The following is a 71,160-nucleotide window of genomic DNA, read 5'->3' as shown; positions in this document are numbered from 1 at the left end:
CTGCATTTACTTATGCCTCCATCTGGATTGGAAACTGAGGAACAGTTTTTAAGGTTAAAAAGTCAGGGAAATTTTTTCTTATGCCAGAGATTTGATCATTGTAACAAACTTCATGTATTAGTGTTCTTTGCAGAGTAATGGGGTATGTCAAAACAGGGACTTAGCAGAAGCCTGGATGAGGAGTGTCTTCCAAGCCCTCTGTTACTTAGGCTTCTATTTTCTGTATTTCTTTCTGTTCTTCGTGGCTTCATCTGTAAAGTGTGTATTAACTCTTTTAAATTATGGTGCCAAGTAACAAATGCAAATGACTTTAAAGTACCTGAGGTAATTGATTAAAAGGTTATGCATCTATGGGAGAATATAAGAGGGTAAGAGGCGTCTAGAACTCTGGAGTCACCCAGCTTCAAAGTTAGCCTAGTTGTATAGTCTCTTTAAGTCTCACTTCTCTTATTGGTAAAGATGAAGGATTGACCATTGTTCCTTGTACATGGAAAACAGTTCATACACAATAATTATTATTACTGCTGACTCTTATTTATGTAGCTTTGCAGCTAAGTGCACACATTTTAAAAAATCCTTACAACATTGTGAAGTAGGCACATGGTCTACATTTACCTGCAATGGAGACTGAGCAAGCCAGAGCCATCGAAGTGGGAGCCTGACCGATCCAGACCCAACTCTGTACTCAGGGCTCTTTCCATCATTATTCTGCTTTCTACAAACAAAACCAACTGCAAATGAGGAGCCCTGGGATCTTTTAGGAATGTAGGCAAATCTATCCCTAGCAGGTTTAGCTCAGTGAATAGAGTGTTAGCCTGTGGTCCAAAGGGTCCCGGGTTCAATTATGGTCAAGGGCACATACCTTGGTTGCAGGCTCCTCTCTGGCCCAAACCATGGTTGGGGCTCGTGCAGGAGGAAACCAAACAATGTGTTTCTCTCACATCGATGTTTCTCTCTGTCTTTCTCTCTTCTACTCTCTCTGAAAATCAGTGGGAAAATATCCTCAGGTGAGGATTAACCAACCAACCAAACAAACAAAGAAATGTAGGCAAATGTTTACTGGTAGCTTAAACAACAGAAATTTATATTTTCACAGTTCTGGAGGGTGGAATTCCCAGGTCAAGTTGCCAGCAGGGTTGGTTTCTGGTAAGGCCTCTCTCTCTCTGGCTCGAAAACAGCTGTCTTCTCACATGGCCTTGTCTTTGTGCACATGTACTCCTGGTGTCTCTTCCTCTTTTTATGAGGACCCAGTCATTTGGATTATTGGAGTGCCACCCTTATAACCTAATTTAACCTTAATTACCTCCTTAAGGGCTCTATCTCCTTACCTTGGGGGTTAGGGCTTTAACATATAATTTTTGGGGACACACACACACACACACACACACACAATTCAGTCCATAACAACCCTTTTTCATACTAATGGAGGAATGTAGAGGAGATCTCTTCAAAATAATTTCTACTATTAAATGATGTACTTTTTTGAATATGGTACAGTTCCAGGACCAGCCCATATGGGTCCACAACTTTATTAGTGTCACAAAGTCTCCCAACTAGCAGAGCTGCCTGCAAATATACTGACATAGCTGGAGGAAGCTACCCTGGAACACAAATTCTCTTGCTTTGTTTGAACTTCAAAGTTAGTTGACTCACTTCTGGGGTCTCATCCCTCACTGGTCATTTTGTTTAGTCACCATATGGAATGGCAGCCATATTTAAAGCCTCAATCTCTAATTACAGAAGAAAAGACTTCAGGAATCAGCAAACTAGTGGGGAGAGATTTCTTTGGGTAGGATCCTTGAAATCACTCTAGGCCTCCTTTAATATTGGCTTTGAGAATATCCCATATTTAGTCTCTTTGCACAGCACCAGAAAGGGAGGTAAAGGATGTATCTCCCCTCTAGAGGGCACTCCCAGTTTGTGGGGGCTGGTGGAAATCCCTTCCTGGATCTTGGGGAGCCCTGCCCTGGCATAGATTATGTGGTGGGGCCTCTCTTCTGACTGCCCCTCCTTGCTATCTACAGCCAGCCCTCTTTTTCAACGTTACCCCAACCTTTCTCTGCTTTTAAAGATCAAGACTCCCAGGTGTACATTTTGCTATTTCCAGCCAGTTGACCTTACCTTAATTAGAATCTATGACTTTAACTTTCAGTCTAGAATCATCTCACTGCTCTTCTAGAAAACAAGTCTGTCTCTTATGTTATTTCCATTTCTGACCATTTTACTTATAAAGCTGTGTAGGAACTGTACCTCTTTATTAATAGGAGTATCTCTGGAAAGTTCAAAGGGAGTTAGCAGAAAGAAAAACCAGGCTCACTGTTGGACCCTAAAAGTGGCCAACATTTCTCTTTTCTGTGTTATTCATTTGTATCTACTTACCTTGTTTTAAAATTCAGTATCCGTATTACTGGGCCTGAATATTGGTCTATTTGTTAAAATACTTATAACAAATCACAATGTCAGCAAATAACGGCTAAATGACACCACACACAGAGATAATGAACAGCACAAGAAAGAATAAGAACTTCTCAGCGAGTGATAGAGACAAGGGCTGTGAGAACTAATGGGGAAGACCACATTGCAGGCTAGTGTAGCAAGAACAGCTTTGTAGAGGTGATGGGCCCTGCTGGCACCTATGGGCATCTGCAGGAAGGAAGGGAAGGAGGATGAGGAGAGGAAGAGGATGTGGGGTAGGGAGCCAGGATAGCTTGAGAGAGGAATTGAAACCTCGTGAAAAGAAATGCTAGTTCACTAGTTTTTTTTTGTTTTTTTTATTGATTTCAGAGAGGAAGGAAGAGGGAGAGAGAGATAGAAACATCAATGATGAGAGAGAATCACTGATTGGCTGCCTCCTGCACCCCCCGCACTGGGGATTGAGCCGGCAACCCAGGCATGTGCCCTTGACCGAAATCGAACCTGGTACCCGTCAGTCCGCAGGCTGATGCTCTATCCACCGAGCCAACCCGGCTAGGGCTAGTTCACTAGTTTTTATTTGTGGAGCCCTTCTCTGTGGCTGGCACATGTTAAAGCACTCTATATACATTGTCTTATTTTATGCCGTGACCTTGGGCGGGGGGGGGCGGGGGGGGCAGTTAACATTATCCTCATGAGAAGTGAAGCAAGAGAGGTTAGGTCACTTGCTCAGGTGATTCAACTAGCTCTGAAGCCCCTGTTCTGAACGACCAACGATTTCCCTGTGGAAAAGGGGTGTAGGCCAGGCTGGCAGGAGACAGCCATCCTAGAATTTAGAACACTGGGGACTTCCTTGCCTTAGGAAAATGAGAAGGTGATCAGAATTTAAGCATCCTTTGTCCACAGGTAGGCCTGGACTGCACTGGTCAGGTCATTCAGGACCGACAGTTAGGGAGAATGAGCCCTCACTCGGCAGGCAGCTCTTCCATGGAAAATGAGAACAGAATGACACCACTGTGGTTTCCTCAAGGACAAGGCTGAAGCATTTACTGGAGAGAAATACCTCCCAGGTAAAGGGAGGTAAGAGGCAGCCAAAGGAAACGGAGGGCAGCCTCAGAGAAAGCAGAAATAATAATGTGAACCACAGTCAAGGCAGAGTTGGGCCTGCTCATTGGCAGCACGGGATGTTGTCATTGTTATAATCAGAGAGAATGGATATTGGTGAGAAGCGTTCCCCACTAATACAAGGCCTGAAATGACTGAGGAGATAGCAATAGCTGAGAGTCCATCTTCTTTGAAAAGCACAGCTGCTAAAGGCATCCCTTGCTTCTATCTGCGCAACACTTTACATTTTGCCAAATGCCTTTTTATCTGTAATCTACTTTGACATCAGCGCTGTGAAGTTTGGTGTTATCAACACCATGTGACAAATAAGGAAGTGAGTTTCAAAGGGAAGAAAGGTCTCAGTTGAGGCCCTCTGACTCATTAGAGCTGAGCCCTGCTAACCTTTGGCCTCATCTTACTGCCAGGAGGACAAGCAGGGTCGGCACAAAGTATGAAAACTTTGGAAAGAAGAGCTGCCTCAGAAAATTTGAACTCTGTGGAAAATTTCTGGGCACTCAATTCATGTATAATGAGTTTGGAAAGTTTCTTGAAAGTCTCCCAGTGAATTCACAGGTACATCTTATTAACTGAAATGCAGGAGACCAGAAAAAGCAACTATGAATACAAAGAGCTTGAACTATCTGATAGCCCTTGTTCTAGCAACAAAAGAGGAAAGCATTCATTCTTGATTTTTAAAAAAGCCTGCCCTCTTCCCAAGGAAAAGACTCTGTTTTCACTCTCTCCTTCATAATAGCACTTTGCATTTGTTGAAAGTGACTGAGCTTCTAAGGTAGTGCTCCCTGCAGTAACAGCGTCACCTCAGTGAACTTAGGGATTCATTTCACCAGTTTGTGATATTCATTTCTGCCTTTTCCACAGTGGCATGCTGACACTTGTGTTCTCCAGTTTGCTTCTCCCGATGCCCTTCACACATACAGGTAACTAACTCCATTGCCAGTGCATTCCTTCTCATTTAGTCTTGGTGTTTCTCCCTTGTTCTTCAATCAAACCATTGATGTTGGAAATTTTATTGTCTTTCCACATTGTTAGTTATCTATTGCTGTGTAACAAATCACCCTATATTTGGCAATTTAAAACAACAAACATTTATTATCTCAGTTTCTGTGGGTCAGGAATCTAGACCCTGTGGCTCAGGGTCTCCCATCAGTTTGCTTTTAAGTGGTTGGCCGGGACTGCAGCCCTCGGAAGGGCTGGAAGGTCCATTTCTGAGACCTCTCATGGGGCTGTTGGCAGGAGGCTTCAGTTTTTGTCATATAAACCCTTCATAGGGCTTCCCCCACAAGGAATGATCCAGGAGGAAGAGGGTGGGAGTGAGAATACCTTAGATGGAAGCTCTAATCTTTAAAAAAAAAAAAAAAAAAAAACACCATGTTTTTATTGATTTTAGAGAGACAGGAAGGGAGAGGGATAGATAGAAACATCGATTGAGAGAGAAACATTGATCGGCTGCCTCCTGCACACCTCCCGCTTGCCTCCCACTGGGGATTGAGCCCAAAACCTGGGCATGTGCCCTGCCCAGGAATTGAACCAAGGAACTCTTGGTTCATGCATTGACGCTCAACTACTGAACCACACCAGCTGGGCAAACTCTAGTCTTTTTATAACTTATTCTTGGAAGTGACATCCTATCACTTCTGCCTTATTCTAATTCAATTGATTCAGTAAGTCCTCACTCAATCAGAGGAAAATTAAACTCTACCTCTTAAGGAAGGTAGAATCAAAGAATTTATGGACATAGCTTTAAAACCATCACATGAAATAATTATTGACGGTATTATAACTGTGCTAGACAGTGTGCTTGGCTTTAGGGCTCTAACAGGGTCCCTGAGCTCATGACAATTTTAGTCTAGAGTCCAAGCTATGTTCTTCTTTCTATGTCCTTTCTACTCTCTTTTGTCTTAAGAATACACCAGCAGGACCCATTCTCAGAAACTCACCTCTTCTCTAATTCTCTAATAATGGCCATTGGCAGCTTGACATAGTAGCTGAAAAATTTCATTCAATCTTTAGCACAGGGGCTGCCAGTTTTGGCCCAATCCCCACAGGCCACAAGGAGGAGCCCCACCCATGCATGAATTTGTGCACCGGGCCTCTAGTTTTCTAATAACTATGCATGGTGTCAGATGGATATTAGAGTTATTGGGATGATCACTTAGTTACACAGTGTCTAACCACTGGGTTGTACACCTGAAACTAATATAAATTGTATGTCAACTGTAATAAAAAATACTTAAAGTCCCAAAAATTAAAAATTGTTCCTGTTATTTGCAGATTCTTAATGTTTCCTACAACTTTTGTGATATTATACTATGTTACTACAGTTTTGGTAATATTATTATATTTAAAATCTTTTTCTTCAAATCTTTTTTTCTTCAAATATTAATGTTTATTGCATGTAAATGGCTAATTATTTTGTATCTACTATCTGGTAATAGATTTATTTTGTATATTGTAAAAAAATTAATGTAAAAAACATAAATTTAAAAAAATTTGTCCCTCTTAGAAACAGAGTAGAGTGGTGGTTACCAGGGAGTAAAAGTAGGGGAAAATGGCGAGATATCAGTCAAAGGGTATAAACTCTCAGTTATAAAATTAACAAGTGCTAGGGAACAAATGTACAGCATGGTGATTAGAGCTAATAATACTGTAACGTGTACTTAAATGTTGCTAAAATAGTAGACCTTAAATTTTCTCACCACAAAAAATAAATGGTAACTGGTGACGGGCTGGAGGTGGTAGCTAACACTATAGTGGTCATTCTTTTCAATATGTAAATATATAAAATCAACACATTTCAAACCTTAAACATACACAATGTTGCACGTCAATTATATATCAAATTAAATGGAAAAATTTGTTCCTCTTAAATCATCACATTAAATTATCTCTTTTCTACCCTTCAGATAGCTAAGAACCAATTTCATTTTTAAAATTGAAAACCGGGCTTAGCTTCTCTCTACAACGCCATATAAAATAAAGCCTTTTAACTGTGTGATCACTCTGCCATCTAGCTTCCTAAGTCTATATAGCTCTTCATGAGACTCCTGGGTATATTAGGGCTGAACACTGCTTTGGTTTAAATGAATTGTTTTAGATGACTTAATAAATGTTCAGTGATCTCTCTCACACACACACACACACACACACACACACTTAAACATATTTCTTCCTTTTGAGACATCTAGTTCCAAAATGTTTTCCATTTAGAATGGGGGAGGAGGGAGACGGGGGTACACATCTCATTCCATAATCAACTTTCAATGATCAATTGTAATGGAAGAGATAAATATAAAATAATCAGATACGCAATGTGGCCTGTCAGGAAAAAATCAGGGAAGACTGAAATGAATCAAAAAATTGCTGGGTAGAAAAAAAAACACATAGCTGGTGTTTTCAATGGGACATCTATGTTGTTTACAGCACTCCTTTCTGGGTTATCTGATATGGGGTTAGCTATGGGGTTTTGTTACCTTTGCTCTATTCATAAATCTGTAAATAATTGATAGCAGTACAAAGAATTCTTGTCTACAGATATGCAAATCAATTCTGCCTACTGGAGGCACAAAAGATTTCCTTCCACCCATAGAAAAAGCCACTTAGTTTGCATCCATTTGTAAACTTATTGCATGGCCTATTTGTGCCTCTGCACTTTGAACTGATTATAATATCTTACTTGTTCTCTCAATTAATTAGTTATACCTGTAAGAGTCATGAATTACCGTGGTTTTTTTTTTAATTATCCTATAAGAGAACTTAATTTCTTTCCAGGAAGTTTGGGAGAAGACTGGAAAAACCAGTTAGCAGGAGGAAAAGGGCCATATGTCCCTTTGGATTTCTCCAAACTCTGAGACTCAGTCTAAAAGAGAGGCAGCACAACTTTCTAGCCAGGTTTTTAGACTCAGGTCTGAGCCACATACTAGTAAGCCTGAGTGTCATTGAAGGGAGACATGCAGGCCCAAGGATCCCTTTGATCTCCTAGTTCCCTGATTAAACCAGCGGGGAAGAATCATGCCTTTTTCCAGCACTATCAGCAACCTCAGATACTACATTATAGACAAACTAGTGGCCTGATGCACAAATTCGTGCACATTGAAAGGAAGTTAATTAGAAGAAATATTTTAATATTGCTATTTGCCCTTTCTCTATAATAGAGGTGTCAACCAAATTCATGATCAACAATGACAGATTGGAACACACACATGTAATTGGTGCCAGTGAGAGCTTTAAAAAACCTATAATGAAGGACCCAAGTAAGAAGCAATCATTGTCATAATATGCTCCCTTGGTAACAAAGAAGCTAGGAAACTCAGGAATCAGGTAATGAAGACTCCCAGCCATGTAGAAAACTTTAAAAGAAACTGTGTTTACAGCTCCTAGGGCACTTGAAACTAAAGAGAAAATAAACAAATGGGACTTCATCAAAATAAAAAGCTTCTGCACAGCAAAAGAAACCATCAACAAAACAACAAGAAAACCCACTGTGTGGGAAAACATATTTGCCAATGTCATATCTGATAAGGGCCTAATCTCCAAAATTTATAGGGAACTCATACAACTCAACAAAAGGAAGATAAACAATCCAATCAAAAAGTGGGCAAAGGACCTAAATAGACACCTTTCAAAAGAGGACATTCAGAAAGCCAAGAGACGTATGAAAACATGCTCAAAGTCACTAATCATCCGAGAGATGCAAATCAAAACAACAATGAGGTATCATCTCACACCTGTCAGACTGGCTATCATCAACAAATCAACAAACGACAAGTGCTGGAGAGGATGTGGAGAAAAAGGATCACTTGTGCACTGCTGGTGGGAATGCAGACTGGTGCAGCCACTATGGAAGACAGTATGGAGTTTCCTTAAAAAACTGAAAATGGAACTCCCATTTGACCCTGTGATCCCACTTCTAGGAATATATCCCAAGAAACCAGAAACACCAATCAGAAAGGATATATGCACCCCTATGTTCATAGCAGCACAATTCACCATAGCTAAGATCTGGAAACAGCCTAAGTGCCCATCAGTAGATGAATGGATTAGAAAACTGTGGTACATCTACACGATGGAATACTATGCTGCTGTAAAAAGGAAGGAACTCTTACCATTTGCAACGTCATGGATGGAACTGGAGAGCATTATGCTAAGTGAAATAAGCCAGTCAATGAAGGAAAAATACCACATGATCTCACTCATTCATGGATAATAGAGACCATTATAAACTTTTGAACAATAATAGATACAGAGGCAGAGCTGCCTCAAACAGATTGTCAAACTGCAGCAGGAAGGCAGGGGAGGGTTGGGGGGCAGGAGGTAGGGGGGTAAGAGATCAACTAAAGGACTTGTATGCATGCATATAAGCATAACCAATGGACATAAGACACTGGGGGATAGGGGAGGCTGGGGACTGTCTAGGGCGGGGTGATAAAATGGACACATATGTAATACCCTTTGTAATACTTTAAGCAATAAAAAAAAAAAAAAAGAAAGAAACTGTGTTTAAGGTGATTACCTACCAAAAAATCTCCCCCAAAAAGTTCCAAATATGAATTTATTTTCACAAACCCTTTTCTGTTCTGATGACTGACTACTGTGCTAGATGTGTCCACACTTAATCTTCATGAATGGTAACAGGAGTTAATTAGCACAGAAGGACGAACAGATGCATGTGTCATCATAAAATGGGATTTGTGGATATGTGAAGAGAAAACAAGGTAAACCAGACTAAGTCTATGAACTTAAACTATCTAGATTGCCAAAAAACAGGTTCTATTCCTTATTTTTGAGCTTTTATTGATTTGTCTGTGCTGCCATGAATGCTTACTACTCTGTCAACTAGTCCTTTAATATACTCTTTTTTTAAATATGTTATTTAAAGTATTGCATGTCTCCTTTTTCCCCCGATTAATGCACACACACACACACCCCCCAGCCACTCCCACTGAGGGCAAGCTACTATGTTCTTTTTATTATTTAGGAAATAAAACTTCCTTTAGCATTAACATATTATTTTTCATGGGCAACTGTTAGTTTTAGTAACCTACATATCCGGTTCCCTGGAAAATCTTATTGATTTTTCTAGCCCCTACAGTTAATGCTTGATGTTTGGCAATAGAGGCTCAGCAAGTCTATACAGGGGAGCTGTTTACACATTCAGCATAATTATCATTGGGTTTATAATGTGCATAAGGCTACTAGTACTTACACTCTTACAGCTTTATTAAACAAAACTACAACATCTAGAACCATAAACACACCTACAGTGGTCCTATTCTGAAACCTGGATTACGCGCAGTAGGAAGTTACGAAGGCAGCCTCTGGAATCCATATGGACCTGCCCTAGAATGTATTCAGAAAGATCAGTGGGATCCTGCTTTATGAGGCTGAGAATCCAAGCAGAAAGGCCGCATTTTTCTCATAACACTGGCCTCTCTCTCCTCCCTTCCTCCCAGACCTCAGCAACTCTAGTCTCTGTCAGTGAAATTCACTCCTCCCCTTCTTTTGTGTTAACGCTATTGTGTTACTATGTTAAGGCTAGTGAATTACTAAAGGTTTTACAATAAAACAGCTTAGTGGCAGCCTGCTGGGCTGACCAAGTGAGCTAAGGATCTCAAAAACAGTCAGGAGTCACCCGTGGAAAAACGTAAAGGTCTGAGAAAGGACTCTGGAAAAGTGACCAGATGGTATATGTCCAGAGGTGAAGGGGATTTTGATCATTGTGACCCAGAGCACAGCTTCCTGAAATGTGTCCTTTGGACTTGGGATGAGATTCCACTTCAGGTCCATACATGCCAGTGACATTCAGAGCCAGAGACGTTTCAGTCCTTGCCCGAAGTCCAGTGGTTCTCAGACTATACAGGCAAGCAGAGATCTGTTTGTAAGCAGATAGGTGTCCAGGAGATAAGGAGGCTGATAGAACAACTGGGTGGGGGCAGGGGGCGGTGATGAAGTGGGAAAGGCATTGTGGTTCTACAGGTCTTCAATTCAAGCCAGAAAATCCAGCATTTGCTTGCAAATCAAATCAGCTCAAGGGAGTGTCACCACTGACCAAAGGATTTTTAATTTTAAAAAAGTCAGTCCTAACTTGTATTACCAATATACTGAACCTTTAATTTTCTAGATCAGCGGTTCTCAACCTGTGGGTCGCGACCTCTTTGGCGATCAAATGACCCTTTCACAGGGGTCGCCTAAGACGATCCTGCATATCAGATATTTACATTACGATTCATAACAGTAGCAACATTACAGTTATGAAGTAGCAAAGAAAATAATTTTATGGTTGGGTCACAACATGAGGAACTGTATTTAAAGGGCCAGAAGGTTGAGAACCACTGTTCTAGATTAACCCTTGAGAAACATCTAGTAGCGCAGCCTTCTCTTTCTTTTTTCAACTCTTGTGGATATTGAGGAAATACACATTGTTGCACCCTTCATCATAACCCTAGAAGGGCTCTGCTCTACTTACCCAAAAGCCTAGATCTCTAAGGCACCAATTATTAAAGACAGTTTTCTACAAGAACTATTTTCTAAGCAGAGGTTGTGCAAAGCAGACAGCTTTAAAACTGTCAAGGGCATTAGCCATGGAGGTAGCTGTCAAAGGCCAGGGTCTCTGAACTTTCTGTAATGGTGAAAGAGGGCCCATAAAAAAATGAAGTACTGATGCCCAACTAAATTCAATTCATTACCAAATCTGCTCATTTATTCATTCAGCAAGTTTTACTGCATGCCTGCCCTGTGAAACGCTGTCAGGCACTCTCAGGATTCAAACAGTGGAATTAATTCAGAGACCACCAAAGATGGCTCTAAATCAAGCATGTCAAACTCAAAGGCTAGCATGGGCCAAATAAACAAGGTTTAAGTTTATGTGGGCCGAAAAAAACAAAAGCTTCAATTTTCATACAAATGTAGGTTTATTTCAATAGAGACATGATGAATACAAAGGGCTGAAATAAATGAGTAATCATTAACATAAATAGAACATTTTAATGAAAATTAATATTTTTTCTTGAACATTAACTTACCAGACACTGAATAACTGCATAAATTAATAAGTGTAACGCAAATAAACCTATTTTTCTTGTTCCCCAAAAGCGAAATATTTCCTGTTGCACACACCAAACAAGTCAGTCCAAGACTAATGATGTGACAATCGGCTGCTAAAATATCCGTTGCTAGTATTAGTGGAAAGAAATGGTGCGCCTGCGTGTAAGTCATGTAAGGGAAATGAATGCAACACGATTATAGTAATCAGTCAGCAAATGTTGTAGTTCATTATTAATAATTATGTATAACAGGATATTGCAAAAATTAAGTTACGAAATTTTTATTAAAACATTTCTTACATACCGTTATATTGGCTAGAATATTCGTTGTGGGCCACACGCAGCCTGCGATCTGCGAGTTTGACATGCTTGCTCTAAATCATGTCTTATGAGGAACAGCTGAAATAATCAGGAAGTTAGCCTGAAATAAGATTATGGGAGAACATGAGAGCCGTCGTGCCTAAATACCTAAACTTTATTCTTATGGAAAATACATTAGACTTGTTTTGTACAGGACCACTTAAAATATCAATGGGTGAAAACCAGTGGAAGGAAATCATAGCAATGCTAAGAACACACTTGCGAATAGAGCAATCTAAGAACTGTTGGCAGAGGAGCAGAAGCCTAATTAGCAATACTGGTACCTGGGACACGCTATTTTATAGTCACTGCATACCGTACCCCTAAATAAATCTCAGCTGACTACTGCAAATCAAATCACCAGTAATTGTATCACTTCAAGGGAATCACTGATAACACACCAGCAGGGTGTTTTTCTGTGCATTCTTTTAACAGTGAAATTGTACTACATACACAATTTTCCATTTTTTTAAAATTATTTCTCTAAGCTATTTTGTAGACTACCAGTATTTACTAAAGCTTTCCCTAGTTGTTGGACATTTACAATTTAATGGCAATAACAGTTCTCAAAGCACACTACCTTGGTTCAATCTCAGACTATGCTATCCTGGGAGAGTTATTCTTTGTGCCCCATTTGTAAAATGGGGTTATAGCTGAGTTGCATTAAAGCTATTCAAGTAAAGCAGTTAACAGTGCCTAGCACAGAGCATGCACTCAAAAAACTTAACCAATATAGGTAAAAGCCTAAAAATCTGTGGAGAAAAATTTTGACTTAGAAACAAATCAGGATTACTGGGTGTCTTTCATGGAAAATAAAGCTTTGTCTAGCACAATCCTGGGGTGGGTGGGGACTCTGACCTTAGTGTTTGAGCTGTTTTACAACTTCGAAAGTTGTACATAAATGATTTTCTTTTTTTTCTTTGGTAGAAAAATAAACAATAATTTATAGACTGCAGCAAAAACACAGAACAGTGAAACAAGAAAGGCTTAGAAGCAACAGGAGAGTCAAACCTAGGCTGGCCGCTTTGGCTCACTGGAAAGTCCGAGAAAAAGGCCCTTGGAGATAGGTTCAGGGGGGTTAGCATGAGATGAGCCGCTGCCCACCGCTCCCCTGGTGAGGGGTCCCTTGGAGTTTAGAAAATATATGCCAGTGAGGGAGGGGGAGAGGGAAAAGAATGGCAAGTGTATGCTCCCTGGAGGGTGAGCCCATAAATGATTCTTGTCCAGACACCCAAATTCTGTCTGGTAGATAGTAACTTAATTATCTCCCCTGCCGAAAAAGCCAATTTTAAATGTACAGTGGGGCCTTGACTTACGAGTTTAATTCGTTCCGTGACGGAGCTCGTAACTCAAATTACTCCTATGTCAAATCATAAAGTGAACGAGTGAGACACGTGATGCTGGGCTGATGTGGCGTTCACTGTGATGCTCGCTGCGCCAACTAGCAGTGGGGTATCTAAAGCTGGCTCGTAACCCGAATTTTAGCTCGCAACTCAAAGCAAAAAATCGGCCGAGAGACAGCTCTTATCTCGAAAAACTCATTAGTCGGGATACTCGTAAGTCAAGGCCCCACTGTACTTGTAAATTCATTTCCACATCCCTGATTCACATATTGTGGTGCTTTGAACTCGCCTTTAAACGAATTGAAACATCTTACTGGTTAATCAATGAGCTAAATAAAATCTTTGACAGGGCAAGTCCTTTAGGGTCCCATTCAGCCCTAATTTATTAATTCAAGGGACCCAAGAATAAGACTCTATGTTCCAATGGTTGCTATAATATTTTGCCATCAACACTCAACATTTACTAGGTAATTTAATTCAACTCAACAAATGAGGACCTACTATTAATATACAAGGCATCATGCTCTATGTTGTGAATATGGAAACCAGTTCCTGCCTTCCCACTACCACCATATACACAAAGCCAGGGCATGCTGTTTTCCCTTCCACATATTCCCTCAGGTAACACACAATTCTTACAGCATTTACAGAGCCATTCTAGATCAGTGAGTTCATCCAAAGCTCTCATACCCAAATCAAACACAACTGGGAACATTTACCTAAATCACTGGATATGTAAACCTCTGAATTTCTCAATTTTGTTTTGCCTAGCTGACCAGCTTCTCACCCGCCCTACCAGCAAGATCAGCTCCATTCCAATACCAGAAGCCTTACTCCATCTTCAGCCTCTTCTGCGAATATTCTTCCCACCCCCTTACCCACTGAGCCCTCGATCTTCCATTCCTGGGACTCAGTATAAGGCACGGAGGTGGCTTTCCTTTGAAGCTCCAGTGTTCCTAACTTCCATACGCTCCTTCAAAGGCCCTAGAAGGTACACAGTAATGTGTTGCCAGGCTCTCAATTTTGCAGATTTAACTGCAACTGGTTAAGATGTTTATTCCCCACTCCAGCTTCCTCACTTTCAAATGACATTATAGCAATTGTATCAGAGGCACTCACACTTGATCACTTCCTGCTTGGCTTCTAGTATGCCACTTCTTTTGGTCTATGTTGCTGAATCCCACCTATTCTCGGAGTAACTCAGGAACAATCCTCTTTTCCATGTATTTACTCCCTCGACTTTAGGGCTTAGATCTCACCTAGTCACAGGATGAGATCCCAGAATACCAGATACTAACTCATTTTGAGGACAACCACAAGTTGCAGCTCCAATCCCAAGCTCCCATGGATTCAAGAATTTATATCAAAGCATACCTGAGAACTCTACATAGATATCTAGTTCAAGCTTTAAACTTATTTTGCCCCAAACTGAACTATTAACCCTCCTTCCCTTCCCTCAAACCCAATTTTCAGTCCCAACTCAATCGCAATTCTTGCCTTCCAGGTGCTCTGGCACCAAAACCCTTGGAGGCATTTTTCGTTTCACCCACATCCATCTTCTCAAGTCACTGTTCTTGACTACCTTAATCACTCCCTTTTATCCAAGACAAGATCACTTGCCTAAACTATTCCAATAGCCTTGTTTCCGTTTCCACTTGTATCCCACTAAAATCTATTTCGCCCACAAAATTTAATGAACCTTAAAAAAAAGTTCATAGCACTCTAATCTGTTCACCAAATGCAACTTTATCTCCAATTACCCAACCATGCCCTACAAACTCAACAATTCCGAATTTCCAGCTTCTCACTCTGTTCCAGCCACAGCTTTGCTGTTCCCAGAGCTCCAAAATTCTCCCCCCTCCCCATAGGACCTATACTTATTTCTGCCTAAAAGTTCCTAGCCTACCAGGCATGGCTTCTCAGTAAATGACTGTAATTCAATTTTATACAACCTCCACCCTCACCCCTCCCACATGCTCAGAAATTACTGTTTTTCTCAGCAATTACACATTTGGCATCTGTAACCATTGCCCCCTTTTGCATACAATTGTTTTGGGAAATTTACAAGCTATCCTGTATTATCCCAAAAACTAGGACTACCACCTCTGGGCAAATGCCGGAGCAGATTTTAGTGATAGATTTTTGCAATCACGTGACTGCTCCATTCACACAAAAACACTCATATTTGAAGGTTTTTATTTTATTTTATGTACAAAGAGATAGCATTCTGTCATAAGGTAGATGTCTTGAACGACCCATTCATGGAAGTTCTTAGTCCAACTGAAAAAAAAAAAAGCAGACAGAAAATGAATTAATTCAAACGCTTTAAGTATCCACTTTACTCACAAAAACTGGCTCATTATATTAGAACTAGAGGCGTGATGCATGAAATATGTGCAAGAGTAGGCCTTCCCCTGGCTGCTGGCACCAGCTACCCTCTGGCACCCAAGACCCAGGACCCGGTCTTCCCTCGCAGGCCCAGCTTCATCCAGAAGGTCGTCCCATATTACGCTTTTATTATTATTACAGATGATGCCTACTACAAGCTGTTCGTTCCACAAACCTCAACAAGTACACTTCGACTGTGAATTTCATAATTGGTATTCTCACTTCTTCCCTAAAAGATAACTTACCACTAGAGAAACACTACTATAAGCTAGGGAACAGGCCTGAGTTCATTATCTCATTCGAGTTATTTGAAATTCCACATTAACACCAAGCACATAGTGGTCAAGGGTAAAAGTCTAAGCTAAGACACTGTGTCTCTGCCACAAAGACCTCACATTAACAATTTATACTTACCATACTACTTACTATGTGACTAGTTTTCATCTAAAAAAAAAAACCCAACTCCCAGTAACTGATTGGCAGGAGTTAAGCTTCACATATACATGAACTAATATTGGTAGCGCCCAGTTTATTCTTCACAGGCAGAAACTGAGCTGTAAGATGTCATCTGGCTCCAAATCTCAAGCTCACTGCAGAACAGAATCCTATGCAACATTCCAGGGCAGCAGTCAGCACACACATACACGTGTGTAGGCACAATTAAAGACAGCTGCCACCCAAATGCAGTGGTTCTGAAAAGTGCATGTGATCCAGCATGATACACGGCACTAGACCTGGCAGAGCTGGGCCTCAGCCTCCCGATGCTGTGAACCTGGCCGCCGAACTCCCAGGTGTCACCGCCGCCCTCTCACTAAAGCCGAGCGCGCCGGCGGCCGGCTGCTCACGGCGGCGACCCGGTCGCACACTCGCCGCGCAGACACAGGACGGCGCCGGCGGACGCGTACCTTAATGAAGCCGATGTCCTTCGCGTACTGACGGAAACACTGGCGGCACATGTTGAGGCCGTACTTCCGGATCAGACCGTGGCGGTTTGAGCAGACGCGGCTGTAGGAAGAGAGATGGCATTACGGCAGGCCGCAGAAGAGAAAGGGGCCCGCGCTCGGGAGGCCCCCATCCGGCCCGCCGCCCTCCCCGAGGCCTGAAATGGCGGCAGCCCGGCTCCGATCGGTCTCCCCGCAACGCGCCGCCTGCGAGTTCTACACTCGGCTTCAAGCAACGCCCCAGAACAAACCTTCTCTAAAACCACATTCTCTTTCTTACCAAGAGCGAGAGCCTTGGCCGAATTTCCTCGGATGGCTCCAGTACAGTTGCTGGTGACCCATCTTGCTCACTCTGTAGCAACGAGGCAAAAGGAAAGAGCCAGCCGACGCATGCGTTCTTGATATTTTGGGGACTGTCTCCCAGAATGCAGTGCTGACAAACCACGCATGCGCGATGTCTACGCCCTCACAGCGGTGACGTCACCCGCGCTCAGCCTCTAAGGCCGTTTCGCGCCGCCAGCCAGCGCCGGGCGCGGTGGCGCGCGCCTGTAGTCCCAGCTACTCGGGAGGCTGAGGCTGGAGGATCGCTTGAGCCCAGGAGTTCTGGGCTGTAGTGCGCTATGCCGATCGGGTGTCCGCACTAAGTTCGGCATCAATATGGTGACCTCCCGGGAGCGGGGGGCCACCAGGTTGCCTAAGGAGGGGTGAACCGGCCCAGGTCGGAGACGGAGCAGGTCAAAGCTCCCGTGCTGATCAGTAGTGGGATCGCGCCTGTGAATAGCCACTGCACTCCAGCCTGGGCAACATAGCGAGACCCCGTCTCTTTTGAGCCCCTTAAGAAATGTAATAGTGATAACCATTGCCTTTTCATTGCCTGAACTCTTAATAACTTTTTAATTTTTTTCTTTTAATTAAAATTTTACACTTGGTTGCCTCAACTCAGCACTGACTCCTACTGGGATAAATTATAAAATAACTTCAAGTCAGCTGTAATGATTAGAAGTCAACACTAGGAGTATCTATTTTGTTAAACAGAGTATGTCTTCAGCTGTTTTTGTAATTGGCATACTCCTCCTAGAAATACCCCTACACCATTAAAGAAAAATGATGTCAGACTTACTGTTTGATATCTACATGGAGTTGATTGAGTTTAAACCGAGAAATAAGTAAACGTGAAATGTACATGGCTTTGGCCAGATGATTTAGTAACAAAAAAACTAGTGAAAAACAAATGCCACCTGATAATCTGCTGAAAACTGTCTATAGCCACACGATCATTTATAATGTCTCCAGATAAACTTAAAACTGTATATACAGGCTCTGGAGTCATAAAGCATTAACATTAGCCTATAAACTGTACCACAGGGTATAATAATCCAGGAAACTTTCACACATAAACTCATATTAGAACTGAAATACAACACTTAAAGGTTGTATTTCTTCAGGATTCTGGTGGGATGCCCCTCCCAATCATCAAATTCGGCACTCATTACATAATGAAGGAAGGGAGCAAATCAGAGATTTAAAAGCCAGATATGAATTGATTCCTGCCCTTAAAGCTTGCAGGTGTGATAGAAACAAGATTGTCTGAAAGCCCTTTCTTCCATTTTCAACTTTTGTGAGTCAATGACTTGTATACAGCTAAGTAAGTAGAACATTCTTTATTCAACAGTCGACGTGCTAATGGAGTACAAGAGGAGCCAAGAAGAGAGAAATTAATTCTAGCTTGATGCATTTAAGGGTCCTCTGACAAAAACCTTGAAGAGTGGGGTCTCTACAGACAGCATTTGATGAAGGGAATGCCTGGTGAAAGGAAGTTGAGCCAAAGAATGCAGTTGAAAAAGACTTGGAGAAAGTGAACAGCTTTTGTGTAACTAACTAGAGTGGATGATAAACAAAAAAAAAGCCTAGTGGTAGATAAGACTGAAAAGGTATTTTATTTTAAAGTCTGATGGTGGAGGGTCAAGTGTCAAGCTTCTATAGTTTTCCTGGAATTTCTATCAGTCATTGATGTTTAGTTAACAGAATCAATGTGCCTCTCAAAAGCTAATCTATCATTTGCCCACCTATTCTGTATACTCCTCTCAGGCTTTACCTCGTTGGCTTCAGTAAAAGATAACAATGGTTCTGAGATCAATTCCATAAATATTTTCAACACTCATATATAATCATTTGGGCTCAGAGATGTGAACTCATTTAAAAGAAAAAAAGGAGGAATAAGAACCAATTAATTACACTTGAATAATCTGTTAAACTATCTTAATATTCAAGTAGTTTTTAATGTTTTCTCTGGTCTTGAAAGTTGTTCTTAATGGAGATATTACTAAACTGCAGTTGAGAAGTTGTACTTCCTCTCATTTTTAAGATAATATAGCACATCACAACCAATGGAATTATAAATTTATTTTTTCAATAAGGAAGCTGAGAGTACAGTTTTAAAAGTCCATTTCAACCAAGTGCCTATAACGAGTTTATAGCTCCTAATACTCTTGAATTTGGCTTTTAAACACTTTTTTATAAGCATTTTTTTCCTAATACAATACTTTATGGGTTTGGTTCTATTTTTTTTAATACAATGAAATGCAAAATAAAAGAAAAAGATGTGCCATAATCTTCTTGCCCAGATAATCCCTATTAATATTTTTTTTAAAAAAAACTCATAAGATTAAAATAACAGTACAGAGTATAGACATTATTTTTTAATGTAAGCAAATTGGACTGATCTGCATGTTAAGACACTATTATGCAAGATAACTCCTGTTTCCACCCTCAAATTACTTTCACAATCATTTGGTATTATATAAGCAAAATTTCATAGTTTAAAGGTCTGCATCTTTCTTGAATTATCTTCAATTTCACAAGTTTTAGGAATAGAATCGTACCTTTTCTCTAAACATGTAAAATCAATTTTATTATGAACAAGGTCTAAGATATATTTTTTGCATGTTTGACTATTACAATAATATGATACTTCAGCTTCATCAGCCAGCTCTTTCCAGCTGGTGAGAATGAATGAAAGTCCAACGTTTAATAGTCTGTATAGCCATACATTTCACCAGATATTGATATTTTAATGAACTATATGCTCTAAACTAAAATATGCATACATACATACAAAAATATATTTTTAAAGGTAAATCTCACCTGGCCAGCATGGCTCAGTGGTTGAGTGATGATCTATGAACCAAGAGGTCATGGTTCAATTCCCAGTCCGGGCACAAGCCCAGGTTGTGGTCTTGATCCCTGGTGTGGGGCATGCAGGTGGCAGCCAATCAACAATTCTCTCTTATTGACTAGAGGCCCGTGCACAAAAATTTGTGCACTCGGGGAGCATCCCCCAGCCCAGCCTGCCCCCTCTAACAGTCTGGGAGCCCTCACAGGATGTCCTACTGATGTCCCTGTGGGGAGCGGGCCTAAGCCACAGTCTTGCCTCCCTCTATGGAAGGCAACTGGCCCATCAGGTATATAGATACTTTCTGAAGGCAGCACAGACTCCTTCCTTATTTCTTTCCTCTGCGGTTGGAGAATAGGGGACTAAAAGGTGGACACAGAACTGTGGCCAGGCTTGGGGCTCTTGTAGGCACCAGAAAGAAGGAGCGGGCTGGGGAAAGTCTAGACACGGATTTCTTCAATTGTCCTCCCTTCCTCTGGGCCCCTCGCTCTGTTCTCCCCTTGTCGTGGTGGACGCTTGGGCCTTGGACTGACAGGAGCCCAGCAACGGTGGAGTTCAGCCCCCTCACTTCTCATCTGAACATACAACCGCCTCACACTCCAAGTGGAACTGTTTCCAAGTGGCTAAAGTGCTGGCAATTCATGTCTCCCGGCCCTTCCCCTCTCAGGTTTCCAGTTGCAAACTTCACCAAGACACCGAAGCAACTCTGCCCTGGTAGTTCTGCACCAGCCCCTGCCCCAGCCTGGCCGGGCACTCTTCCTTGAGGTCTCTGGGTCCACAGTCTGAGCTCAGGGAGGTCACCCAGAGCCCTTTCTCCCCCGGATAGGTGGGGCGGGGGGCTAGCTTGAAGAGCTGGAGGAAGATAGCAGAGTAAGAGTTGGTATGAACCAGTGCCGGCTTAGCCAGACTCCTTAAGCTCCCCACCGGGCCCAGGCTGGACCCCTTCCCCACACCAGGAGGATCCCAGCTGAGGGCCCTTCCCTGCACCCAGCGCTCTCCTCCCTGTTCTACCACTGGGGGAAGGGAACAGCTCACCTGCTCTGGACCTTGCCAACCGGGCAGGCTGAGGCACAGGCGGTGCAGCCTAGGGTGCTGGTGGCTATGAGCCTTCTCCCCTCCCTGAAGCGTGGGGTGGGGTTGCAGCAGCTCACAGCCGCCCCTGGGCACCATGCATGGAGACACCACTCTCCACTGAGCCACCGTCTGCCCAGGACCTGTGGGGGTTGGGGTGGCCTCGGGCTCCCACTGGCCCCACTGAAGACAGACTCGGCTTGGCCGGCCACCCCTGCCGCCAAAGGGCTGCGCATGCCCCACGGGCCTCATTGCCCTCATGAATCGCCGTGGTCCAGCTGTCCCATCCCAGGAAGTGGCCATCCCGATCACCATGGCTCACTCCCCGGTGCAGGTGGGCCTACCCAGCAAGCATGTAGGCAGGAGCTGGGCCCCTGAGGAGAAGGAGGAGGGATGCACGGACCAGGGCAGAAGTGGGAAACTTGGCAGTGTAAACACAGCCTCCCCCCATGTCGTGCCGGCCCCTCGCGCTGCACTCCCGAACCCCTGGGTGCCCCTGCCCAGCACTGTGCTCTTGGGCCTGGGGTGGGGGTGAGGGACCTGGAGCTGCGGCCTGAAGGTAGCCCTCCCTGGCTTGGAATCACAGTAGTCGATCAGGGAGGGATGTGGGGTGCCAAATTCCGCCTCTCTCTCTCAGAGAGGGCCCCGTGTCTCCACCAGGCGGGTGGGCGGGGGCTCAGGTGAGACGATCGGCATCGCTTGCCTTCGCCTGAGCCCCCGCCCACCCCTGGGTCACACACGGGGGCCTAGATGGCGGCTCGCGCTGTCCCACCCTGCCTGCAGTATGCAAATTAGCCACCATCTTTGTTGGCGGTTAATTTGCATTCGCTCTGCTCAGCCAATGGCGGGCATAGCGAAGGTACGGTCAATTACCATGTTTGTCTATTATTAGTGTAGATGTTTCTATCTTGCTTCTCCCGTCCTCTCTGGAATAAATAAAAATATTTTTTAATTAAAAATAAATATATAAATAAAAGTACGTCTCTAACACAGACCTCTATTTTCTTCAGTTTTCCTGTCTAGAACAACATGTTATCAGTTTTGAGAGGGAATCCCTAAAAAAAAATTGATCTTTCTATGTACATTTGCACACAAATATGTACATATAAGGACATATCTATAATAATAAAAGGGTACTACGCTAATTAGACTGGATGTTATTCCAGACGTCTTTCCTGATGAAGCTGGGGCCAGAGGGAAGCCAGCCTGGATCCCAGGTGCCTGCCAGCTGCCGGAGGAGGGAAGCCTGGGTCCTGGATGCCAGAGGGAAGCTGGTGGCGGCTGCCAGGGGAAGGAAGGCCTACTCCTGCATGAATTTTTGTGCATCGGGCCTCTAGTATATTCATAAATGTGTCCACATACATATGCTTGTAATTTAACTATATACATTTTTACATCTCTTTTTATTTACATACCCTATCCAATGTTTTCACAAATAAATAGATAATAAAGCATCTTAGAAGAGTACAAAAGCTATAGAGAAATATATGGCAAAAAAGGAATAAAGATGAATTAAAACATCCTTGGGTAAACATTTTTTGCATACTTACATTGTATCTATATTTATATAGTATATCAATATAATAATGTATACTTATAAAATGAAATTCTGGAAATGGGACTGCTAGGCTTAAGGATAGTTTTTACATTTTTTAGATGTTACCAATTTGCCCTCTACAGAAATTGTAACAACTCAAATTCATACCATAGAAATGTCTATTTTCCCATTATCACCAAACAGCATTTTTTAAAATTCTTTATTGTTGAAAGTATTACATATGTCTCCTTTTACCCCCATTGACCTCTCCCTGACCACTCTCACCCCACAGCACATGCCCTCACCCCCCTACTGTCTGTGTCCATTGGTTATGCTTATATGCATGCATACAAGTCCTTTGGATAATCTCTTACCCCCATCCCCCACTCTCCCCTGCCTTCCTTCTGAGGTTGGACAGTCTGATCAATGCTTCTCTGTCTCTGAATCTGTTTTTGTTCATCAGTTTATGTTGTTCATTATATTCCACACATGAGTGAGATCATATGATATTTATCTTTCTCTGACTGACTTATTTTGCTTAACATAATGTTCTCCAGGTTCATCCATGCTGTTGCGAATGGTAAGAGTTTCTTCTTTTTTACTGCAACGTAATATTCCATTGTGTAGATGTACTACAGTTTTCTAATCCACTCATCTGCTGATAGGCACTTAGGCTGTTTCCAAATCTTAGCTATTGTAAATTGTGCTGCTATGAACATAGGGGTGCATATATCCTTTCTGATTAGTGTTTCTGATTTCTTGGGATATATTCCTAGAAGTGGAATTACTGGGTCAAATGGGAGTTCCATTTTTAATTTTTTGAAGAAACTACATACTGTTTTCTACAGTGGTGGCACCAGTCTGCATTCCCACCAGCAGTGCACGAGGGTTCCTTTTTCTCCACATCCTCACCAGCACTTGTCGTTTGTTGATTTGTTGATGATAGCCAATCTGACAGGTGTGAGATAATACCTCATTGTCATTTTGATTTGCATCTCTTGGATGATTAGTGACCTTGAGCATGTTTTCATGTCTCTTGGCCTTCTGTATGTCCACTTTCGAAAAGTGTCTATTTAGGTCTTTTGCCCATTTTTGCTTGGACTGTTTATCTTCCTTTTGTTAAGTTGTATGAGTCCCCTGTACATTTTGGAAGTTAAACCCTTATTGGATGTAACTTTGGTAAATATGTTCTTCCTTGCAGTGGGCTCTCTTGTTGTTAAGAGCAAGCTTTTTTACATTTGTCCTTCTGAATTTTGAATTCTGATGAAATAGATCATGTTTTCCTGTTGTCAATGTAAGAAACATCCAAACCTATAGAGCAGTGGTTCTCAACTTTCTGGCCCTTTAAATACAGTTCCTCATGCTGTGACCCAACCATAAAATTATCATTGCTACTTCATAACTGTAATGTTGCTACTGTTATGAACCATAATGTAAATATCTGATATGCAGGATCGTCTTAGGTGACCCCTGTGAAAGGGTCGTTTGACTGCCAAAGGGGTCGCGACCCACAGGTTGAGAACCGCTGCTATAGAGAATTTATATGAGTTTATTTGAGCCAAAATGACAATTGTAGGGAAGCAAACTCTTAATTCGTTGAGAAAATGCGGGAGAAACCAAGATGGCGGCATAGGTAAACACCGGAGTTTGCGGCCTTGAACAACCACTTCAAAAATACAACTAAAAGATGGAACGGACATCATCCAGAACCACAGGAAGGTTGGCTGAGTGGAAGTTCTACAACTAGGAGGAAAGAGAAAAATATACCGACACTCAGAGGAGGCGCGGTGCTGAAGTAAAATACTAAGGTGCAGAGTGCATGCGGAGCAGGCTGGCGGCTGAGGGTGCGGTTGTCGTTTTCAATCAGGAGGGAGTCTCAGGCTCTGAGCTCCAGTTCCAGGCGAGTCTCTAGGGACCCAGACTCATACAGGAGAAGCGGACCGTCTGGCATCGCTCAGAACCCTAGGGCAGCTTTCTCTCCTTGGGGCTTGCAGCAATTACTGGGACACTGAGAAGCAGAGCCTCTGAGGGCAAGACTGAGAGCAGCCATAATTGCTAACCCGCCCTGTTGATCCCATGGGACCCGCCCCACCCAAGCCCTGCAGGGAGACTTTTGCTGGATAGCCTCAGGCAAAGGCTAGATTAGCACCTCCCTAGAGATCTAGGAGTCAGGAAGCCCAGAGGTCAGAGTGGGACCATCCAGTTTGCAGCTCCGTGGAACCATAAAAGACACACTCAGGGAGCAGACTCAGTGAGCACCAAAGCCCCATTGAAGCAAGTCTAGCCCCAGAGGGGTTTCTCCAGCACAGTTCTCCCACTGCAAACACAGCTGATTCTCACAGCCAATTGGCCTGGAGGTCAATTCCTCACAGTGATAACTACAACAATCAAGGCTTAATTACAACAAGACTGTGCACAAAGCCCACAAGGGGGTGCACCAAGAGTGTCTACCTTAGGTAATTGGGACACTTAGCACAGAAAGGCACTCTATCGACACAGCGAAGCATAAAAAATGCCGAGACAAAGAAACAGGACACAAACAACAGAATTGGAGGAAAGCAAACTGTTGGATATAGAGTTCAAAACCACACTTTTAAGGTCTTTAAAGAACTGTCTAGAAGCCGCCAATAAATTTAATAAGGCCCTTGAAAAGACTGGTGAGACAGCCGATAAATGTAGTGAGATCCTCAAGAAATCTAATGAGACCCTCGATGTTGTGATAAAGAACCAACTAGAAATTAAGCATACACTGACTGAAATAAAGAATATTATACAGACTCCCAACAGCAGACCAGAGGGTCACAAGAATCAAGTCAAAGATTTGAAATATGAAGAAGCAAAAAACACCCAACCAGAAAAGCAAAATGAAAAAAGAATTGCCGAAACCGGTTTGGCTCAGTGGATAGAGCGTCGGCCTGCAGACTGAAGGGTCCCGGATTTGATTCTGGTCAGGGGCATGTACCTGGGTTGCGGGCATATCCCCAGTAGGAGATGTGCAGGAGGCAGCTGATCGATGTTTCTCTCTCATCGATGTTTCTAACTCTCTATCTCTCTCCCTTCCTCTCTGTAAAAAATCAATAAAATATATTTAAAAAAAGAAAAAAGAATCCAAAAATACGAAGATAGTGTAAGGAGCCTCTGGGACAGCTTCAAGCGTACCAACATCCAGATTATAGGGGTGGAAATAATGACAGAAAACTTCCCCCACCTGGTGAAAGAAATAGACTTATAAGTCCAGGAAGCACAGAGAACCCCAAACAAAAGGAATCCAAAGAGGACCACACCAAGACACATCATAATTAAAATGCCAGGAGCAAAAGACAAAGAGAGAATCCTAAAAGCAGCAAGGGAAAAAAATCAGTTACCTACAAGGGAGTACCCATACGACTGTCAGCTGATTTCTCAACAGAAACTTTGCAGGCCAGAAGGGAGTGGCAAGAAATTTTCAAAGTGATGAATACCAAGAACCTACAACCAAGATTACTTTACCCAGCAAAGCTATCATTCAGAAGTGAAGGCCAGATAAAGAGCTTCACAGATAAGAAAAAGCTAAAGGAGTTCATCACCACCAAACCAGTATTATATGAAATGCTGAATGGTATCCTTTAAGAAGAGGAAGAAGAAGAAAAAGGTAAAGATACAAATTATGAACAATAAATACACATCTATCAACAAGTGAATCTAAAAATCAAGTGAATAAATAATCTGATGAACAGTATGAACTGGTGATTGTAATAGAATCAGGGACATAGAAAGGGAATGGACTGACTATTCTTGGGGGGGGGGGGTGAGGGTGAAGGAAGAGATTGGACAATAATCGTGCACCTATGGATGAGGACAGTGGGTGGGGAGTGAGGGAGGAGGGTGGGGTGGGAACTGGGAGGAGGGGAGTTATGGTGGGAAAAAAGAGGAACAAATGTAGTAATCTGAGCAATAAAGATTTAACTGAAAAAAGAAAAAAAAGAAAATGCTTTGGAGAATGGCAGTTTTGCAGCTTATTTTATACAATTAGAATCAAATGGGGAGACATAAGGAGGGTTACATGAAATCCACTTGTGGGAGCAGGAGAAAGCAAAATGGGGAAATCTCTGGAATTGGAGAAAAACTAAAAAGACACATACTTCTTTTACGTTGGTGGGCACAGGATGGTTAACATTAGCACTTACAGCACATGGAGATGGTATTCAGGCAACAAGATAACGATGAAGGGTTCTGTGGACTCCTTAAGATAAAGATAGACCTTTGTCAAGGAAGCTACAGGCTAGGTGACCTGACTACCAGCCATGACTCACTTTTAGTTAGGAATGTTTATGTTCAGACCATCCTATGTGGTTACTTCCTGTGTGTGTATGTGAGTGTGTATGTGAGTGTGTGTGTGTGTGTGTGTTTTCTTTTTCTTCTTTTTTTTTCAAATCCTTGTGTCAAGGGCTGACTTTCAATAGATCGCAGTGAGGGAGCTTCTCTGCTACCTACGAAACCCCAACCTAGAAGCAGGTTGTCTACAAATAATTTAGCACCAGGTTCCCCACAAACATGCACTGCGTGAAGGGCGAAGGGCGAGGGGGCGGCCCCATTTCCGGCCGCACTCCGTTTCCCAGGTCTATGTGGTTACTTTCAGTCACTAAGTTGTAGCATCCACCATGCTGGCCGCTGCTGAGCTTGTCAGGTTTACTAGTCCTATGTGGACCCTTTTTTGTTGTTGTTTGTTGTTGTTGTTGTTGTGTTTATTTCAGAGAGGAAGAGAGAGAGAGAGAGAGAGAGAGAGAGAGAGAAACATCAATGATGAGAGAGAATCATTGATCAGCTGCCTTCTGCAGGCCTCACATTGGGGATTGAGCCCATAACCGGGGCATGTGCCCTGACCGGGAATTGAACCATGACCTCCTGGTTCATAGGTCGACACTCAACCACTGAACCACACCAGCTGGGCTGTGGACCCTTTTTGGTCTACATTGAATTTATAATCCAGCCATATATCCTTATCTGGGAATTTCTCCTTAAGTCTACAGCCCACTTTGTTAATGTATTGCTGACTTTAGTTTATATACCTTTAATTTACAAGCAAGAAAATGAGCCCTTTGACCTTCATATTGGCTACACTTGCCGGGAGCCGGTCCATGCTTGCTGTTTCAAGGGACCTGGCATATATGGCATACTGTTCTTAATATGTTTGCTCACCTTCTAAGCACTATGTGTTTTAACCAAGGTCTCTGAGAAAGGTTGTTTCCCCAGGTAGGGATTTTCCCCTGAAGTTAGGGAGGGAATAAAACCTCTTAACTAAGTGCCAGGTGGGTAATTAATCACTTTAACTACGAACAATCATGCTTAAGCTACATAATCTTTACTCCCTGGAATGGAGATAAGAAACGCCCTAACCTTTGAAATAGAGATTGATAGGATTGGAATCAACTGGTATAAATACAGATGTAAGAAGACAGAATGGAGAGAGACAGAAATTGGCACAGAACCTACACAGAACGTTCTCTAGAGACAGAAGAACTTCGCTGGAGAGAACATGGCAAAAGATCCTGGACAGAAACTGGCCTCAGAACCTAGAGACAGAACCTAGTGAGAGAACATGGCAAAAGATCCTGGACTGAACCTGACTACAGAAATTGGCAAGAGAACCTGACTAGAACCTGGTGACTGAACCTGGCTGGAGAACCTGGACAGAACCTGGCTGGAGAAACTAGCGAGGGAACATGGCTACAGAACCTGGCTGGAGAACCTGGAGAACCTGGCTGGAGAACCTAGCAAGAGACCATGGACACAGAACCTGGCTGGAGATCCTAAACAGAACTTCGCTGGAGATCCAGAGCAGAACCTCGCTGGAGATCCTGGCTAGGCTGCTGATCAACTGAACGCTGTCTCCGTGTCATTCCTTCTTCGCCGACTCCGTCCACACCTTTGGGGACCCCTGGACCCGCTGGGGTTGGACCCCAGCATACACTCTTATTTTATTCATCATGTTAGATAGGACAAGGGTCTCAAGGTCTGGGCTGTTTTTACTAAATGCTTTTCCTGCTACATGTTAAAATGTAGCACAGTGTTTTGCAGATAAAGCTGTAAAAAGAATGAGCTTGATAGGAACTCAATGTGACAAGTGGGGCCAACATCCAAGAAGTCAATGTCTGAGCCTCCCTTCCAGGAGACAGAGCTTTGATGTGAATCCCTTGTCTCCTGTACTTGCTACAAGTAAATGAAACTACCCAAGAACAACCACATCTAGCTCCTCAACAGAACACCCCCAGGGGGAACCCCTTCTTTTGGTAACAAAGGCAATCCCAGATTCTTATTTCTTTGTTTCTGGTATATTCTTCCATGTAAAACATTTACAGTTTATATATTAAAAACTATCAACTTATTATATCTTTTAGATTTTGTGTCAAAGTTCTTTAACATTTCTGTATCTTATAGCACTTTTACATTTTTTAAATTTTAAACTAGAGGCTCGATGCACTAAATTTGAGGCCCCACAGCCCCCACCTCCCGCACCCACCTTGGCCTGGTGCTGCCCACGTCCTCTGCCACACACCCCGGTTCCGTGGAGTCCCCCGATCCATTGCCCCACATAGTGTGGCCTGGGCCTCCCTCTTTGGGGCGATCGGAGCCCCCCCTTCAATTGGCCCCTGGCTGGTGGCCTGGGCCTCCTTCTGTGGGGCAATCATGGGGCGATGGTGGCCGTCCCCCTCCCTCCCCCACCAATCGCATAGCACCTGCCTTGGCTGGCCTGGCGCCAGTGCATGTGTCATAGTGTGGTCATTCAGAATGTTGTCCAGACAGTCATTCTGCTGTTCGGTCGTTCAATCAATTTGCATATTATGTTTTTATTATGATAGATTTTCTTTTTTTTAAAATATATTTTATTGATTTTTTACAGAGAGGAAGGGAGAGGGATAGAGAGTTAGAAACATCAATGAGAGAGAAGCATCGATCAGCTGCCTCTTGCACCCCCCCCACTGGGGATGTGCCCACAACCAAGGTACATGCCCTTGACCAGAATCGAACCTCGGACCCTTGAGTCTGCAAGCTGATGCTCTATCCACTGAGCAAAACCGGTCAGGGTGATAGATTTTCTTTTAATTGATTTGAGAGAAACACCAGTATGTTGTTCCACTTACTTATTTATGCATTGGTTGCTTCTTATATGTGCCCTGACCTGAGATTGAATCCACAACCTTAGTGTATTGGGAAGATGCTCTAACCAACTGAGATACTCAGACAGGGCTTTAAGTCTCTTTTTAAATTATTATTATTGCTGAAAGCATTACAAATGTCCCCCTTTTTTCCACCATTGATCCCCTCCACCCTGCTCCCACCCCCTCCCCAGGCCTTCACTGCAATATTGTCTGTGTCCTTGGGTTATGCATATATCCTATCTAATAAAGAAGAAATATGCTAATTGACCCTCACACCATCACAAAGATGGCAGCACCCACAGCTAATACGGAAGGAATATGTTAATTGACTGTCCTGCCCCCCAAAGATGGCAGTGCCCACAGCCAATAAGGAGAGAATATGCTAATTGGCTGCCACACTCTCAAAGATGGCAGCACCCATAGCCATCTTTGGAGGGAATATGCTAATTAATTGCCATGCCCTCAAAGATAGCAGTGCCCACAGCCACATGATGGCGGTGCCCAGTCTCCTCAGCCTCCCTGGGGCAGCAGCCACTCCGAGCGCCTGCCTCTGGAGTCCCCCAGTCCCCTCAGCTCCCCAGTGCCCAGGGCCAGCCCGAGGCACAGGTAACCAGGGTTGGCTGAGGCTTGCCGGCAGTGGCAGCAACAGAGGTGTGATGGGGCGTCGCCATCCCCTGATCGCCGGGTTGCCTCCCACCCCTGAGGGCTCCTGGACTGTGGGAGGGGGCAGGCTAGGCTGAGGGACCCTCCCTCCAGTGCATGAGTTTTCATGCACCAGTATCTAGTGCATACATAAGTTATTTGGTTAATCTCTCCCAACCCACCCCAGCCTTCCCTCTAAGATTCATCAGTCTGTTCCATGCTTCTATGTCTCTGCATCTATTTTGTTCATCAGTTTATTTTGTTCATTAAATTCCACATATAAGTGAGATCATGTGATACTTGTCTTTCTTTAACTGGCTTTTTTTGTTTTTATAATCTTCACCCAATAGTTTTTTCATTCATTCTTTCAGGGAGGGAAGGGAAGAGGAGGGGGGGGGGGGGACAAACATCAGTGTGTAAGAGATACTTCAATGGGTTGCCTTTCCCACACGCCCAGAGCAGGGTCAGGGATTGAGCTTGCAACCAAGGTATGTATCCTTGACTGGGAATTGAACCGTTGACCCTTTGGTCCATGGGCCAACACTCTAACCAGTGAGCCAAACCTGCCAGGGCTCACTGGCTTATTTTGCTTAGCATAATACTCTCCAGGTCCCTCCATTCTGTTTCAAAGGGTAAGAAATCCTTATTTTTACTGCTGCATAGTATTTCATGGTATAAATCACCACAGCTTTTTTCCCACTCATCTACTGATGGGCAGTTGGGCTGTTTCCAGCCTGGGTTCCGGGACTCAACCTTCTCAGGGAAAAGACCCTCCCATAGCCGAGAGTTCCCTCCTTACACTCATCCTGCTGCTCATGGGAGCTGAGTGAGCCACTCTTGAGACCTCACCCTTCCTACCAGTTTCCAGGTGTTTTTGTCTTTCCTGGACCTCAGTTGATAATTTTGGGTGAATGTTCCCCAATTTAGTTGTATTTCCAGTCTGGCCCCAGCCATGCTGCCACAGCCACCTCAGGTTAAACCCAGGGCTTTAAATCTTGAATCCATCTAAAATTTATTTCACTGTCCCCGGGAGTAAGGGAGATATCCAGCTTTTCTCCCTTCCAAATTAGTAGCTACTTACTCCAACACAAGCAATATTAACTGAATATGCACTAATCTGTAAGCTTGCTCTAGTCTATCACAGAGCAGGTGATGGGTCTGAGCTCCTCTGCCAGCCAAGGGACTTCTTGGATGCCGGGGACTGGAAGAAGACATGAGCAGCCGCAGGTAAATGGGACATGCTTTATTGCAAATAAAGCAGCCAGCTCCTGGTTGGTTAGTAGCAGCTTTTATACTAACTCAAACAGAAGCGGCTTCGTGCCAATTAGTGACATCTGTGTTACATTAACATAAGTGGGTTATATAAGGGTGCGCCTGCGCAGTATGTATAGTCATTGCCTTTGCACATGCACGTGACAAATGGGCCTTTAACATAGTGATACTGCTGTGTTATTGCCTTCATGCAGGCATGTGGCAAATGGGCCTTTAACATCAGGCGTACTCTGGTCAGGGCCCCCACAGCAGGTTCTCACAAATATTTATTAAATGAATAAGTGAATAGCATTTTTACTCATTCCTTCTACAAGTAACCATTGAGTACCTACTGTAAGGACAGAAAAAAAGGCCTCTCTTTCTTTGCTGTGGCCTTCCACGATTTGTGAGAAGCACCTGGTAATTAAACCCTGAGGTTGTCAGCTCCTCTGTTAAAACGACTGGACATGATAAGGTACTTTCAAGGTTGTACTCTCTTTTTTTTTTTTTTTAATTAAATCTCTTTTTTTAAAAAATATATTTTATTGATTTTTTACAGAGAGGAAAAGAGAGAGATAGAGAGTTAGAAACATCGATCAGCTGCCTCCTGCACATCTCCTACTGGGGATGTGCCTGCAACCAAGGTACATGCCCTTGACCGGAATCGAACCTGGGACCCTTCAGTCCACAGGCTGACGCTCTATCCACTGAGCCAAACTGGTTTCAGCAAAGGTTGTACTCTTGCATCCCCCACCTTCCTGCTATTTTCTTAGCTCAGGGATAATTCTCACCCAGGAGTCTCTAGTTCAGTGGTTCTCAACCTTGGCTGCACAGTAGAATCACCTGGGAATCTTTTTAAAATCCTGATTTCTGGGCCTCATCGTCCGGAAATTCTGCTTCTTTGTTATGGGGTGAGGCCACAACATTAGTAACAAAGAAACAGAATTTCCGGAGGATGAGGCCCAGAAATCAGGATTTTAAAAAAAGATCCCCAGGTAATTCTAATGTGCAGCCAAGGTTGAGAACCACTGCTCTAGTTAGTAAAACGTTCCCTTCCTCCCTCCCCTTCAAACAAGCTTCTTTTGAACTCTTCATAACTTTTGCTCTAAACATGTTTTACAGGCTTGGGAAAAATACTGACAAGACACCTCCTTAGGACATCTGCTGGACTGAATCCTGGAATGCAAACAAACTAATTTCTCATGACAACCTCCCTGGTATCTGCTCAACATCAACACAGCCCCCCTCCCTTCCTTGTCACTTAGCAACAGCAACTGTTTAAAAGTACAATCCTCTCTATCTTTCCCGCCCTGTATTGACTAACAATACACCGGCCCTTTCCTCTCTTGGAAAGTAAAATAAAGTTCCTCCCTGCATCTGTCTCTTCTCTCAGTTGTGAATTCTTTCGCAGCCTGTGTCACCAGCCAAACCCTAATGAGAGGGTTAACTTGAAATGCAGGCAGATAGGGCAGGGTCCAGTGGAAAACAAAGGCAGGTGGGACATAGGCAGGGGCAGACATGGCAGTTTGAACAGCCTAATCACAGAAACCAACCAAGCAGAAATAATAACATGTTTCTGGACGTAAAGCAGGAGGCATGGGAAAACAAGAGAGGGCCTGCAGCAACATTCTTTGTTTCTGTACAAAGAATGCATAGAAACAGAGAAAGTTCAGCATAGGAACAGAGAAAGAACACATAGAAACAGGGAAAGTTCAGGTCCTTTGCTGGGCAAGAACAATTGAGGTGATGACACGGATAGATACAGAAACAGGCTTGTAGCAAATATATACCCTGAACTACAAGGCTTCAGGGGGGCAGCCCATTATTGGGTTCCCCTCTCCTTTCAGGGAGTCTGAATCTGCTTGCACTAAATTTTCCACACTTTTGCTTACATCTTCTGGTGCGTGGAGACATTCTTCAGCGTCGCGAGACACAACCCCAGGGGGAAAAGAAACCTGGCTCATCATCAGGTTATCACTAATACCTACTAAATGTGAACACTACCATAGCCCTTGAATATAACAGCAATGACTCAATACCTGTCCCCAGGAGGCCTGTAGCCCAGGGGTGGGCAAACTTTTTGACTCGAGGGCCACAATGGGTTCTTAAACTGGACCGGAGGGCTGGAACAAAAGCATGGATGGAGTGTTTGTGTGAACTAATATAAATTCAAAGTAAACATCATTACATAAAAGGGTACGGTCTTTTTTTTTTTAGTTTTATTCATTTCAAACGGGCCTGATCCGGCCCACGGGCTGTAGTTTGCCCACGGCTGCTGTAGCCTAATGATGAAGACAGGCATTAAATAAGTAATCATATAGCAATATTTTGGACAAGCTAATGTAAGATTTTTATTACAAAAAGTGCTAGATGAAATATCATGTTTTAAAGTACAGAGTTGAGTTGGTTTTGGCTCAGTGGATAGAGTGTCAGCCAAGGGTACTCGGTTCGATTCCACTCAAGGCATATGCTGGGTTGCAGGCTCCATCCCCAGTAGGGGGCATGCAGGAGACAGCCGATCAATGATTCTCTCTTATCATTGACTAGAGGCCTGGTGCACAAAATTCGTGTGGGGGGGTGGGGGGTTGTCCCTCATCCCAGCCTGCACCCTCTCCAATCTGGGACCCCTCGGGGAATGTCCAACTGCCGGTTTAGGCCCAATGTGGAATCGGGCCTAAACCGGCAGTCGGACATCCCTCTCACAGTCCGGGAATGCTGGCTCCCAACCGTTCGCCTGCCTGCCAGCCTGATCACTCCCTAACCACTCCACTGCCAGCCTGTCAATGCCTAACTGCTCCCCTGCTGGCCCGATTGCCCCCAACCATCCTCCCTTGCCATCAAGGTTGCCCCCAACTGCCTACCCCTAGAGGCCTGGTCCCCCCCAACTGCCCTCCCCTGCCAGCCTGGTCGCCCCCAACTCCCCTCCCCTGCAGGCCTGGTCACCCTCAACTGCCCTCCCCTGCAGGCCTGATCACCCACAACTACCCTCTCCTGCAGGCCAGCTTGTGGCGGCCATCTTTGGCCACAAGGGAGTGGCCATTTGTGTGATGGTATGAGGGTCAATTTGCATATCGCCTCTTTATTATATAGGCTGTTTCTATCTCTTTCTCCCTCTCCCTTCCTCTCTGAAGTCAATAAAAAACATAAAAAAAAAAAAAGTACAGAGTTGAGCTCCAAGGAATCCTAAAGAGCAGATACTAAGCAGGAATTGAAGAACTGCAGAGGCTGCTCTGGGGCAATTTGTCCAGCTACATAATAGAACCTGGATTCCAAAGGAATAAGAGACCAGCCTTTGGGCATTTGTGTTTAAATTACAAAGAATGTAACTCCATGAATGTTTTTGGGAAGGATTAAGTATAGTATGTAAGATGAGTTCTAGCACTATTTGTTCTAACACTATCTATGAGGTCACAGGCAAGTCCCTTTACTCTAGTCCCCTGGTATAAATGGAGAGAATTGAATTAGAACATCTATTTGTAAAGTATGTTTTGACTCAAAAAGTTTAGCATTCTGTCTTAGGACCTGCTGGGGTCCAACCAGCAGGTCCAGGGGTTCCCCAAGGTGTGAACAGAGTCGGCAAAGAGGGAAAGACTCAGAGGCAGCGTTCAGTTGATCAGCATGGTTGGGTTCTCTTGCCTGGTTCTATTGCCAGGTTCTCCAGCCAGGTTCTCTCGCTAGGTTCTGTCTCTAGGTTCTGTGTCCTGTTGTCTTGTTACATCTGTATTTATACCAGTTGATTCCAATCCTATCAATCTCTATTCCAAAGGTTAGGGCGTTTCTTATCTCCATTCCAGGGAGTAAAGATTATGTAGCTTAAGCATGATTGTTCATAGTTAAAGTGATTAATTACCCGCCTGGCACTTAGTTAAGGGGTTTTATTCCCTCCCTAACTTCAGGGGAAAATCCCTACCTGGGGAAACCACCTTTCTCAGAGAGGTGACCTTGGTTAAAACACATAGTGCCAAGAAGGTGAGCAAACATATTAAGAACAGTATGCCATATATGCCAGGTCCCTTGAAACAGCAAGGATGGACCAGCTCCCGGCAAGGACCTCATTTTTAAAAAAAAAAAAAATTTTTTTTATTGATTTCAGAAAGGAAGGGAGAGGTAGAGAGAGATGGAAACATTAATGATGAGAGAGAATCATTGATGGGCTGCCTCTTGCATGCTCCCTACTAGGGATCAAGCCCCCAAACCATCTGTGTCCTTGACCAGAATCAAACCCGTTACCCTTTAGCTCACAGGCCGACGTTCTATCCACTGAGCCAAACCAGCACCTCTTTAGAAAAGTATTCTGGCAGCAGTGCAGATTGTGGGTTGTTGCTTTAGCTACCTGATAACTGCCTCTGGGTTTGCTCCACCTCCGAAGTAATCTCTTTACTGACCACAGTAACTTTTCCTAAATAGGTGTGAAGTTTATTCCTTGCTTGAAATTTTGCTTCAATGGTTTTCTAAGGCCTAGATTTAGCAAACAAATTGTTCTCATCATCTGACTATTTTATACTAATGTCCTCATCTAACATTTACACATTACTAGAGGCCTGGTGCACGAATTCGTGCATGGGTGTGGTGCCTCTGCCTAGCTGCGATCAGGCCAATCGGGCGATCAGATCTGTCTGGCCAGGGGGAGGGACGGCAGGAGGTTGGCTAGCAGGGGGAGAGAGACTGTGGGAGGTTGGCTGTGGGAGCGCACTGACCACCAGAGGGCAGCTCCTGCATTGAGTGTCTGCCCCCAGGTGGTCAGTGTGTCATCATAGCGACCAGTTGAGCAGTCCACCGGTCATTTGGTGGACTGGTTGTAATAGTCACTTAGGTTTTTATATATATAGATATATATAAAAGGCTAATATGCTAAGTGTCCGACTGTCTGACTGGTCACTATGACACACACTAACCACCAGGGGGCAGACACTCTCAAAATCACCTAGCCCAGTGGTCTGCAAACTGCAGATCAAGAGCCACATGCCGCTATTTGGCCCCTTGAGTGTGGCCACGAAGTTTCAATCGCACTGTACGTGTGTGCCCGCGTGTGGTATTTTGTGGAAGAGCCACACTCAAGGGGCCACAGTTTGCCGACCACTGACCTAGCCTGTCTTGAATTCTTTCCTGCAGGAAGTCAAGAACCCACACATCCCAGACTGTGCTGAGGCAGACCCGCGCCCCCTTTCCAAGTGTCACATGCATTTAAGCCAGTTACTCCATCCAGACCCCTCGCAGTTGTAAAGTGGGAATCTGTTCAACAGAAGTTGCAAAGTCAAGTACTGTCCTAACAAGTCCTTTCTGCTGTGACAGGTGTTGTCTCTGGAATGAGGAGAGCCGCCAAAAACAAAACACCAGCCCAAAAGGGCCAGGAAATGCCCCACCCTAGTTGGCACTGGGCAACTGGTCAGGGTCCCAAGTGCCAACGCTGGGTAAGCAAAGAAATTTTCCTCTTCACAGAGATACCTGCCTTCCCTCGGAAAACTCGGTGGCGCAAAGTGTGTAAATCACAGGTTAAGTGGCAACAGTAAAGGCGAACTCCGCCCCCAAAGCCGAGCTCCAGCACCCGAGTCCCGGGAAGGACCACGCCCTCGCCCGTCGCTGGTTTCGGAGGGCGCCTGCTGGGTCCTCAGGCTGTGGGTGCCCGCGCTCCGCCGGCTGCAGCCGCGGGAAAACTCGACCCTGAGGGCGGGCTCCCGGGCTGCCGAGAGGCGCGACGCTGGCGCGGAGCAGACAGGCAAGTCCACGGACAGCCCGCGCCTTCGAGGACCTCGGCGGCGGCGCGGCGCGCCCGCGGGAACCGCGGCGTTTAAAAGTCGGGCTGAGGGGCTGCCGCCCGCCGCTCGGGAAGATGAGGCTGCACTGCGAGGTCGAGGTGGTGAGTCGGCGCTTGCCGGCCTTGGGGCTGAGGAACCCGGGCAAGGGCGTCCGCGCGCTGTTGAGCCTCTGTCAGCAGCCGGCGCCCCGAAGCCCACCGCGGCCTCCGGCGGGGCGAGCGGGGGCTCCGCGGCCCGCCTGCCTGCTCGTCTCCACCCTGAGGGACAAGCGCGGGACCCGCTATGAGGTGCGTGGGGCCGGCCGGCCCTTCCCCGGGCGCCCCTCGCGTTCCCGGGGCCGCGCCCGCCCGGAGGAGGAGGGCTCTGGGAGGACGCCCGCGGCTGTTCTCCTGCTCATTTCTGCGACTTCGAGTTCACAGGAGTCATTCAGTTCGGGGGCGAGTAAAATAACTGTGTTTCCGTTCAGTCAGTTCTGTTTCTTCCACAGAACTTTCGCTAGCTTAAGAAAACGGGCTTTAAGGGATGATGAAGCGTATCGAAGGTCTCTAGACCAGCTCAGTACAGTAGTAAAGCAGTAACGCTTTGGGTTGCATCTTCATTTTTTTTTTTAAAGTTGGTTACTGCATCTCTCTCTCCCCCCCCCTCTCTCTCTCTCTCTCTGTCTCTCTCTCTCTCTCTCTCTCTCTCCCCCCTTAAATGTGTAATTTCCTAAGACCTTATTTCATAGGTCCACGGCTTTTTCTTACCTGTGTAGCAGTAGTAAACTCTCCAGAAGCAGTTGGAGGTTGAACTATAATCTTTAGAAAGTCTTAAATCTTTATTGTCAAAAGTATTACATATGTCCTCCTTCCCCCCCCCCCCCCACCCTTCTAGCCCGCCCCCAGCCCCATCGCAGGCTTTCAGCACCCTGTCGTCTGTGTCCATGGGTTAGGCATATATACATACAAGGTGGTTGATCTTGAAATAGAATTTTAAAGCACAGGTTTTATAAAATCTTTCTCCTTCATTACCAGGCACTGTTATTTTGTCAAAGTGACCGGACTACCCTGTGTCTATAAGGAAAGTCGAGGGTGCAATTCATTGCCCACCCTTACATCGGACTCCCTTACAGTGTTGTACTCCACAGCGGATATTTAATTGGCGGAATATTACAGTCTCATTCAGAGACACTAGTGCTTCATGTAAATAGTTGAAAGTGAATAATTGCCTCCTGTTGCTAGAATCAACTCATCATTTTTCAAATCGACAGGACTTTGGAAATCTCCCAACATTGTAAAGCTTACAAAATTGTTAGGTGACAAAAACAAACTCATAACTAGAATTGGATCTCCCCAGGCCTCTCTTTCATGCCTCACTCAGGTACTGCCTGTTTAAAGTCTGATGATGTCTCTCTTAAAACTCCTGTTGTGCCCTTGCCAGGGTGGCTCAGTTGGTTGAGCGTCATCCTGTGCACCAAAAGGTCACCGGTTTGATTCCTGACCAGGGCACATGCCCAGGTTGTGGTTATGGTCCCCAGTTGGGGTACTTAGATGTTTCTCCCACTCCCTTCCTCTTCCTAAAAGCAATAAAAACATATTTTAAAAAAGTAACCTCCTATTGCACCAACAGTCAGTTGCAGGAGGAAATCCTAATCAAAATTTTATTATGAACCGCGAATTGAAGACTTATTTTGTTCAGGGTGCAGTGCTAGAAACTGGGAGATAAAGTACTGGGAGTACTTGACTTTGATTTACTCACTGTCCTTCTGAGATTAGAAAGGAGAAAAAAAACCCACTGCTTACAAGATGGGCTACGATAAGTGCTGTAATAAAAGTGGAAGCAGCGAGATGAATTCTGATTACTGGGGCTTGGGAAAGTTTTGCAGAAGAGAGGTACCACAGGGCTTGGAAAATCATAGGTGCTCAATGTTTTTTGGATGAATTAAGGGGGTGCTGGTATTGGTCCTGGGCCTGGAAGGGTAGGTATTTGTGCTAAGTATGGAAAGTACCATGGGCTTCTTTCTTACACTCACTTTTTTGTCCCATGACTTCAGCTACCATCCGATTGTGATGTCCAGATTTGTACCTTTAGCCAGTCTTCTCCTTTAACTTTTTAAAAAAATGATTATTGTTCTATTATTATTGTTGTTAATCTCTTATTGTTTTTAATTTAGAATTTAAACTTTATCGTAGGTATGTATGCATAGGAAAAAACATTATATGAGTTTGCCAGTCTCTGTTGTTCCATACATTGACTTGGCATCTTGGAACGTATCTCCCCCTTAGATAAGGGCGGACAATCGTATCTTAAAGGGGGGGGGGGGTGTGTGTGCGTGCGTGTGTGTGTGTGTGTGTGTGTGTGTGCGCGTGTGCGCGTATGTGTGTGTGTGTGATGGGATATTTCCCCACTGTGGCACACTTTTTTCATATTACTTCTTTTTTCACTTAAAAAAATGCTGAACAACATTTAGCTTTTTTCCTCTACAGAAATAGTTATGACTCACATCTGACTTTCTAAATCTGCATGACATATTGGTGGAGGGCAGCAAATTGGTGGTCATCAGAAGGAATAGATCTTAGAAGAGCAGTGAGAAACATGCTTTTCATCTTATCCAGATAAATGTATAAATCCCTTAAGTTCTGACTTGAATCTGTTGTCTACTTGAAATCTTCACTTGGATGTGTTGCAGCATCTCAACCTCAAAATACCTAGACCAGTGGTTCTCAACCTTCCTAATGCCGCAACCCTTTAATACAGTTCCTCATGTTGTGGTGGCCCCCAACCATAAAATTATTTTTGTTGCTATTCATAACTGTAATTTTGCTACTGTTATGAATCGTAATGTAAATATCTGATATGCAGGATGTATTTTCATTGTTACAAATTGAACATAATTAAAGCATAGTGATTAATCACAAAAACAGTATGTAATTATATATGTGTTTTCCGATGGTCTTAGGCGACCCCTGTGAGAGGGTCGTTCGACGCCAAAGGGTTGCGACCCACAGGTTGAGAACCGCTGACCTAGACAGTAATTGTCATTGTCACCCCTAAACCTGCTTTTCTGACAGTGCTCTACAACTCATTTAGTAGTATTCTGCCCCATGCAGAAATCTTAAAGCCTTTGCTTCTCTGCATCCAATATATTATTGAATCCTTTCAATTCTACCTCCTAGTTATCTTTCAAATTTTCATCTATCCCACTTGTAGTCTAAACCATCATTATACCTTGCCTAGCTACTCTCTTAAAGGATCGCTCTACCTCTATTGTTGTCCTTCCCTCCTACTCTTCATCCACCACCCCCCAGACCCCCAAAGATCATTCTTACCCTGTGGTTAAAGGGAACCTGTAAAGATACAGATCTAATGATGGTCTCAGCTTAAAGTCATTCAATGGATATCATTGTTCTTAGGATAAATCCAAAATTCTTTTTTTTTTTTAATTTTTATTTATCCATTTTAAAGAGAGAGGGAGGGAGAGAGAGAGAGAACGATATGCTGTTCCACTTACCTGCATTCATTGGTTGATTCTTGTATGTGCCTTGACTGGGGATCGAACCCGAAACTTTGGTGTATCTGGATGATGCTCTAACCAACTGAGCTACCCAGCTAGGGCCAAAATATAAAATTCTTGTCCTGGCCAGTGTTTCTCAGTGGTTAGATCAGGATGGGCACCTTTTTTCTGTCAAGAGCCATTTTAATAATATCATTCATGGGTCATACAAAATTATCAACTTATAAATTAGCATGCTATATTTGGTAAACATTTAATTTAACTCACCCTTTAATGCCTTGGCAGGATCAGACCAAATGATTTCGAGACCTTTACACGGCCCAGCAGGCCAGATCTTTCTCACCCCTGGGTTAGAGCATAGGCCCATGTACCAAAGGGTCATGGGTTTGATCCCCAGTCCCAGTTGAGCACGCACAACAATCAATGTGTAACATCCATGTTTCTCTTTCCCTCCCTCCCTTCCTCGCTCCCTCTTTAAAAATCCATGGGAAAAATATCTTCGAGTAAGGATTAACAAAACAAAAACACCCACAGCACTCTTAACATGGTATAAAACATCTTTCACCATTTAATCTGTTTACCTCTTCAGGGTCACTTACCTTTTTTCACGGGATCCTTCAGCCATACTGAACTTTTAGCTCCTCACAGCTGCCAAGCTCTCTTGCTTTCAAGGCTTTGCACATTGTTCCCTCTTATTGGTAAGCTATCTTCTATCTCTTCTAGACATGTCCTAATCCTTTAGTTCTCACCTTCAAGGTCACCTTCATATCCTAAGACCAGGTAAGATTTCTTTGCTATATAAGGTTTTATAGCAGCCTGTACTTCCTTGTCTTAATAATTGCTTATATGTTTGTCTTAATTTTGCTTATAATTATTTTAATAGATGTCAGATTGGCAACTGTGTAAGTGTGATTACCATGCTGGTCTTATTCACCTCTATTGTCCCAAGCCCCCTATCATAGTTAACCTGGTATATAATGGCTTCTGGATAAATTGTTGTTGAAGTCTAAAGCAGAAGCAACATCAGTCATTAAAATATTTTGAGCATCTGTTATGTGTTAGTCATTGTCTAGCTCTGAGGTTACAAGAATGAACAAAGGAGACAAGATTCCTGTTTTCATGGAGTTTGTAATCTTGTGGGAGGCTTGCCCACCCCAGGCTAATGAACTGAAATTTAAAAGGCAAGTAATTACTCTTGGCAACTCATTACAGCTACCTAGTTGGAATGGGAGAAGAGGAATATTCTCTCAAAACACAGGGGATTCTGTTCTCAGAAGAGGACAGAGTTAACTGGACTGATAGAACAATAGTATCTATCAGAAGGTAGATAAGAAATGTAGCTACCCAACTACTAAAAACAAACCCAACCAAACAAAAAACTTTAAAGCTTAAAACTGTAAAATACTCATACATAAGGACTAAAAGACAAACCTGACAAAATGACTGGCACATCCTATTTGTAATAACTACTAGTATTGAGTAACAAGACTTGATTTTGTTCTTTTTTCCCATTGGTTTTAAGCAGCTAAAGGGGAACATTGAGCAATTCTTCACCAAATTTGTGGATGAGGGGAAAGCCACTGTTCGGTTAAAGGAACCTGCTGTGGACATCTGCCTAAGTAAGGTACGTTATTAAAAACATTAATGTTTAGATTGATTGGCTATATTTTCTTTAAATTAGAGGCTTTTTGAGCCCTAGCTGGTTTGGCTCAGTGATTAGAACATCAGTGGAGGACTGAAGGGTCAAGGGCACATATCTTGGTTGCATGCTTAATAACCAGTCTCTGTGGAGGTTCGTGTGGGAGGCAACCAATTGATGTGTCTCTCTCACATCAGTGTTTCTCTTCTGTCTCTCCCCGTCCCTTCCACTCCACCCCCCCAAAAAAAAAAAAAAATCAATGGAAAAAATATGGTGAGGATTGACCAAAAATGAAAGAGGCTATTTGAGCATCCTGATAGCTCACATAGCTGAACAGGGCCGGACTCTTGCAGATGTGTTTGAAGAAGTGATGGCAGCTTCCCAGGAGTGCTTACCAGTATATTCCTCTGAAAGGGTAGAGGCAGCCCTAGTAAGGCTGCCCAGGATGGGGAGGAAAACTAAGTTTGCTTCTGTATCCAGAATGCAGCCTTCCAGTGTTCTTATACTGGAGCTCTTAGGGAAGGTGGCACAGGTCTACATTTTGCCAGCTGAATTATAGATTATAAGTCTAAGTTTAGTGGGGGGGAAAAAAGATAATATGCAATTAGAACCTTGTTGGGGGTATTTTACTATTATAATTATTTTTAAACGATATAGGCCATTAGAACAAAAAAAAGACTGTTTCTTGGTCCTATCTCCCCTTTTTTTGTTTTCCCCTTTCCTAGAGGGTAGGAGCAATGTCTTATTCATCCTTGCATTATCCTTAACTCCAAGTAAAATGCTTTGCAAACATTAAAAGTTTAATAACTTTTTAAGGCATTTGTGTTGAATGGAATCATTTTGTCCTACCTCCTTCTGTTCTTGTGACTTTTCATTTTCACTTGATGTTCAGCCTATCCTTCTAATTCTTTTTTGTTTGTTTTTTTGTTAATCCTCACCCAAGGATATTTTTCCATTGGTTCTTAGAATGGAAGTGAGGGGGAGAGACAGAAAGAGAGAAATATCGATGTGAGAGAGACACATGCATTGGCTGCCTCCCACTTGAGCCCCGACCAGGGGCTGGCATCAAGCCTGCAATCGAGGTCCATGCCCTTGACCAGAAACCAACCTGGGACCTTTCAGTCCACAGGCCGACACTCTATCCACTGAGCCAAACTGGCTAGGGCACTAACTCTTCTTCTACCTAAGAAACAAGTGAAGTCTTACCTACTTAAAAATTGGATAAACGAATTTCTGGAAAGACAAGATTAAATCTGTTGCCTCCACTTTTCTTAGGATCTGTTTTTACCTTTATTTTCACTGGTGTATTCAAAACACTGCCTCAAAGATCGGTGATCTCCTTTTATTTGCCAAACACATTGCCGTTTTTTTTCTCACTTTTTTTAGCTCCAGTATTTGACACTAATGACCATTTCCTTCTTTTTTTTTTTTTTTTTTAAATATATTTTATTGAGTTTTTACAGTGAGGAAACGAGAGAGATAGTTAGAAACATCGATGAGAGAGAAACATCGACCAGCTGCCTCCTGCACACTCCCCACTGGGGATGTGCCCGCAACCAAGATACATGCCCTTGACCGGAATCGAACCCGGGACCCTTCAGTCCGCAGGCCAACGCTCTATCCACTGAGCCAAACCGGTTTTGGCAACCATTTTCTTCTTAATAAAACTCCTTTCTTGGCATCTGTGACAGGACACTGTCCTGATTTACCGTTAGCCACTCCTTTGTCTCTAATCTCTGACAACCTTTTTTCTGTCCCCCAAATAAAGGCTTTATTCCAGTTTTCTGCCATACCTGCCTTCCATTCCCATAGCTCAACCCGGATGTAACTTCCAAGTCTGTAAGTTGGCACCGTCTATTAGACCTACTTGACCAAGGTCTCCAGATTTTTCTCACTCTACTTCACTGTATACTACTGCCAAAATAATACTAAGCTCTCTGTAATTCTCATGCTCAAATGCTTCAGTGATTGCCCACAGTCTGATCATTCTGTCCTTACCTTGACATCAAGCTCATCTAGAATCTATCCCCATACTGTATTTCTAATCTTTTACTCCTCTACCAAGCTCCCTCATTCTAACCAAATAGGATTGCATACTTCGTTTCGCACACTTAAAGTTCCCTATTTCTTCACACGTAAACTTTAGAAAACTTGTAAAGTATCCTGCCAAGTGTTTGTTATTTTTATTTATTTATTTTAAATATATATTTTTATTGATTTCAGAGAGGAAGAGAGAAAGAGATAGAGAGACAGAAACATCAATGATGAGAGAGAATCATTGATCAGCTGCCTCCTGTACACCCCACACTGGGGATGGAGCCCTCAACCCAGGCATGTGCCCTTGACCGGAATTGAACCTGGGACCCTTCAGTCTGCAGGCTGACGCTCTATCCACTGAGCCAAACCAGCTAGGGCTTGATGATAGTTCATATACCACTTGATTGGTGATTTCTCTGTTCAGTTGGAAGCAATCTCACTTGATTTTGATATTTCCTTACACTCTTGACAGTGCCATTTAGCCCTGCTTTTGAAAGACAAGGCCATGGCTTTTCACAACTCTTAATCTTTATAAATGGAACCCCTGTACATTTTACAGTGCACAGGGCTGTCTTAGCCTATCGCGGGGTCACTGGAGGTCTGGGTGAGTTCATCTTAAACCCAAATCTCAGGTGGAATTTTTTTATGCTTTTCTATTTTATTTTATACTCTGTGGTTCCCCCTTTGAACATTTTTATTTAGAGTGTGTCTTTCAACATTTTTAAAAAAAAACACCTTAAAGGTTTTGTATCTATATTGAAATTTATAACTCGACAGAATTTGTTATAGGATGAATTAGCATGCATGCATTATCTAAAATGGAATTTATACTTGTACAACTTATTTTTATTTATTCAGGCCAATTCCAGCAGTTTAAAGAGTTTCCTTTCAGCTGTGAGAATGGCTCATAGAGGCTGTGATGTTGAGACACCATTTTCACCCCTCACACCGGTGAAGACTTCAGAATTTGAAAAATTTAAAACTAAAATGGTCATCACATCCAAAAAGGACTATCCTCTAAGCAAGAACTTTCCATATTATCTGGAACATCTTCAGACTTCTTATTGTGGGCTTGTCCGAGTTGATATGCGTATGCTTTGCTTAAAAAACCTTAAAAAATTAGACTTGAGTCACAATCATATAAAAAAGCTACCAGCTACGGTTGGAGACCTCATCCACCTTCAAGAACTCAACCTGAGTAACAATCACTTGGAATCATTTAGTGTGGCATTGTGTCAATCTACACTCCAGAAATCACTTCAGAGTTTGGATCTGAGCAAGAACAAAATTAAGGCACTCCCTGTGCAGTTTTGCCAGCTCCGAGAACTTACAGTTTTAAAACTTGATGATAATGAATTGATTCGATTTCCTATGAAGATAGGACAATTGACAAACCTGCAATTTTTGTCAGCAGCTCGAAATAAGCTCCCATTTTTGCCTAGTGAATTTAAAAATTTGTCCCTTGGATACTTGGATCTTTTTGGAAATACTTTTGAACAGCCAAAAGTTCTTCCAGTTATAATGCTGCAAACACCATTAACATTATTGGAATCTTCTGCACGAACCATATTACATAATAGGTAAGACTTTGGTAGTCATAAAATGTGGTACTTTTGATGGCATCCTAGTGTTGTCATCATCCTTAGACTACTAGTAAGTATTTAATCATAGCTCTGTGCACAATCTGACCCCTTGCTGTGGTGGCCTTCTTGCTACTCCTTACCTCTGCTTGGAATGCTTTTCTTCCAGAAAGTCTCATAGCTTACTTTCTCACTTCATCCAGTTCTCTGCCAAGTGGCACCCCAGAAAGGTCTTTTATGGCCCTATCTAAAGGTTTATCCTCCACTCCTTATGTTGCCTTTTGGGGGGGGGGGGTCATAGCATGTATTACCTGGCATTACTTTTTTTAACATTTGTTTTCTGTCAGTTTTCTCCACTAGACTGTAAGCTCCATGAGGGCGTGGACTTTGTCTTATTTTCCACTGTTTCTCTAGTGTCTAAAGTGAGATACCTCCGCTGTTGCCATATATTAGGCACTTAATAAATGCTTGAAAAAATGGCATTGTTTTTCAAACTATGATCTAACCAGCAGTATCAATATCACGTAGGAATTTGTTAGAGATGCAAGTCCTTGAACTCCACTCCAGACCTACTGAATTGGAAACTGTTAATAAGTCCTCCTGGTAGGTCTGATGCACTCTAAAGTTTGATAACTCTAAACTGGTATAGTGGTAAAGTGTGGTCTTTGGAGTCAGACTTTAGCAAGTTACTTAATCTCTTTGATTCAGTGTTCCCATCTGAAACGGGAACAGAGTTGTGAAGATAAATGAGCTAATGTAATGCCAAAGCATTTGGCATATAATAGGACTCAATAGCTGTTGATTCTTTTCCCTTTGTACACTAACTGAAGTTAGTTTTGTGAGACAAGGAACTTCAGGTATTCATTCAGTTTTGTTGATGCTGCTTTCATTATTGAGTGACTATAAAATAGTAGCAAGACCATATTTCAAAGAAGAGATTCTTAATTTTTTTAGTTGGGGAGAGACTCTTTAAAACTAAAAAACAACTGCCCTGGCTGGTGTGGCTCGGTTGGGCATCATCCCATCCCATGCGCTGAAGAGTTGCCCGTTCAATTCTGGGTTGGGCACATGCCTGGGTTGTGGGCTAGATTCCCGGAGCCCATCCATGTTTTGCTCTCACATTGATGTTTCTCTCTCCCTCTCTCCCCTCTCCACCCTCCCTATTCCTTCCCCTCTCTCTAAAAGTAAATTTAAAAAAATTTTAAAAAGAAAATAAAAAGAACTGATCAAAATTATGGTCCTAGAAAAATGCACATGAGTATACACAAAATTTTGCATACAACTTTAAAATGTTCATGAACCCCATTGAAATCCAATCCTCCTTCCTCTCAGTCCATAGCTTAAGAATTCTTATTTTAGAGCAGTGGTTCTCAAACTTTACTTAACATTTGGAATCATCTGAAGAGCTTAAAAATTCTGATGATTAGTTCCCACCCTAGACTTACTAATCAGAATGTCTATAGATAGAATCCAGTTTTTTTGCTTTGTTTTTAAACCCAGGTGATTCTGTGTACAACTAGCTATGATTAAAAACCACTACTTCACATCAGTGCTTCTCAAACTTTAATGTGCATTCAAATCACCTGGGAGTCTTGTTAGCCGATTGTTTCAGAGGTCTAGGGTAGAGATTCTGCCTTTCAAACAAGCTTCCTAGTGAGACTGAGGCTCCTAATCCATGAATCAAATTTTGAATACTAAAGCTCTAAAAGTAACTAAGAACTCACTATTTCTAAGATCCTTAAATTTTGAGAGTGCATCAGAATTAAACTTATTGAAATACATGGTTATTAAAGCAGGCTGCTGGATTATTTTTTGAAAAATATTTTAAAATTGGTTTTTAGAGAGAAGAAGGGAGAGGGAGAGAAAGAAACATCAGTGTGAGCAAAACATCTATCAGCTGCCTCTTGTATGTCCCCTACTAGGGACTGAGGGTAACCCAGACATGTGCCCTTACTGGGAATCAAACTAGCAACCTTGCCCTAGCTGGTTTGGCTCAGTGGATAGTGTAGGCCTGTGGACTGAAGAGTCACTGGTTCAGTTCCGGTCAGGAGCACATCCTGGGTTGTGGGCTCGATTCCCCCCATAGGGGGTGTGCATAAGGCAGCCTATCAATGGTTCTCTCTCATCATTGATGTTTCTATCTCTCCCTTTCCCTCTTTGAAATCAATAAAAATATATGAAAAAACAAAACAAACTGGCAACTTTTCTGTGCACAGGACAACGCCCAACCAATTGAGCCACACCAGCCAAGGCAGATTGCTGGATTCTTACGAAATTTGGATTGGGGCTAAAAAATTGCATCTCTAACTAGTTTTAAGGAGATGCTGATGCTGTTGGTCAGGGACCACACTTTGAGAACCACTGGCATTGATTCTTAATTAGGAATTAAACATTACTTTTTATTGTTGTTTGTTAATCCTCGCCTGAGGATATTTTTCCATTGATTTTTAGGGAGTGTGGAAGAGAGAGGGAAAGACAGAGGGAAACATCGATGTGAGAGAAATACATGGATTGGTTGCCTCCTGCAGGAGCCCTCACCAGGTTGAGGGCTGGGGAGGACCCTGTAACCATGGTACGTTCCCTTGACCAGAATCGAACCTGGGACCCGTTGGTCCGCAGGCTGATGCTCTGTCCACTGAACCATACCACCTTGGGCTATGTTACATATTATTTTTAAGTCTCCAGTGGTGATACTGATGATTCAGGGTTAAGATCACTGATTTGAGGGAAACTCTAAATAGCGTTTTTCGGTAATGAGTTGCTTCCGAGCTCATTCTAGGCTTTCTCTGAAATATTTATATGAATATGTGTGTGTGTGTGTGTGTGTGTGTGTGTGTATGTATATATACACACATATATAACTTATTCAAATTTGAAAATAATGTCCAAATGAGAAATATTACAAATTATTGACTCTTTAGTCCACAGGCCCACACTCTGCACTGAGCCAAACCGGATAGGGCAGTGGTGGGCAAACTCATTAGTCAACAGAGCCAAATATCAACAGTACAATGATTGAAATTTCTTTTGAGAGCCAAATTTTTTAAACTTAAACTATATAGGTAGGTACATTGTTATTAACTTAATTAGGGTACTCCTAAGCTGGCCTTTGCTAAAAACATTCCTCAATCTGATTGAGTTACGTTCGCTGAGGTCTACCCCTTCCAACTCTTCCATCCACCCGTCTTGTATACTTGTTTCATCTATCTCCTTTCATTCATCCTCTCTATATGTCCACCCCCCACTTCTTCTAAATAGACTCGCCCAGGCCGAAAACCGACTTCTGCGCATGGGCCACGAAGTTTCAATTGCACTGTACCTGCGCGCCCGCAGGTGGTATTTTGTGCAAGAGCCACACTCAAGGGGCCAAAGAGCCGCATGTGGCTCGCGAGTTGCGGTTTACCGACCACTGGGCTAGGGCAAGGTTGCTAGTTTGATTCCCAGTAAGGCCACATGTCCGGGTTGCCCTGAGTCCGGGCATTGATGTTTTTTAAAAAGACCATAATCAATTGACTAAATGATTTAAAAAATACAGACTGATATCCAACATGGAAAAGTGCAGAGTTAAAGGGAAAAAATTATATGATCAAGATGTGATGTATAACTAGGTCAGAAAAATAATTTGTTAGTGATGATTTGACATGTAGTATTTATATTGTTTTTTAAGCTTGGCTCTATTAATATTGGTTCTTGTAAAGTGACCCTAACCTTTACTAATGTATAATTTTGCATGTTTTCAGCCCTGTTGTTGTTGTGTTGTTTTTTAAAATATATTTTTATTGGTTTCTGAGAGGAAGGGAGAGGGAGAGAGAGATAGAAACATCAATGGGGATTGCACACTGGGGATCGATCCCATAACCTTGGCATGAGCCCTGATCAGGAATCGAACTGTGCCCTCCTGGTTCATAGATCCATGTTCAAACACAGCTATGCCGGCTGGGCTTCAGCCCCATTTTAAAAAGAATATAAACCTGCCCTGACCGGTTTGGCTCAGTGGATAGAGCATTGGCCTTCGGACTGAGGGGTCTCGGGTTCGATTCCGGCCAAGGGCATGTATGTGCCTTGGTTGTGGGCACATCCCCCGTGGGAGGTGTGCAGAAGGCAGCTGATCGATGTTCCTCTCTCATCGATGTTTCTGACTCTCTATCCCTCTCTCTTCCTCTCTGTGAAAAATCAATAAAATATAAAAAAATAAAAAGAATATAAACCTAAAGCCATGAGAATAATACTTATTATCTATCTGTTGGTAAATTGTTCTACCTACTGGTTATAAAGTTAAAATCTATTAGAAAAATATATGGAAATTTAAATTGTTAGATTGATGATACAGTTTTTAACTATTATCTAACTATTATCTGTTTCCTTAGAATATAACCAATAGCCTAGATGAGATTGATGTAAATATGTGGTAGACACTTCCTGCACAGATTTTTTTATATAATTCTTTATTGTTGAAAGTATTACATATGTCCCCTTTTCCCCCTATTGACCTCCTCCAGCCAGCCTCTGCTCCAGGCCCTCACCACCCCATTGTCTGTGTCCATGGGCCATGCATATATGCATACAAGGTCCTTAGTTGATTAACTCCCACCCACCCACTCTCCCCACTTTCCCTCCAAGATTCCACACTGTGTTCCATGCTTCCATGTCTCTGGATCCACTCCATTCATCAGTTTATTTTGTTACTTAGATTTCATATATGCGTGAGATCATGTGATACACGTATTTCTCTGACTGACTTATTTCACTTAGTATGATACTGTCCAGGTCCCTCCATGCTGTCTCAAAGGGTAAGAGATCCTTCTTTTGCCAAAACCGGTTTGGCTCAGTGGATAGAGCGTCGGCCTGCGGACTGATAGGTCCCGGGTTCGATTCCGGTCAAGGGCATGTGCCTGGGTTGCGGGCACATCCCCAGTGGGAGATGTGCAGGAGGCAGCTGATCGATGTTTCTCTCTCATCGATGTTTCTAACTTTCTATCTCTCTCCCTTCCTCTCTGTGAAAAATCAATAAAATATATTTAAAAAAAAAAAAAAAAGAGAGATCCTTCTTTTTTACTGCTGCATGGTATTCCATGGTATAAATATACCACGGAACTTTTATCCTCTCGTTTACTGATGGGCACTTGGACTGTTTCTAGATCTTAGCTATTATAAATTGCTGGCACAGTTTTTAAAAAATTGTTACTTACACAAGCAACAAATAAGTACATGTGAAAAAATGAAAAATTGCAAATAAGGCCAATTTCAAATTCCTTAAGAAAAGTAAATGACTATTTTTGATTTGATATTTTTCTTTTCAGACTTTTCTAAAAGGGTTTTAAACTTTGGTTGAAATAAGACTGGGTTTTATTTATTTGTTGAAAAATATCTGAACACCTAATGTGTGCCAGCATATAGAAACAGCAGTATACAGGCAACTAAGTACCTGGGGCATTGTTGTATTTAGGGAGAAGAAGTTGAGCAGTAGGCAGGCAATCCCAAGAGACTGTCTTTTAGTTTTGTGTAGATGAGGGCAACGACTTAGACTTGATTTTCATTGCATTGGGCACCAATGCAAAGCAGGAGGGTGAATAATTTAAGCAAGGTGAGGACAGCCTTACTTGCTCAGCCAGTAAAGTAAAACTAATGCTCCAAACAATGTTTTAAATTTGTTTCACACAGTTTAAAATTTCCTTTTGAATAATTGATGCTTAGGAGAGTATGTCGATTTATTTAAATGTTTCTTCACAAGTAGAAATCCTTAATTCTCCAGTTACCATCATGAGAATTGTATGACAGAGCTATATATTTAACCAGTTAACTGCCTCGATATTTTGAATTTAAACAATAAAGGTCCGCTGCTTGCGTCTATAGATGCTTATGATGTACAAATGGTTAACTTATCATGTTACTCTAATAATATATGCTGTTTTTTGGAGTATTTTCTTCATTACCCAGATTGTAAGATAAAACAATATACTGTGTCATTTAATTAATAGTTTTATTTTTTATGGTTATAATTCTGTGTTCAATAATTGATATCCTAATATATGAAGTTCTGAATCTAGTAACATATTTTAAAATATTTTTAAAACTTTTTTTTCCAATAGGATTCCATATGGCTCTCATATTATTCCTTTTCATCTTTGCCAAGATTTGGATACTGCAAAAACCTGTGTTTGTAGAAGATTCTGTCTAAACAGTTTTATTGAGGGAATGACTACCATGAATCTACACTCTGTTGCTCACACTGTGGTCTTAGTAGATAATATGGGTGGCACTGAAGCACCCATTATTTCTTATTTCTGTTCTCTGTCATGTTACGCAAATTCCTGTGAAATGCTAAAGTGATAGATGATACCACAAAAAGAAATTAAGATCAGTTTGGGATTCATTAATGGTTTAACAATGTCACATTGGAGAAAGGGAAGCTTTTTTTGCATACATACATGTTTGAGGGGAAGAATGTGTGTTAGCTAACATTTTCAATAATTTGACTGGAAAACCTTGATTTCATTAAAATCTGATTTTATTGTGGGGTTAACTTTTGTGTTTATTGCACTTGTATTGATTTTAGCCTAGTGTGTCCAGAATAGGTTGTGGGGTTATCTTTTAATGTTAAGTAGATAGTAATCCCAATCACTCTGGTCATAGAATTTTCTTACCAACTTTCTTCTTTCATAAAATAAAATGAAAGAAATTGAGTTTTTGTATGCAGAAAATACTCCTTGGAGAATTAATACGGTCTAAATTAGCAGTTCTCAACCTGTGGGTCACGACCCCTTTGGCAGTCGAATGACCCTTTCACAGGGGTCACCTAAGACCACCCTGCATATCAGATATTTACATTACGATTCATAACTGTAGCAACATTACAGTTATGAAGTAGCAACGAAAATAATTTTATGGTTGGGTCACAACGGAACTGTATTTAAAGGGCCAGAAGGTTGAGAACCACTGGTCTAAATTATAGTGAAAACTTGTTTGGTATGTAAGTTTTTAAGTTATACCACCTGTTCTATATATAGAATTTCACATTCAGTATAAGGTAGGAGTTGCTTTGGGAAAGACTTTAGCTTTTTATAAGTTTTATAATGTTAATCACATAATCTTGGTTGTATTTCTAAGTTTTATTTTTAGAATTCGAGCAAGGTTTTTGGTTGGGTGAGAGGAGCAGAAAAGTGCTACTTTTTACTGACATTGTTTTGTGTTATTTGAGGGTTCTTTTTCTGTTTATTATTTTAATCACTTAATATGTTTAAGTTTTTTAAATGTAAAGAGTGGTGGCCATACACCAACTAAAGGATGAGGAGGGTTTGAAGTTAAGACAGAGAGAATAGAAAAGTAACCAACTTGAAACAGTCTGGAATCCCTAGAACTGTTCCTTCTGTTCATTCCCCTGCCTTTCTTAAATCAACCTCTCCCCTAGATCAGTAGAATCCTATATAATAAAAGGCTAATATGCAAATAGACCAAACGGTGGAACAACCAACCAGTCACTATGATGTGTGTTGACCACCAGGGGGCATGCATGGAACATGGCGGGTGTCGGCCACACTGGGATGGTGGAGCAGGTGAGCAGGGGCACCAGACCAAGGCGGGGCGTGGTTGCTGTCATTGGGGCGAGCCTCTGGTGGTTACTGAAAATTCTTTGCTCCTGTGTGCCGTGGTCCCGTCCAGCACTGGTATCTGCCCCTCAGGGCTTCTCTACCTCCTCCTGCTCCCGAGGGGCAATCGGGGCAGCAGCTGCCGCTTGCACCCACTGACGGTGCCGGCCCCAATTACTCACCTTCAGCGGGTGCGAGCGGGACTGTGCTGTTAGTGTGTGGGAGCAGCAGCAGTGACGGGGCCACGGCAGGAGGAGAGGGGTGCAGAGGATGGGCCAATACCCGCCCCTGTGCCTACTGCAGCCTTGCGGCCCACAGTTTCTTTCAAGGTGCACGAATTTGTGCCCTGGGCCCCTAGTAGTCCCATAACTAGTTTCTCAGAACAAAGGAGGATAAAGAGTAAAAGTTACTGGAGAAAAACTTTTCCAGCAGTATATTATTGCTGCTTTGGGCTTGGAGTTATAGGTGGAGTCTATATTACTATTTCTTTTTTTAAAAAATTATATTTATTTCAGAGAGAAAGGAAAACAGAGAGACACATCAATGAGAGAGGATCATGGATTGGTGGCCACCTGCACGCTCCACACTGGGGATGGAGCCCGCAACCCAGGCATGTGCCCTGACCGGGAATCGAACCGTGACCTCCTGGTTCATAGGTCGACTCTCAACCACTGAGCCATGCCAGCCGGGCTATATGACTATTTCTTATGACTTATATAACCTCCATTGTCTTCCTAAAGTATTTATTTGGGGCATTTTTTCACCCTGATAATGCAAATATTCTTGAGCGAATACTGTTTTGAATTTTTATTAAAACTTTATGTATATGAATTCTAAAATTTCTACTCAGAGCTGATTCTTTGAGACAAGATCTTGGTCCAGAGGAATAATTCTTTGGATGACCTTAAATTTGTATTACGAATACTTAAATTCTTCCTGAAAAAATCTTCATATATAATTTCTAGTTTTTTTATTTAAAAAATTATATATAATGCAAACATGCCTAAATATATCTGGTGAGGATTTAAAAAACAACATGGTTCCTTACGGTGATGTTTTATGGCATATTTAAAATTTGTGCATATCTGAATTTTATGTTCTTGTAGAAAAACAATTATTTTTTCATTAACAAATGCAGACATAATAGTCAATGTTGGGAATAAGTATTAACCATCATACTCCTACACCCTAGTCCTTTGCCTGTCTTACTCATCTACAAACCATCCCATATAAATACCCTAGCTGCCAATACAAAAAGCAGAATTTCTTGCCCTCTTCTCATAACCTATATCCTTTCCCAGTTTTCCTTTCATTTGATACTCAACTTGTTTCTTCCTTGCCTTTCGTAGACAATGACTAGGTTCACTTCTGAGTTTCCACATTCCATTCTATTTCCAATCTTATCTGCTTACCTTCTCAACCTTCCCAACAGTCAAGAAGTTACAACATTTGAGTACATCTCAGAGTACCCTTATCTGCAGTTTTAGTTACTCATGGTCAGTGAAGCTCTGACAATATTGAATGGAAAAATTCCAGAAGTAATTGTTTTAAAATTGTGGGCCATTCCAAGTAGTGTAGCTATTAGTTATGAGAGACCACATTCACGTAACTTTAATTATAGTTATGTTATAAAACCAAAAAGTTCATGATATCATAGACTTATGGGTTGTTTTGGTAAGTTTATTTCAGAGAGGAAGAGGGAGTGAGTGTTGGAAACTGATGTAAATTAATTGGCTGCCTCCTGCATGGCCCCTACTGGGAATGGAAGCCGCAATGGGCATGTGCCCTAACTGGGAATGGAATCCTGACCTGGTTCATAGGTCAGTGCTCAACCACTGAGCCACACTAGCTGGGCAGACTTAGTTGTTTTTTTTTTTTACTAGCTTCAGAATTTTAGGTAGAAGTCAGTTTTCAACTCCTACCTTACATTCAAGACCTAAAGAATGCTGTCCAAAAACTGATGGGAAGTATTCTGTATCCATGTTGTGCAATAGTGTAGCCACTAACCATGTTAATTCTAAATATAGCTAGTATAACTGAGGAACTGCCTTTTAAATTTAAGTAGCTATATGTGGCCAGTGGTTCCTACTACAGTACATTTGCAAAAAGTACGTTTTTATCCCCTTAGATCCTCTGCCCCACTCAGTCTGCTATACATAACAGGCTTAGCTTGTCCTCTTCATTTATTTTTCAAAATCTTAGTTTTCCCAGCAGCTCATCAATCATGATTGTAAATTCACCCAACATATATTTGAAATTGATCAGATAAAGTACCAATATTTTCCCTGCTATTAAGTTTGAGGTGGGACTCTTACCTTTACATATAAATAAAAATTTTCAATTCTTGTGGAATTAAGTTGAATAATTTGAAGAGGATTCACTTACAAATTTACTCATTTCCTTAATTTATAACCACATTAAACATGAAATTCTGTATTTCAAAAAACACAAAAGATATGAGTAAGAATATCACTGCATTTATTTTCATACAAGTAATTTTTCTACAGCTTTAACATTTTCTTCTCAAAAATAAAAGCTTAGAACTGGATCACTTGGCCCTTTCTCTTCTTATCTCCTCCCAGTTCAAAATGCTTGCATCTCTTAATGGCCAGCATCCTCTTTGATCTGCAGTTAGGCTCCACACACTCAAGCCTCAGCACAATCTTCTTTGTAGTTTTCGCTTTCTTTCGGAAAATCGGCTTTGTCTGCCCACCGTAACCACTCTGCTTCCTATCGTAGCGCCTCTTTCCCTGGGCGTACAGGGAATCCTTCCCCTTCTTATACTGGGTCACTTTGTGAGGCTGATGCTTTCCACACTTCTTACAGAAAGTCCTTCGGGTTTTAGGCACATTCACCATCTTGGCAGTAGAGGTGTCTGTACGATGGAAACTGTTGAGATATTTAAAACAGATTTAAACATTTTGATAAGTACTTTATAAGTATAGGAAAATAAGTCAGTAATGTATAAATCCACCAACTACTCATTTTCCGTAAGTGCACATACAAGTTTTTGGGCGCACCTCTTTGGAATGCTTAAATCATTAGCGCACTTCTAGAATGAGACTCACTAAAAAATAGCAAAAGCGTATAAAGGGGACTTAATTGACTGTGGCCGCTAAAAAGAAAAGCGTGGTGATGATTGGTTAATTTTCTACCACCGAGAGGGCCAAGGTTAGAGTTGCTTTTCGAGGACTCCTCGCACGCCCTTCCACGTTCTAGCTCCTGGGTTCCGTGAGCGCGGAGCCCACCCCCGTCCCTTCCCCGAGAACCGCAGGAGTCTGGTTTCGCACTTCCCCTCCGTAGGACCGCGCACCGTCACCCACCCGCCGCCCTGAAGGCTGACGTGTCCTTAGCAAGTGCCTCCCGGCCCAGCAGCGCCATGCGTGATCCCCTTTGCTGAGACAGAAGCCGCTCTTGAACTCTCTCGAGCCAAGGCAGCGGGGCTCTCCCACCGTTTCCTACCAGGGCCGACCCACCCCCGGACTCCGATCACTCGAGGCCCCGTGGGGACCTACAGCCCGACCTTAGCTTACCGGGAAACACGTAGTCCACGCTCCCCGCTTCGCTCGCTCGGCTCGCGCCTAACAGGAAATGGAGGAAAGAAACGGAAGCAGGAATCGAGCGTTGAGCGACAGGGCCGTGGACCAATAGGCAACGAGCAGCGACGGCCGGGTACCTCCGCCGGCGTCTTGGAAGCGCCAACCAACGGCCCCAGGGGCGGGGCGGAGGGTGTGGGCCCGAGGGCCCCGGCGCTCCGCGGGCCAGTCTTAGGTTGTCAGAGCGGTCGCCGCCGGAGTGGGGCGAGCCGTGGTTGCTCCGTGTCGGCCGTCTGTGGCCCGCGTAAGGATGAGAGCGCAGAGGACGCAGGGCCGCTGGAGGCGCAGGTAACGGAGCGGGGTGCGGTGGGCCGCGCGGGGCTTTTGCTGGGACCCGTGTTAATGGAGAGGACAGAGGCGACCCCGAGCCCCGGTCCCTAGCGGAGGGGCCGCTGTCGAGCTGCAGCCGACGAGGATGAGTGGAGCCCGGCGGCGCGGGGAAGCTGAGAGCCTGCGGGTCCCAGGACCCCCGGGGCCGGGGATGAGTTAGCGAGGGCCGCCGCGGGGGCCAGTTCCGACTGCTACAGGCCAACGCGACGGCCGCCGCCCGCCCGCCCCTTCCGTGCAGAAGCCGCTAGCTCCTTCCCGCACCGCCTGCCCGCGCTCCCGGCCCCGGAGACCATGAGGTTCCGCATCTACAAGCGGAAGGTGCTCATCCTGACGCTCGTGGTGGCCGCCTGCGGCTTCGTCCTCTGGAGCAGCAATGGGCGACAAAGGAAGAGCGAGGCCCTCGCCCCGCCGCTGCTGGACGCCGAGCCCGCGCGGGGTGCGGGTGGCCGGGGCGGGGACCATCCCGCCGTGTCCACGGGCATCCGCCGGGTCTCCAACGAGTCGGCGGCCCCGCTGGTCGCGGCGGCCCCGCTGCCCGAGGCGGACAACCTGACGCTGCGGTACCGGTCCCTGGTCTACCAGCTTAACTTTGACCAGACGCTGAGGAATGTGGACAAGGCCGGCTCCTGGCCGCCCCGAGAGCTGGTGCTGGTGGTCCAGGTGCATAACCGGCCTGATTACCTCAAACTGTTGCTGGACTCACTTCGAAAAGCCCAGGGCATCGACAACGTCCTCGTCGTCTTTAGCCATGACTTCTGGTCGACAGAGATCAATCAGCTGATCGCTGGGGTGGACTTCTGCCCTGTTCTGCAGGTGTTCTTTCCCTTCAGCATTCAGTTGTACCCCAACGAGTTCCCGGGCAGTGACCCCAGAGATTGCCCCAGAGATCTGCAGAAGGATTCAGCTTTGAAGATGGGATGCATTAATGCTGAGTACCCCGACTCCTTTGGCCATTATAGAGAGGCCAAGTTCTCCCAAACCAAACACCATTGGTGGTGGAAGCTGCATTTTGTATGGGAAAGGGTCAAAGTTCTTCGAGACTATGGTGGCTTCATACTTTTCCTAGAGGAGGATCACTACTTAGCCCCAGACTTTTACCATGTTTTCAAAAAAATGAGGAAATTAAAGCAGCAAGAGTGTCCCGAGTGTGATGTTCTCTCCCTGGGAACCTATACTGCCCCTCGAAGTTTCTCTGGCATTGCTGACAAGGTAGATGTGAAAACTTGGAAATCCACAGAGCACAATATGGGTCTAGCCTTGGCCCGGGATGCTTATCAGAAGCTGATCGACTGCACAGACACTTTCTGTACTTACGATGATTATAACTGGGACTGGACTCTTCAGTATTTGACTGTATCTTGTCTTCCAAAATTCTGGAAAGTGCTGGTTCCTCAGGTACCTAGGATTTTTCATGCTGGAGACTGTGGTATGCACCACAAGAAAACCTGTAGACCATCCACCCAGAGTGCCCAAATTGAGTCACTCTTAAATAGTAACAAACAGTACATGTTTCCAGAAACTCTAACTATCAGTGAAAAGTTTATGGCACCCGTTTCCCCACCTAGGAAAAATGGAGGGTGGGGAGATATTAGAGACCATGAACTCTGTAAAAGTTATAGAAGACTGCAATGAAAAATCAGTTACAAAAAGTGACAGTCTTCTATTTTTGATATTTGTACCAACAGGACAGACAATTGAATAAGAGTTTAGGGATTGGTTTCTGCTTTAATATGAAAAAAAATTCTTGTAAAAGGTGTACAATTATAGTACTCTTTTCCTTTTATGTCTGATTAAGATTTAAAATACAAGTTTTCATTTTGGGAGTTGGGTTTTAAAGCTCAATCTGTATCTGGGAAAGGTAATTATTACTGTGAGAGAAGAGAGGAAATTTTATTTAAATTGCATCTATTAATCTTTTTACCTGGAACTTTGTACACTTTTCCACTTTAAAACTTAAGTACAGCAAAATTTACTTAAAATTGTCATAGCAGTAGGAAGTATTACAATGAAATAAGTATTAATGGAACAAGCCCAGTTTCACTCTCCACACAGTTACTAGGAAGAGATTGCTTCGCTGGTTTTATAATTCAAAAGTTATGTTTGTTAAACACCCTGTCAAAACAATCAATTTCAGTATTACAGATTCCCGTATTATTGTGTTAAGATTTGCCTGTGCTTTGGAACCTTCATAGAGCACATTTTCTTTTGGAATGTATTTGATTGATAAAAAATTTTAACACTGTTTCACCTCAATGTAGAAAAACAGTGGTTTTGTTTCTTTCTTTTCTTTTAGTCTGCCAAAATAAAATACTCATTTTTTGCATAAAAAGGTTCCTAATCATTTTGCAGAACAAATTTTGTTTACTCTTTACACCAAAATTCAGTAAAGACATTCTAGAAGTTTTAAAGTTAGCATTATATCTTCATGTTTACTGTTTGTACGTTGAATTGAAATAATAAAGAAAACCCAGCTCTTGACAATGTATTTCCTTTGGAAGAAACTAGCCAGGCATAGATAATGAACAATAAAAAGCTGCTGTGTAAGGGAAATACAGCCAAAAATGATACAAAGTTTAGTCATGCCAAAGTGAAACATGTTCTCGTGCCAGCTTTATTTTAACTGAAGTCATACTTTTTAAAAGGACAGATACAGTAAATAATAGGAAACAGGCTTAAAATTTACTCCACGTTTAATGTAGAAGTTTCCCGTAACAATATACAATTCCATTCAATCAAAAGTTATAGACTAATTTCTGTGGAGCTATTACAATTATTTCAATCTACGAAAATTGTGTTATTAAGTGGACATTTTCAAAATTACTGCTTCAAACTAAGATTCATGTTATAGTTGAAAAATGCATCTGGTCATCTAAGTTGGGGCAAATAGTTCTCTTGCTTTGTGAGCTAGCCACATTTATACTGTTCTCAGCCCAGTCTGGTTCCAGACTTTACCAAGATTATAAATGTAAAGAATAACAGCTTTCGGTGTTCTGATCTGACCTCCCCAGTTCAAAGGACTAAAGATATTAGGTAATTTCCAGGACTAAGGTAAAGCCAGAAGTTTGAACTGTAGCTGTTTTTCGAACAAATGTATCAGGCCATGGCCTTTGGGGTCAGAGATTAGGTCAACCGATATTTTCTTTCATCCTGTCCTACAAATTTTTGTGAGAAAAACATTTATTAGGATTTTCTTCTGACCTCAAATATAAATACTATTCCACAAAATTATTAATTTAGCCACAGATACATTACCTGCTGCCATCTTAAAGTCCTTACTAAATAACCTGTATTAAATATATATATATATTTTTGGTGACAGATAAGAACAGTGAAATATAGAATTTAAGCAAAAATACTAAATTTCATTCAGTGTATTTGTATTATAATTATTTGAATTATTAATATTGGTTAGTAAAGTTCTTTCATCTCTAAGAATCTCTATTTCAAGCATAAATACATCTTATTTAGTGATATTTCTAAACACAGTTTTGAGATTCTGACCCCCTTACAAATGCAACTCATATTTCTAGTTACATTCTTGAGAGTTGCTTTTTGCAACAGACACAACTTAGTGAATATCTTGAAACTTTTTATTAAAGTGTAAACAAGCCGAAAACAAACACAGAAGTAAATATATACAGGTTATATTAAAACTAAATGTTTAACTCTCAGAAATAATATACATCTCTCAGAGGAATCACAAAACTTATCTCCCTAATTAAGGAAGCTGTATAAACATGCAAAAAAATATCTCCAGTTTCCCCATTAGAATCAAAATTGCAAATTTTAATTTCTTGAATATCTTCAGTTTTTAAAGAGTAAGCAGAAACCTATTTTAAATCCAAAATATACTTTCTTGAATATCTTTGGTTTTCAGGTAGTAGTTTACAGAAATAGAATTTAAGTCCAAAAATTTTCTACTCTTAACCTTTAAATTCTGAAGAATTAATCCAAGTCATATAGCAAAGAATTCTGAAAACTGAATGCACAATGAGTCACATGATCTTTAATAATCTGCACACTACCATCCTGCATATTGGTTTCTTTTATGTTGTCAAAACCAGGAATATTCTGAACTGTTAATTCTTCCTCTTCAGTTATTACTGGTTCTTTTAAATTATCTTTTTTCTCACTTGAGTAAACACCTTTTTCTTCCATTTTTGACTCAGGTTGCTGAGACTTTCCAAATATTTGAGACACATCAAGAGAGTCTTGTTGCAAGTATTCAACTGAACCACAACTGTCTAATTCTAGTACTTTAACAGCTATAGATGAATCAGAAGCAGTTGTTGAGGTGGTAGGATGTTCTACTTTTTTTTTGGTTGGATGACTTCCTTCGTTGACTTTTTCTTCCTTTTCATGAAGCTGTTCAGCAGAGTTACTGCATTCTTGCAACTATGTCAAGAGAAACAACAAGTTAATAATTCTTTGAAATAAATAGAAAATTAAACTGTAGTACCATTGGGATTTTTTTTTTTTTTTTTTCACGCTGTGAGGGAATAACCCTTGTAGACTTGCAGACAGGCTTCTTCCTCCTCCAAGTCATCCTCCACATGCTGCCAGTCATTTACTGACAATGCAAACCTGGCCTTAATTCTCTGGTAATTGTTTCAATGACTCATCTCCCTCAGGATGAAATAATCCTGGCTCACAAACCCTTTAGCAGTCATTCTTACTAGTAAGGGCATTCTTGAATTTTCTTGAATTTCTGTGATTCTTCAAAGCCACTCTCCCCCACAATTCATAAATGCCAATTGTGCTAGTTAACTAAATCATTTCTGTATTTAATACTGATGACTAAAAATAACCAAACTTAAGATTCAACTAGAAAGAATAAACAAACTGTGTGACATGGTTACCATGGTCCCTGGACTAACTTCCCAAATGTCAGTTTTTTTCTATTCCTCATTCGATATTTATTTTGGGATTAAATTAGATAATATATATGAAAATGAATTGCAGTGTTTAGCTGCTAAACTTTAGCACATAGTGAAATTCATGCAAAAAACTCTATTCCTCTTCCCAGCCATTATGTACACTTAGCTTAAAGTTTCAACATCAAAAATTAAGTTATTCATTAGGCTTTAATCTTGTCCTAAATCACTATTCTATAAGGCCAATCAAAATCCTTACCTTTGTATGAATTTGAATCTTACTATCAGTAACCTGAAGAACTTCAATTAACGGTGAAGTTAGGGGTATTGGCTGTTGGAATGGAGGGCTCAGGACCTCTTCAAGAAATTCATTGACATTTTCTTCATTGACAAATAACCTTTCCTAAAATAAAAAGAAAATATATTCTGCTTTATAGGTCATACTTCAGTGTTATATAAAAACAACTCATAAAAGTTCTCACATAGTTCAGGATTACACTTTTAAAATGTTTAATGTTATTTCTATGCTTTCTTGGCAAAAGAAAACAGTCTTGTACACAGCAAGAGTGCCCAGCCAGCATGGCTCAGTGGTTGAGCATCCATCTATGAACCAGGAGGTCATGGTTCAATTCCTGTTCAGGGTACATGCAGCAATCCCCAGTGAGTGGTGCAGGGGGCAGCTGATTAGTGATTCTCTGTCATCAGTGATGTATTTATCTCTCTCCCTCTCCCTTCCTCTCTGAAATCAGTAAAAATACATTTTTAAAAAATAGCAAGAGTACATACACATAAAGGAAAAAAACCCTAAAAAAAAAAGTTCAGTTACTCTTCTTCGTCTCTATTGAACCTAGGTATGTTTTCTCTCTTAGATAATCTAAATTAAAAATTGTATTTTCTTTTACTTTTTTCTCAATATTTTGTGAGAAATACATCGCCTTTTGTTTTTGTTTTTTTTGTTAATCCTCACCTGAGGATATTTTTCATTGATTTTTAGGGAGAGTGGGAGAGAGAGGGAAAGAGAGAGAAACATCAACATGAGAGAAACTCATTGATTGGTTGCCTCCTGCACCGGCCCCAACCAGGGCCTGGGCCAGGGAGGAGCCTGCAAACAAGGTATGTGCCCTTGATCAGAATTGAACCCGGGATCCTTTAGTCGTAAGGCTAGCACTCTGTCTACTGAGCCCAACTGGCTAGGGCTTACAACACTTCTTAATGAGTCAGCTAAGAAATACACATGACAGGATCTATTAAAATTTTGTGTGAACTGTTTGCCTTTTAGTTCTTGTTCAGGTAAGAGCTAACTAATATTTTATGTAAAAGAAGTATATTTTACTTTTAAGCAATGAGAAAATCCAGTGTGACACCAGCATATAGCTATTTATAAGAATGAGATAGTTTACCAAACTATTAGGAAATGCAAAAATCACATTCACAAAAATCCCAAACACAAAGCAATTTCTTCATATTTATGTCAAGCGAATACAGAAATATTGTTAGGGCACTAAGAGAATAACTATATTCATAAAATAAGTTCATTGTTGTCCAAAGTAAAAGTATTTTCCTCTGTACTTTCATATAAATAAATTTAATAAGTTCATTATTTAGTCAAAATGAGAACAGAAAATATGAAAGAGACAAGTTTCAAGTTTCCTTCTATTAAACACTGTTTGAACTTGGGAACACCTACCAAACAAGTGAACCTTGGGAACAGAAAAAATTTATTTTTGGAGTAATTTGCCTTGCTATTATTTGAAGATCCAGAATAACACTATATTATAAAAACGCCCCCATCAAAAGCATTTCTAAATTTCCTGTCTCTGGAAAAGACTTACACATTAATTGTAAAAATATATACCAAATAGTTTAGTTTTTTAGTTTACCCAAGGAAAAATAATATGTATTTAGAATAGAAATGGTTATGATTAAAATGTAATTTGCATAAAATTGTCTTCACATTCTGATGACTGATTTTACTATAAAAGATACTGTATTCAGTGGAACTAAAGCTTTAGGAAAATTCCCAGTAAATATTTAAGGCTTATATAAATATATTTTGTACTTGTTTATGTGTAAAGTAACAATTCTGAACTTGACAGCCACAAATCAACCTTACATTATAATTATTTTCATATAATATGTGTAATATATCTATTATCTACCCACCTACTACTCTTGTGATTTTTCCTTATTTATTAATTTTCAAGAAAGAGGAAGGGAGAGTGAGAGAGAAGTATCTATGTGAGAGTGAAACATCGATCAGCTGCCTCCTGCTTGCCCCCAACCTTTCCCAACCACTGAACCACACCAGCCAGAGTTACTCTTGTGATGTTTTAGAAATTATATAAGAGCATGGTCCAGTGACAGTGAACTGTAAAATAAAAAACATTATGATTCTGTCAGTCTTAGGAAATGTGATTAATGAAGAAATTATAAATCCATTTCAGGCTTCAAAGATATGACACAGTCGCCATAATCTCATTTTTGTCTGGTTTCTTTGCTAAAATAATGTTATCATACTAGAAAATCAGATTAAAATATATTTTTTAGTATTTTCTCAACTGTTTGTCAACAAAGCTTTCTTCCCATATTGTGAGTTATTTTCACATTTATTAAGACAATTACAGGAAAACGACTGCCCTTTCCTAAATTTTCCCTTCGAATGACATAAACAGATAATCAATTTCCTATTTTATATTATCACAAAGTATTTTACCTAGCCCTGGCTATTTACTTTACCACTTTTAGAAGCATATAATCTGCGCAATTTGTGTTGTTTCTGGGAATTAAACCCTTGAATATGTTAAAAGAGCTTTAAAATTTACATGTAACACTGATACAGACCTCAATCAAAACCACGAATTGTTCATTTGTGAGTTTACAAAGTTCTTTCGAACTTCAAATTTAATTTTTTTCAGTATTTGTCCGTAGTTTATATTACACTGTTAAATGCCAGCCATTGTGCAAAATACTAGATGATTAAAACAGATGCAAAAAGAGATGTAATTTCAATGTAACATAATGCCCACCGGAGGACAACCCTACCAAGATCAGCCACTAAAATCAAGCAGCACTATATGGTCAAAAGGGCAGGGAATTTATTTAGATTGACACCTCATTCTGAATTCATTTTTCTACATAAGAAATGTGGTTAAGTGACTTTTGCTCTCTGGAAGTAAGCTGTTTATTTTCTAAAGTTGGACAGTATTACTTACCAACTTAATATATGGCCCTACCAGAGTGCCTCTCAAACTCTAATTAGTCATCAACCCCTTTGAAAGTATGACTAAAGTTATAGCCCTTCTGCCCAGAAGAAAGCACCCTCAACTTTCTGCATACAATCTGAGAGGTTTATGGATTTCTGGGAATCCATTCATGGATTCCGGGGGAAAAAAATGCATTAAGGACAATTTTGAAGGTTTGAAACCCATCCATGAGAAGGGATGCGTGTTTCTTCAACATGCGTTTAACGTGCACTGACTGACCTCTTTCATCACGTGTATCAACTTCAAGTAATTTCGAGAGAAGTTCTAATGAAAAACACTGTTCAGAATGCACTGAGGGGATGTAATTTTAAAAGTAGGATGGAATATTTCAAATACTAAGACTCGAGAAAGAACTGTTACCTCCAAAGAATCGTTGTTTAAACCATAATACCACTCTCTCCAATGTCCATAGCACTCTGAAGATTTGGCCAGTTCTATTACTGCATTGTCTGAAGAAATGCTAACCACTGGTTCTTTGATACTCAATTTATTTTCTGGAGCAAACTGCAAAAAGAAGGAATAATAAACTAAGTCTTGGGTGGAGAAGCACAATTTGTACCGGAGGGAGCTCACATCCCCTTGAAGACTTTGAGGTTGGATCCGAGGCACTAGGATGAGCAGAGTCAGGGACTCTTCATCCTGATGACACTGCAACGGAGGGCACAGAGGTCCCCGGCTGTCGGTCCCGGGACCATCCATGGCTGGGTCGGAGTCTTCCCGGGCCACGCGGGTCCCAACGCTGAGACCTCCGCACACACGCCCTCCTCCTGCAGGAGGCCCCCCGTCTAGGTCCCCGGGCGAGCTCCCAGTTCCGGGAAGCGGTTTCTCCTCGATCCCGGCAGTCGCCACCGCTTGCCCGCCGGAGTCCCGTTCCGGTTCGGAGACAAGTTCCTCCCCGGCGGCATCCGGCGTGGTGACCCCGGCGTCCTCTTCCCCAGCGCGACCCTCAGCCGGGCCCGTCTCTCTTTCGCGAGCGGAAGTGCAGGCCGCGCTGTCAGTTCCGGCCCCGGCGGGCTCTTCCGGCGCCGCTAGGGGCTCCCGGCGCGCGGCGGACGGCGCCACGGGCAGCGTGACCACCAGCTGCCGCCGGGCCTTGTTGAACTGCGCCTTGCCGCGGCTGTCGTCCACCGGGTACGGGAGCGAGAGCCGCAGCTGGTAGTCGGGTTTCCTCGAGTCCAGACAAAGCAACTTTCCCGTCACCTCCAGCGCCGCCTGCTCGGCCGAGCGCAGCAGCGGCAGCTCGATGGTGACCACCAGCTCCTGGGGCACGGGGCTGGGGGCCGAGTCCCGGGAGCAGCGGTAATCCTGCAGGTCCACGCGGTGGCGCTGCACCACGCTGTAGCGAGGCTCCGTGGGGGTGGGCTGCGGGACCGCCTCTGGCGCGGAGGGCGGGGGCCCGCGGCCCGCAGAGTTCCGGGCGGCCGCCGGGCGCGGGTAGGGGTAGGGGAAGTCGGGGAAGGAGCTCTCCGGCTCCCCCTCGGGCCGGGCCGGGACCCCCCCGGGCAGGGGCGTGCGCAGCACAGCGGCCTCCGGAGTCCCCTTGTACTTGATCTTCAGGGTTTTGGCATTTCTGTGATCCAGCTTCACGCCGAATTGCTTCTCCACGGCCTCCAGGGCCGTGGCGTCCAGCATCTGGCGGAAGCGCTCGTGGCGCCGGGCCAGCGCGAGCGCGTCTGGGTGGAAGACTACATCGTAGACCGTGTAGCGGGTGCCGCGGCCCCCCGGGTACTCGCGGCCGGGCGCCAGGCTGTGCGGCAGGGACCACTGGCTACCGGCCGCCGCGTTGCCCGAGCCGGGCCGGCCGGTGGGCAAACCTACCAGCGCGTTGCTGCACACGTTCACGTAGCAGCGCCGCGCCCCGTCCAGGCTAGTGCGCAGCACGTGGCCGGGCTCCGGGTGCACGAACCGCGCCTCCACTCCGCGCTCACGCTCCAGCGCGGTGATCTCCGCTTCGTAGCGCCGCCGGTTCTCGGGGTCCGTGAGCTCCTCGGCGTACTCGGAAAACATTCGCCGGAACTCAGGGTCCTGGAAGGCGGAGGTGAGCCGCTGGACCTCCTCTCCGCTCAGATCCAAGTCCTCCAGCGGCGAAGAGGCCGCCGCCTTGGCCATGCTGCTCCTCGGCCCCTAGCCCTCAGCCGCCTGAGAGAATGGGACGCGCCCTGGAGTCGCAGGCCCAAGGCCAGTAAGCGCCGAGGTCAGCAACTGTCGGAGAATTGTGCTTGGGCCGCGTGCTTATTGCCATGGTGACGCCAACCACGCGCAGGAGGCGGCGGCAAGGAACTGGAGTGGGATGGTGGGAGTGCCAGAAATAGCGTCTTAGTTGCTTCAAACTAACCAACTACTCTACAGTCTTTGTATTTTAGATCCCTGTGCCATGTCGCAGTTACTTTTGCACTAGGAAAACTATCAATAATTGTCATAATTTCCAGCATATATATCATCTACATATTTCATAACACTTAAGGGCAGAACTGATCCCCATTTCACAGAAAAGAAATGGGACCTGAGAAGTTACCCAACCAGGGTCATGCAGCTCGTGTATTCACAAGCTGGGATTCATACCTTTATGTTTTTTTTCACTTCACTAAACCAATATTTCAATCTTCTGAATATTTTTTTGTAATGTATTTTTTTATTTCAGAGAAGAAGGGAGACGGAGAGATAGAAACATCAGTGATGAGAGGGAATCATTGATTGGCTGCCTCCTGCACGTCCCCTATAGGGGATCGAGCCTGCACCCCAGGCATGTACCCTTGGCCTGGAATTGAGCCCAGGACCCTTCAGTCTGCAGGCCATCACTCTATCCACTGAGCCAAACTGGCTGGTAATCTTCTGAATATTTTACCATACAGTTTGCTCTGTAACAACTCTCATTTGAGGCAAGAGATATGGGCAAGCTATTAATAAGTACCTAATGATCAACGAACATATAAGACTTCATTAATAAAAATGCAAGTATAAGATACCACATCACCTATCAAAATGGCAAAGTTGTTTTTGTTTTTACAATTGCTGTATCCTTTGGGTCATGGTAGAACTTAGTAAAACCTTTCTAGAGCATAGTTTGGTAGCTGTATAAAAAGCTTTTAAACCCTAGCCAGTTTGGTCAGTGGATAGAGCATCGACCTGTGGACTGAAGAGTCCCAGATTCGATTCTGGTCAAGGGCACATGCCCAGGTTGCGGGCTCGATCCCCAGTGGGGAGTGTGCAGGAGGCAGCTAATCAATGATTATATCTCATCAATATTTCTATCTCTCCCTCTTCCTTCCTCTCAGAAATTAATAAAAAATATATTTTTTAAAAAAAAGGTTTATACTTGATCTAGAATTCTAACTCTAAAACATGCTCTAGAGAACCCTACTTATGATTCTAAAGGTTTGGGGAGAATCTAAGAATTCAACAGTGGGACTGGCTGAGCAAATTTTGGTACAGCCATACAATGGGATTCTTTGCAGCCACTCAAAGTGATGTTATAGAAGAATATCTGTTGACAAGAGTAGTTACTAATTAGTAGTTGTTAAATCCAGTGAGTATTTTCCTGTTTTCATTGAAACTCACCAACATTTCACACAATTGATGTCATTATCTCAGTAACAAAACACTTTCCAGACTTCTCTTCTACCTTACCTACACTTAACACTGCTTTGCAGGTGTTTACCTCTGTTCAGCTTGTAAGTGGAAATGCATCATGCATCAAGGCTGGGTCCCCATCTCCTCCATTTACACTCTCCTTCACAAATAAATTTACACTCATAAATACCAGGCTTACATAGCAGGTTCTAAACTCCAAATTCCTATAGCCAGTTGCCCATTTAAGGTCTCCACTTGAATGATTTCATGCTTAAATTCTTAAAGCTTGAAATGACCAAAAACACAACTCCAGACCCTTTCTGCGCTGTATCTTATGCTCTCTTGACAGCATTCAAAGCGGTTGACTGTGTCCCCTTGGAACACATTTCTCTTGGTTTGCAGAATTTCATGCTCTCCCTCCCCATCTGCCAGTTCTCTAAATGTGGGAGTCACCCAAGGCTTATTCATCAGCCTTCTTCTCTAATCATACTTCTTCCAAGACAATGAAAGCCCACAGCTTTAAATGCCATCTATGTTCAGATTCATTCAACGGAATTGGACACTTGTTGCACCTATTGTTTAGGTAGATGAGTAACTATGACAGTGTTCTAGGCACTAGAACAACAAATCATGCCCCAAACACGTAAAGCAACTGGCACACTTGTATGCTGGAAGCGTCTATTGGGCCAATCACTATGGAAAATAGCTGTTAAATATAATGTATATTTTATGACTAAGAAATTCTGTTTCTAGCAAAAGACAGAGTAGATTTTGTATATTCATAACAGCATTATTTGTAATAGACAAATAGTGGAAATTACCCATATTCCCATCAATAATAGAATGGATAAATAAAATGTATATATTTACAATGTACATGAGTAAACAATGTGGATGAGCATCACTAACATAATGTGAGAAACCAGATATAAAATACATACTGTATGATTCTCTTATATAATAGACAAAACTTGGCAAAATCTGTTAAAAGTCCGGCTAGTGGTTGTCTTAAAAAATATATATACACACATATATATAGTAAATAGTAATTTATAAATAGTTATTGAACAAATAACCATGGCAAAATGTAGAATGTCCTACAAGTGAATTAATAGAGAGCACAGGGGTGGAAGAGGAGGCCCATATGTTCTAATGACGCTTACACCTTCTCAGCCATTCACTCCCAGGGATTGGAACACCTCCTAAGAGAGTCACTGCAGTCATCTCTAGGTGGTAGAGTTGTGGGTGGTTTTAATAATTTTGTTACTAGTTTTGAGTATGTCCCAATGTTTCAACAGCAAAATTTTTTCATTTGTGTAATAAAAGTAAAATGGTAATGATCATAATATATCATGACTATAGCTGAAGATTAGGCAGGTGAATGGAGTGAAGGGGAAAGTCTTAATGACAACGTAATCCTAGTGGTCCTTGGGGTCATAGGTATGTCACACCCAAGCATCACCACCAGTTTATTCTGTCTCCAGTCTCAAGGTCATTTTTCTGTCTCTGATATTCCATTGCAACATCTTGAGGCAAGACTAGTGATTGAAGGGTATTCCTCATGGCTCCCATACACACCCTCTTTTTCAGGAAGTTACTTGAGAATGTCCTCCAGCTAAGCAAAGAAAAGCTTTTAATATATTTTTATTGATTTCAAAGAAGGGAGAGGGAGAGATAGAAACATCAATGATGAGAAAGAATCACCAATCCGCTGCCTCCTGCACGCCCCAGACGGGATCACGCCATTCTATTTATATATCCATTCTCTTATGCAATCCATGCATGTACCCCAACTGAAGTTGAACTGTGACCTCCTGGTTCATAGGTCAATGCTCAACCATTGAGCCACGCCAGCAGGGCATAATTGTCCTTTTGAGGGCGAGTGGAGTGTTGTGATTGGAGAGGAGACGTGAGCTTCTGGGGTGAGGGTAACATTCCATTTCTTAATTCTGGTAACAAGGTTTGCAGTTTGTAAAAATTTATTAAGCTGTATTGTACACTGACAATGGGATTTTT

General features: G+C 42.7%; 5 protein-coding genes across 7 annotated transcripts; 2 read left to right on the top strand and 3 right to left on the bottom strand.

Moving 5' to 3' along the window:
- Positions 1 to 15,457: 15,457 nt before the first annotated feature.
- On the bottom strand, positions 15,458 to 17,053 carry RPS29 (ribosomal protein S29). Its single transcript, XM_081107289.1, has 3 exons — positions 16,889 to 17,053; positions 16,573 to 16,672; positions 15,458 to 15,559 (listed from the first exon to the last, which is right to left on the bottom strand). The coding sequence occupies exons 1-3, from the start codon at positions 16,948 to 16,950 to the stop codon at positions 15,551 to 15,553; spliced, it is 171 nt and encodes a 56-aa protein (XP_080963415.1). The 5' UTR covers positions 16,951 to 17,053; the 3' UTR covers positions 15,458 to 15,550.
- A 20,099-nt stretch (positions 17,054 to 37,152) lies between these two features.
- Positions 37,153 to 52,446, top strand: LRR1 (leucine rich repeat protein 1; the record flags this gene model as incomplete). Of its 3 annotated transcripts, none has more annotated exons than XM_081107294.1 (4): positions 37,153 to 37,463; positions 42,195 to 42,293; positions 45,204 to 45,925; positions 52,015 to 52,446. In XM_081107294.1, the coding sequence occupies 4 exons, from the start codon at positions 37,251 to 37,253 to the stop codon at positions 52,253 to 52,255; spliced, it is 1,275 nt and encodes a 424-aa protein (XP_080963420.1). In that variant the 3' UTR covers positions 52,256 to 52,446. The 3 variants fall into 3 exon arrangements, with proteins under 3 accessions (XP_080963420.1, XP_080963421.1, XP_080963419.1); XM_081107293.1 differs by having other exon boundaries at positions 37,251 to 37,463; positions 42,192 to 42,293; XM_081107295.1 differs by lacking the exon at positions 45,204 to 45,925 and having other exon boundaries at positions 37,201 to 37,463.
- Positions 52,447 to 55,972: 3,526 nt separating this feature from the next.
- RPL36AL (ribosomal protein L36a like) lies at positions 55,973 to 57,117 on the bottom strand. Its single transcript, XM_081095915.1, has 2 exons — positions 57,045 to 57,117; positions 55,973 to 56,400 (listed from the first exon to the last, which is right to left on the bottom strand). The coding sequence occupies exon 2, from the start codon at positions 56,367 to 56,369 to the stop codon at positions 56,049 to 56,051; it is 321 nt and encodes a 106-aa protein (XP_080952041.1). The 5' UTR covers positions 56,370 to 56,400; positions 57,045 to 57,117; the 3' UTR covers positions 55,973 to 56,048.
- Positions 57,118 to 57,231: 114 nt separating this feature from the next.
- Positions 57,232 to 59,908, top strand: MGAT2 (alpha-1,6-mannosyl-glycoprotein 2-beta-N-acetylglucosaminyltransferase). The gene has a single exon (XM_081095902.1). It carries the CDS (start codon positions 57,729 to 57,731, stop codon positions 59,067 to 59,069), a length of 1,341 nt encoding a protein of 446 aa, XP_080952028.1. The 5' UTR covers positions 57,232 to 57,728; the 3' UTR covers positions 59,070 to 59,908.
- A 112-nt stretch (positions 59,909 to 60,020) lies between these two features.
- Positions 60,021 to 68,548, bottom strand: DNAAF2 (dynein axonemal assembly factor 2). The gene is made up of 3 exons (XM_081095895.1): positions 65,935 to 68,548; positions 62,571 to 62,714; positions 60,021 to 61,832 (listed from the first exon to the last, which is right to left on the bottom strand). The coding sequence occupies exons 1-3, from the start codon at positions 67,681 to 67,683 to the stop codon at positions 61,383 to 61,385; spliced, it is 2,343 nt and encodes a 780-aa protein (XP_080952021.1). The 5' UTR covers positions 67,684 to 68,548; the 3' UTR covers positions 60,021 to 61,382.
- Between the last annotated feature and the right edge of the window lie 2,612 nt (positions 68,549 to 71,160).

Source organism: Myotis nattereri (genome assembly GCF_964212035.1).
Source record: "Myotis nattereri genome assembly, chromosome: 1".
NCBI classification, from domain to species: Eukaryota; Metazoa; Chordata; class Mammalia; order Chiroptera; family Vespertilionidae; genus Myotis; species Myotis nattereri.
This window is presented reverse-complemented; position numbering and strand designations above follow the sequence as displayed.

What these genes read in the sequence shown, in the direction of transcription:
- RPL36AL (XM_081095915.1), bottom strand. Translation starts at nt 56,369, where the DNA reads ATGGTGAATGTGCCTAAAACCCGAAGGACTTTCTGTAAGAAGTGTGGA.
- MGAT2 (XM_081095902.1), top strand. Translation starts at nt 57,729, where the DNA reads ATGAGGTTCCGCATCTACAAGCGGAAGGTGCTCATCCTGACGCTCGTG.
- DNAAF2 (XM_081095895.1), bottom strand. Translation starts at nt 67,683, where the DNA reads ATGGCCAAGGCGGCGGCCTCTTCGCCGCTGGAGGACTTGGATCTGAGC. An exon ending in TAAACAACGATTCTTTGGAG is followed by an intron (nt 62,715 to 65,934) that starts GTAACAGTTCTT and finishes TTTTTATTTTAG; the next exon opens with GAAAGGTTATTTGTCAATGA. An exon ending in AGATTCAAATTCATACAAAG is followed by an intron (nt 61,833 to 62,570) that starts GTAAGGATTTTG and finishes CTCTTGACATAG; the next exon opens with TTGCAAGAATGCAGTAACTC.
- RPS29 (XM_081107289.1), bottom strand. Translation starts at nt 16,950, where the DNA reads ATGGGTCACCAGCAACTGTACTGGAGCCATCCGAGGAAATTCGGCCAA. An exon ending in GGCCAAGGCTCTCGCTCTTG is followed by an intron (nt 16,673 to 16,888) that starts GTAAGAAAGAGA and finishes CTCTTCCTACAG; the next exon opens with CCGCGTCTGCTCAAACCGCC.